Below are 72,089 nucleotides of genomic sequence, written 5' to 3' on the forward strand. Positions count from 1 at the left end.
GAGGAGAGAATTTTATGATACGTTGCCCCCACCCCTGTGTCACAACCTTAATATCCCACTTACAGCTTTTGACTAATGGAGACTTGTTTCCAGACCTACCATACCTGGTTGCTGTCCTTTGCACTGATGTGCAAGTCATGGATGTCAGGTCCTTCCTAGCAGACCAAACCACTGTATCTCCTCAGAGGTTATCATGCTCACTCCCACCTCATCTTCTCCAGTGCCCATGTCAATAATCAAGCTTTGCTTATATGTGATGCCATATGTCTGTGCCACTGGAGTGGGCTTTCAGTGTAATTAGTTATTAATTAGTTATTATCAACACCACAAGAAAGCTTTCTGCAGTCACCAAATTTGAGTATATTTTCTTTGCACAATCTTTGTTAGTTTAATGAAAGATAACATTTCTTTGCCCATGCCTTTCTCCAACAGCAAAGCACCTGAAGTAATTTTGTCAAAACTTTCTTAAGAAACATTTTAGAAGCAATAACATTTTATGCTACCTACCTGTGGGTATCTGTAGATTCCCAGTAGCCTCGCCATTATGAGAGATGATGCTGATGGTGAATCCCCAATGATGGCAAGTGGACATGATTCACCCCCACAGTGGTAATTTGGGACCAGCTTCTCTCCAGACAGCAGTCTCATTGTGACCTCCAGTGCTCTCACTTCTGCGTAGCATGAATCATACATGACATAGCCCAGTGTATGGTTTGGTAACAGGTGAGGATTTCTGTTTATTTCACTAACTGCAAACATCATGGCAACAGCAAAGCGGTAGTACAGAATGCTAAATCTGTTTGATAAAAGCAAATAACGTTGACTGAAAGTGCTGTCTCATTTAATTCTGTGTAAAGGTAAGAGAATATATTTAGTAACAAGAAAACCAACTGATATTAAGTCCTGCAATATCATGTGCAAAATGCTTTGGCGGGCTTAAGAAAGAATCATTACAAACTATTTCTCTTCCGTACAACACATTCATTCAGGCAAATTTTCTCTCTCTGAGCAGTTGTATTCAAAAGCATAAGACTTCATTGCACGCTATAATGCCTCCATTGCTAATGTAATGCTTAATGTTTATCTCTGAAAGATCTAAGTCTGTATATTAAAAATGACTCTGAGAAAAAATCAACAGTGTACAAAAAGTGGGAATGAAAAAGAATATAAACATTCATCATATCTCTCCAGATATAACATCGCCTTAATGTGTCAATTGAAATGTTATACTTCTAATTCAGTTGCTTAATCAGTCAGTCTCCTTCCACTTTTTAAGCTTTTAGAAGCTTTTCTTTCTGTGCCTTTCTCCTAATTTTTTTTTTACCCTGCAGTGTCTTCATCTCACTTTATGATATACAAAAAACAGCAAGTGAACCCAGAAAAGACAGCAAGGCTTGTAGATGAACCCATCTTTAATTCACAAAAAATTAGGACATAAGTGCTTTCATAGTATCACTACTTCATCAGATGTAAATCACATTAACAGAACCCCTCCTTAAATACCATTGAAATAAGTCACATGTATCACATCATTTGTAAATTAAAGAGACAAGCACTATAAGCAATGACACTTACAAAAACATGAAAAACAATTAAAAATATTATTTCATACCATAATTAATACATCAATATCTAAAATAATTCATTAAAACAATAACATTCACAGAAGCACACATAAAACATGTGCAAATAACACTTTAAAGCACTAATACATAACACACTACCTAAAACAATTCATTTCCTGTTAAGGGCTCTAGCCTTGAGTTTAGGTCTCAGTGGAACTCTGTCATTCAGGCCATGCCCGAAATCCCCCTTCATCGTAATTATCCACTTCGACTCCAACTGCTCTGTTTGATTCCTAATATCTCCCTTTCTATTACTTTCTATAACTTGTCCTGTTACTAAAAATTTAAAATAATGTGTTGTATCAGTCTCAGACACATGTTTAGAGAGACCACTCACTGTATCATTCTTACTTACGTGGTAGTAGTGTTCCCTAATTCTGTCCTTTAATGCTCTATCCGTCTTACCGATGTAGAATTTTTTACATGTGATACAATGTGCCAAATAGACAACAAGGAGAGTATTGCATGAGGCTTGAACACTGAACCTATAAATTCTACCCTAATCGGGGTGACTAAACACCCCACTACTATCTATATATTTACAAGTTTGGCAATGTCCACATGCTGAGGTACACCCCCCATGTACACTAAACTGTTTCTGTTTTGGGTAGCATAACCGTCTCTTAAGGGAACACATATTTTTATAAACAAATGATGGTCTTACATCAACTATGCCAGTGATATCACTATCTGTAGTCAAAACTCTCCAATGTTTCTCTATAACTTCCTTGTAAAGTCTGACATCTCTGGAGTAGGACAGACAGACTTTCAGTCCACTGTTCCTACCCAATTCTTTTCCAGTTTTCTTCTCATACTTCTCTCCAAAATAAGGCCTAGCTCTAGTATCTCTTAACCTAACTACCTGTTCAATGTTTTCATTGATCTCATGATGTTTGTATCCCCTTGATACTAATGCATTTTTCAGTAGTCCAGTCTGTATGTTAAAGTCAGATTCTCTCACACTTAATCTAGAAGCCCTGAAAGTCTGACTCCTGATCACACTTCTGAAGACGTGGTGGATGCATACTTTCTTTATACAACAGATGATTGCAGTGGCAAGGCTTCTTATGTAATTCTGTATAAATATGTCCATCAGTATCACAGATTACTCTAACATCTAAAAAATCCACAAAAGAAGTGAATATATTACATGAAAACCTCAAATAAGAAGTAGTCTCATTCAAATAATTAATGAAATCATATAACATGGATTCAGTACCATCCTAAATGAGGAAGAGGTCGTCCACAAACCTACGGTAGAATATGACCTCTGCTTTAAATGGTCCCTCACCTATAAACCTTTGTTCCCAGACATTCATTATGAAATTGGCATAGCTGTTGGCACATGAAGTGCACATAGCTATGCCATGTCTTTGCCAATAGTAATGCCCATTAAATAAAAAGACATTATTATTCAAAATACACTCCAATAATTGACATATTAATCTTATCTTGATACTGCCAAAATCTGTGTGTTGTGACAAAAATTGCTTAGTGCTGAATAAACCCTCCTCATTTGGGATGATAGTGAATAAAGAAGTAACATCAAGTGTCACTAAATGCAACACTGGCCTTTTTCCATACATCAGAAAGGAATACAAATAATTTAAGAAATGTTACGTGTCACGTACGATATTAGGGCATGTATTCGATACTATCCTTAACTGCTTCTCCACATAAATAAAAGCACAGGTCGTATTCTACCGTAGGTTTGTGGACGACTTCTTCCTCATTTGGGATGGTACTGAATTCATGTTACATGATTTTATTAATTATTTGAATGAGACTACTTCTTATTTGAGATTTTCGTGTAATATATCCACTTCTTATATAGAAAGATAAAGAAGATAGTGAGACACTGTTCAGAAGTGATGTCACAACAACCTGCTCACCAGTCCACAGGACATCAAAGGCAGATGGAAGGAGTACTTCCAGCAGCTTCTGAATGAAGAAAACCCCACAGAAGCTGTATTGCCCTGGGCACAGTCTATGATGAAAGAAGAGGAGGAGCCCACCATAGGAGAAGTAAGAGCAGCACGAAGGAAAATGAAGTGAGGAGAATGTAGTAGGATCAGCTGAGATCACAGCAGATAGGGTAAAGATGTTGGGTGAGATAGCAGATAAATGTCCTAGAGAGTTGTCCTAGCAGTATGGAGAGATAGACATATGCCAGATGACTGAAGAACAAGGGTACTAGTGCCAGTATACAAGAACAAAGAGGACATTCACAGCTGTGGACTGTATACAGGTATCAAATTCTTATTAAATTACATGAATCCCCCACTCTGAAATTACAGATAAACTTACTAAACTAGGTATAAATCCCTATGTCACAAGATGGGTTGCCAACTGGCTACTGACATAACCCACACTGTGAAAGTAGCAGACTCTAAATCCAACTTCAGACCAGTGACAAGTGGAGTACCATAGGGTTCAGTCCTGGGTCCTCTCCTGTTTGGTATCTTCTTCTCTGAAGTACAGGCTAACACAAAAGGTCTTTGGCTAATAAAGTTCACAGATGACTGCAAACTAGGAGTCGTAATCAAAACTCCTAACAATGTGGGCATCCTACAAAAGGGACTCACTGAGACAGATGCCTGCTGTCAAAGCCATGGCCTCAAGCTCAATGCCAAAAAGTGCATTGTCGTTCCTTTTGGTAAAAACTCTGTACCCATGAACTACCACATAGGCGGTAGTCTACTTAACACTGAAAGTGTGATAAGAGACTTTGGGACACAGGTGGACAGTAGTCTCTCCTTTGATAATCACATCGCCACAATAGTCAGGAAATCCTTCTACGTGACACACCTCACCACAAAAGGTTTTTCATCCAGGAAAAAAGAGGTCATTGTTCCCCTCTATTAATCACTCATTAGACCCATTATAGAGTACAAGGCCTCTTTTGGTATGTACCTCATAAGACATCTACAACAACTGGAAAGGCCGCAGAAATACCTCATAAAGAGGATTACCAGCCTCAAACAGATGCCCTACGCAGACTGTCTCAAAAAACTCCAGCTTTACTCTATCGCATATCGCCTACTCAGAGGGAATCTCTGCCAAAAATACAAAGCTACATCAAACCCAGAGCTGTTGGACATGCTCCACTTAAAGAAATCTCAATCCCGCCAAGCTACATGCTCTAGAGACCTAAACCTTGTCACCACAATAAACAGAACATGCTGGAGGGATAGATTCCTGTCCCAGAGACTTCCCATACTCTGGAATAAACTACCTATCTATATCAAACAAAGCTCCTCATTAGCACTCTTCAAGAAAAATCTTGATGATTGGATGGGAGATAGGAAATTCACCCCGTAGATCACTTCTGTGGCTCTGCTTGACAGGGGCACAGGAAAATAATTTTCCTGGGTGGCAAAAGCCAGGGTACCATTTGGCTAGGCTTATATAGGCCCTAGGGTCAATAGCCTAGTACCTACCTATGAAACTATGAACCTATGAAAGTTGTGGAGGGTGTGACTGGTAAACGAATATGCAGAGCAGAAGAAAGTAAGATGGGAGATGAGCAGTTCAGATTCAAATTAGAGTGCGGAACAACTGACCCAGCATTTGAAGTGAGACAGATACTTGAGAAGAAGCTACAGATTAAGAAAGAGTCCAAATGGGCATTTCTAAATTTGGAGAATGCATATGACAAGTCCTTGATCCTTGAATGTGAATTGCCGAGGTACCAGATCGCTGGAATTAAAGAAAGTAAGATACTGGTGAATTGCTGGCTGTTTGTGTGTTTTCTTAATGCATATGACAAGGTCTACTTTAACAAACAGTTCAGAGGAAACAGATCAACAAAGCTGTTTTATGCAGATTATACAGCATTAAAGGTAGACCGAGCAAGAACTTCAGCAAAGGACAGAGAAATAGAATGCAAAATTAAAGACGCCTGGGCTGAAACTGAGTAAGAGATAAGAGAGCTGCAGTGGCAGCAAATGGTGGAAATCAGAAGAAGCTGAACATTTATTTATTTATTTGCAGTTTTTTAACTAGGAAAGTCCACTGGGCTGTGCTGAGAACATTTTCAGTGGAGGCCCAAGGAAAAAAGCTCCCTGTACAAAAAGTAGTACATTCAGATAACAGGAATTATTCCAGGTGGAACTTAGGTAAATGTGGAGAGAAGTTTTTAAGTGGGCAGGATTTTGGACTGTTCTGATGGCTAATGGGAGAGCATCCCAGTTTTTAGCTAAAGAGTAGGAGAAGAGAAGTTGGCCTGGTGGCAGGTTAGGTTTGTGAACCTGAAGAAGTTGCTGATCTTTAGATCTAAGGGACCTATTTGGTAGGTAAAAGTGAAGGTAAAACTAAGGGGAGGACAGTCAGAAGGTTTATAGATAAGTTTGCGAGCAGTAGTAAGTTGCAGATAGTTAAGGTATTTTGGAAGTTTGAGGCATTTTAGGGACAGAAGAGCAGTACAGTGATGGGAGAAGTTTATGGAACGTTTTGCAAATTTTGCAATTTTATTATAACAAGTTTCAAGTTTTGGCTTTTAGAGTGGTTTGGAGGTTGGTGAGTAGAGTGGTGCCATACATTAGGAAAGAAAGTAGGTAAATAGAGGCAAGTATTTCTTTAAAAGAGGGACTAAAGAATCAGTTGTATTTGGTAGTAGATATTAAACATAGCTTTGTCCAACAGGGTAGACATTTGGGGGGGGGGTGAAAAGCATGAGCTTGGATTTATTAGGGTTGAGGGCTAGGTGGTTTTTAAGCATCCAGGACTCAGTGGTGAAGAAAGTGGCTTAGGATTTAAGTTGGAGTTCAGAGAGAAAGTCACCTGTGCAGATGATGGTAGAGTCATCTGCATATTGGATGAGGACCCCATTGGTCACAGATGCATGGAAATTGTTAATGAAGATATTGACTAGGAGGGGACCAAGAATGGAGCCTTGGGGAACCCCAGTAGAGGTGAAAAATAGGAAGAGATTGAGTTCTGCCATTAGACATTCTGTTGTCTGTCTTTTAGATAGCTTGAGAACCAGTTAAGAGTGGTGTTGGATAGTCCAAATTAGGAGAGTTGTGACAGTACTAAAGGGTGGGAAACTGTGTCAAATGCTGTGAATGATCTAAGAATATAGTAGGTACTATTTTTACATTGTCATGGGCTCTGTTAACAGTATCCAGGAAAGAAATGAGGGAAGTGGTAGTACTGTGGCCGGGTCTAAAACCATGTTGTGTGGAGGACAGTAGCTGGTTCTGAAGTAGATGGGCCATTAGCTGAAGGTGGATGCACTTTTTAAAGATCTTAGAGATTGGTGACAGGATAGCAATAGGTCAAAATTTGGAGATATAATTGTTTTTGCCTACTTTATGAAGAGGGAGAATAAAGGCTCTTGAGATGGAAGGGAAAATCATTGAACAGGTTAACAACTTCAAGTATCTAGAAGGGGTGTTGAGCAGAAGGGAAGTCTATATAAAGAGTTCAAAGCTAGAATCGGAGGGGCTACAGCCAACTAGTACACAGTGTCAGGGGTAGCATATGAGAGAATAATGCCAGAGAAGCTGAAAAGTAAGGTGTAAAAACCAGTGGTGTGACAAGTACTACTGTATGGTACAGAAACCTGGGCAGTAAAGCAATTGAGGAAGCAAGAGGTGATGGAGATAAATTGCCCAATATGGGTGGTAGGATGCACACTGTGGGGCAGATGGGGAAATAAGGACAGAAGAGCAGAAGCCAAAGTAGCTCCAGTTGCAGAAAAGATAAACAAAAATGGATTACTGTGGTCCTGGCACATGCTGAGAAAGACAATATGATGAAGATGATTTGGGACCGACAGGAAAAAGGTAAGAGGAAATGATGGCTTCCATGAAAGAGGTGGATTTGTTTTGTTTGAGAAAACCTGGGAAATTCAGGCATGAGTGTCAAAGATGGTAGAAAAGGGATATTGAATAGAGAAAGAGATGGTGACAGTTAAGAAGACACTCCAATGCTGCATAGAAAATGGAAAAAAGGGGTTGATGATGCTGACCAATGGGATCAACACTACAACACTATAGCTAGTCCATGTTGAATCACATAACAGCTAAAGGCACAGAGACCATGGACCTTGCATTACATTCTGATCAATCATTTGTACAAGCAGAGAGATCATGGACCTTGCATTACATTCTGGTCAATCATTTGTACAAGCAGAGAGATCATGGACCTTGCATTACATTCTGATCAATCATTTGTACAAGCAGAGAGATCATGGACCTTGCATTACATTCTGATCAATCATTTGTACAAGCAGAGAGACCATGGACTTTGCATGACATTTAAATCAAACATTTCTACCAAGAGTACTGAATGATACATATGCTCAAATGACTGCTCACCAGTGCAGACATCACACTAGCCACATACTTTCCCAACACACACACACACACACACACACACACACACACACACACACACACACACACACACACACACACACACACACACACACACACACGCGCGCGCGCACAAATGATATTTGCTGAAGCATTTCAGTTTGGAATTACTTTTAGCTCTATGTATCAACCTCTTGCTTGAAATATATGTGCGGCCCCCTTATCCTCACATAATTGCTCTTCCAATGTAACTTGAATTTCTTCTCTTTTATTCTAGGAGATATTATAGTAAAATTATGAAAAAAAAATATTAGGACTGTTTACATGTACTTCCAAGGCAGATTTACACAGCAACATCCCATGTATTCTTGCAGATATGCATCACTGGGCCAGAACATTATTATAATAGTTAATGGGGATTGTATGTTATTACCTTTCCAGGAGGTACAGTCCAGTGTGAATGGTACTCTTTTCAGAGCAGCTAGTTTCATTCCCACTATGAGAGGTTAATACATTTAACAAACACTGTCATTAATATAAACTATCAGCATCGCTGTCCTTATTACCTTGTTTCATCTATTCATGAAATACTATTCAATCTGATTATGAATAGGTGTTGTAGAAATGCGGAAGCAAAACTTCTATTCTATTTTGAATATTATAAACCAGTCTGTGCGGACAGTGATCCGCTGTGGTGACCCCTAACCGGGAAAAAGCCGAAAGAAGAAGAAGATAAACCAGTCTGTGCTGTTGTTAGATTCTGGTGATGCTGTATTCTTTGAAAGCCTTATAGAAGACAAACTGGCATTCTAACCATGTCAAAAACTTCTAAGGGATGAGGGTGTGATGACCTTTATCAGATGACTATCTTCTTTCCTTTAAGTCAGTCAGTACTGAGAAACAAATAATAAAAGATTAATATCAAACGTGCAGACACACTTGTGGCTTTGTGTAGATAGTGTGAAGGATTGGCAATATAGGGAAACAATAAAACTCTTAAGGTAAGTAACAAATACCAGCAAACTTTCTGACTGTGAGGTAAGGCTGGTATGAGGTCTGAAGTTTGTGCGATCAGGGTATAGTTGTAAATTATGCTGAAAGGGTACAATAAATTGTTTCTTATAAGCACCTACCTGACTGTAGGCTATAAAATCTGGCAATAATGGGTATATCCAGGATGTACAGGTTTTGAAGCATAGAATAGAATGCAAACAACAGGAAGCTATGGTGTCAAATGAGGTAATAGGGATTAGAAAGTACAAGTCGGTCAGTTAATAAGATACTTATTATCATCCAAAACTTGGAAGTCATACAATGGGAACTTCAAGGAAAGGTGTGTATTTCTGAACAGAGCAACACAGATATCACTCTTTCAGCATGATATAGAAATTTGTAGTGCACAGATGTTTGGAAGGGGTGGAGTTACAATAATAAGAGTCTACATCAGCTATACATTTCACCTGCAGTTAGGACAACTTCACTCTATCTCACAGCTATGAGTTTCACCTTTCAAGCACAGGGTTAGTGGAACCACACCAAACACTGTTTTGTGGGCAAACTGTTAAAGGGATGGAGCAGAAGGAAAGCGACATAAAAGTCAGTGATGACTTCAGGTAAGGGCAGTCCTCTCCAGACTTCTTCAGGGTTAAATAGCATTTCATTTCATTATAGAGACTATACATCCCTAGCTATACTGGAAACATCTCTCTACCAGGGTGTGACATTAATATTTTACATAACAAGATGGTTACCTGCATGATGGAATGCAAAATAGACCAAGCCAAAAAGGTCAGTAGGTCATACAGAGAAGAGAATAGAAGAGAAGAGAAGGGAAGAGATGAGAAGGGAAGGGAAGAGAAGGGAAGAGAAGAGAAGAGAAGGGAAGAGAAGAGAAGAGAAGGGAAGAGAAGGGAAGAGAAGAGAAGAGAAGAGAAGGGAAGAGAAGGGAAGAGAAGAGAAGAGAAGGGAAGAGAAGAGAAGAGAAGCGAAGAGAAGAGAAGAGAAGGGAAGAGAAGAGAAGAGAAGGGAAGAGAAGAGAAGGGAAGAGAAAAGAAGAGAATAGAAGAGAAGGGAAGAGAAGAGAAGGGAAGAAAAAAGAAGAGACTAGAAGAGAAGGGAAGAGAAGAGAAGGGAAGAGAAGAGAAGAGAAGAGAAGGGAAGAGAAGAGAAGGAAGAGAAGAGAAGAGAAGAGAAGAGAAGAGAAGAGAAGAGATTGGAAGAGAAGAGAAGAGAAGAGAAGAGAAGAGAAGAGAAGAGAAGAGAAGAGAAGAGAAGAGAAGAGAAGAGAAGAGAAGAGAAGAGAAGAGAAGAGAAGGGAAGAGAAGAGAAGAGAAGGGAAGAGAAGAGAAGAGAAGGGAAGAGAAGAGAAGGGAAGAGAAGAGAAGAGAAGGGAAGAGAAGAGAAGGGAAGAGAAAAGAAGAGAATAGAAGAGAAGGGAAGAGAAGAGAAGGGAAGAAAGAAGAGAATAGAAGAGAAGGGAAGAGAAGAGAAGAGAAGAGAAGAGAAGAGAAGGGAAGAGAAGAGAAGAGAGAGAAGAGAAGAGAGAAGAGAAGGGAAGAGAAGAGAAGAGAAGAGAAGGGAAGAGAAAAGAAGAGAAGAGAAGAGAAGAGAAGAGAAGAGAAGAGAAGAGAAGAGAAGGGAAGAGAAAAGAAGAGAATAGAAAAGAAGGGAAGAGAAGAGAAGGGAAGAGAAGAGAAGCGAAGAGAAGAGAAGAGAAGAGAAGGGAAGAGAAGAGAAGGGAAGAGAAGAGAAGAGAAGGGAAGAGAAGAGAAGAGAAGAGAAGAGAAGAGAAGAGAAGAGAAGAGAAGAGAAGAGAAGAGAAGAGAAGAGAAGAGAAGAGAAGAGGCAAGTTATGTAGCTTGTTGTCATTCTTAAAAGATCAGGGTCTATATTACTTTATCAAAAGTTGATTTCAGTAAACGCTCACATGAACGAAAATGCTGGTAATCGAAAGGGTGTTTGTGCGGTCATGGTACAGTGAGGAGTGGGATATTTGCCCTTTCCTCACTGCAGTACGATCTCGGAGTTGGAATATACAGTTAGCGGAGGGTATGGGGGGTGCAGCCCCCCACAATAAGAAGTTCAATTTCCAGCATTTTCACTCATGAGAGTGTTCGCTGAAATCAACTTTCGACAATGTAATATAGACCCAAAGATCATAGGAGGGCAGTGAGACATTTCAGTAGATATGAGGGGAATTAGAGGGTTTCCTGGCTGAGAAAATTGGATGGACCCTCATAGCAATTGGTTATTGCAGTGTGATATTGGTATACTGATTTTGGATAGATATAGCTACAGACACAACTGAATATGCAACCTTTGTGGATATCATTCAAGGGATTGATAGATGGCAATTATAATATATAAATCTTACATAAAAAGAAGGTGTAGGGGGTATTCCTGAAGCAGAAAAAGTGGATGAGATAAGGAGTTAGTGTATATTAACATTTACTAACTCTCTAGTTTCCTTTGAAGGAAAAAGATGCTGTTGGTTCTTGGAGACTTGCACATATTTTGGGTTGAGATGAGTGAAATGTGGAGGAAATAGGGAGTTAGTGTATATTAACATTCACTAACTATCTTGTTTCCTCTAACAGGGAAAAAATAATGTGGACTTTTGGAGACTTTTACATATTTTACGTACAGAGACCTGATTAGAAGAGACAAAGAGGCAAACAGATAGGCTCAAGAATTCAGAATTTAGCATACAGTTGAATGTAATGTCATATGTAGGATGAAATGGAAGCAATTACTGCCTTTGGTGGATACATCGACAAAGTTCTTAAGAAAACCAGACATCGGTTGTTTTAATTTGGGGGTGATTATTTGTAGCCTGATAGAAAAAAAAATGATAATAATAATAATGAAGGAGTTGCTGCAAGTGAAAACAAATGTCTGTCTCAGCTGCACTGGTATGCCCTAATATAATCTTTATGAGTGTTCAAGAAGCATGCAGAAAAAATGCATGTGGATGAAACAGGGCAGGAGATTTATTAATAAAACAATGTTCGAAGAGGCTTAAATAATGAGTGTCTTGGTCCAAAGGCCTCGAGAGCTGTACGGTAGAGATCTTTTGTATTACAGACTGGATGGGGGTCATCTGAGGGACACAAGTGTGAACTTATTCATTATTCATATACATTTGCTACTGCAGGATTTCCTGTGAGGATGGTACAAAAGTGCAGAACACTGTGAGTGGAAGTTAAAATGGTGTAGGTGAGTGTGGTCAGAAAGAGTTAATCTCCCAGTGCTGTGAAGGTTATTTCATTAAAACGTGGGAACAAGTCACTATCCTTGCACAAAATAGAAGCAGCCTGATGTATGAAGGACTAAGCCATTATAAAAGGGGAGATAGGGGTGTTGTTGAGGCCCCTAACAAAACAACAAGGAATGGTTAGAACTAATTACTGCCGATGACAGGTGAGGCAAAGATGCGCCATAACATAAGTGGAATAGAAAACTTGGTACTGCATGTGAGTGGTGAAACAAAATGATATCCTCACTTAAGTGGAATGCATTGATGTGAGTGGCAATCAACAAATGCCCCAGTTAATGTTAATAACCAGAAATGTTACTGATTAACAAATGTCAACGGTCATGGGGTGAGTGATGTTTCACCCAACGAGTGGTTCCAAAGAAGTTTCAGATGCTTCTGCTGAGTATTTTATTGTAATTCAGAAGGCTGCAAAGGATGTACTACCCCCCATCTTAAGTGGTTTAAAAACAATGTAACTCTGTAACTCACAAAGACCTCAGGCCAGGAGCAATGGTTTCAAGTAAATGACATGCCAACTATAGAATCAAAAGTATTCTAAGTTTAGGGGTAACAGAAGCAGTGGAGGGGGCCCTGATGATGAGGGGTGATTAGCAAAAAGAATCTTTTGGATTGTAAATCTATATATAGAATTCTCCTTGAATGGTAATAAGTATATCAGTTGATGTTTACCGGATGGAACTGGAATCCGTAGGTGTGTTATTGCTTTACTAGCTACCGTGAAAATGTAGACATAGATAGAATGTTATAGATGTCTCATAAATAAATTCTGCTCATAAGGCAGACATGGTATAGTAATGAGATGGGGAAAAGAGGCATAAGGACAACTTTGTACCACAAGAGCAGCTAGAATTTTACAGTTCTTCAATTTCACAAGGAAGAAGAAAACACATGGTGATAAGCTTTCCATTCACAAATGTTTGGTACTAATATAGAACACCTTAGTAACAAATAATGTAACAGAAATAAAAGACAGGGATTCAGAAATGCATTAACACACCACACAAACCTGTTTTCAGCAGAACTGCATAATGCATTAGGACTGAGCTATTCAAAGACTAATGTTTCTCATTAGAATTACAAAGGGACCTGTCTGTAGGGTGACATCAAAAGCTATGAGCAATTGCATTAGTCCAATGGCGAGGCTAATGAAAGTTTGCCACATGCTCTTCACCAGAAATTTTCACTGACCTTAAAATAGTGCAGGACAGAGATTCAAAGAATAATTCTATCACAATCTGGATCACATAACAAGAATAGTGTACACTGTCTTTTGATGGCATACACCCATTACTTTGTATGTGTGTGTGTGTGTGTGTGAGGGAATGTGAAAGTGTGTGATTATGTGGTGTGTGTGTGTGTGTGTGTGTGTGTGTGTGTGTGTGTGTGTGTGTGTGTGTGTGTGTGTGTAAGGGAATGTGAAATAGTGTGTGTGTGCATTTGCGTGTAGGTAACATATGAGTGTGTGTGTGTGTTTGTGTGTGTTGTGTGTTTGTGTGTGTGTGTGTGTGTGTGTGTGTGTGTGTGTGTGTGTGTGTGTGTGTGTGTGAAAGTGTGTGTGTGTGTGTGTGTGTGTGTGTGTGTGTGTGTGTGTGTGTGTGTGTGTGTGTAAGGGAATGTGAAAGTGTGTGATTATGTGGTGTATGTGTGTGTGTGTGTGTGTGTGTGTGTGTGTGTGTGTGTGTGTAAGGAATGTGAAATAGTGTGTGTGTGCATATATGTGTGTGTGTGTGTGTGTGTGTGTGTGTGTGTGTGTGTGTGTGTGTGTGTGTGTGTGTGTGTGTGTGTGTGTGTGTGTGTGTGTGTGTGTGTGTGTGTGTGTGTGTATAAGGGAATGTGAAAGTGTGTGTGTGTGTGTGTGTTGTATGCAAGTGTGTATGTGTTTGTGTGTGTGTGTGTGTGGGGGGGGGGGCACGCGCGTGTGTGCATGTGCGTGTGTGTGTGTTGGAGCATATTGCATCTATCTGGATATCTGTGGGTGTTTATGGATGTCTGTGAGTGTGCCTGAGTTTTGGAATATTTTTGTGGTTGTCAGTTGGTGTCTGTGTAATTACGTTGTCATGGAGTGATAGAGGGAACTCTACCACAGTTAGCCTCACCCTTGGACTAATGCATTTTCTCATGGATTTTTCCAGCAAGGCTGCTGTCACCATACAAGCTGATGCTTTATGACTGCTATCACCCTACAGTCTGATACATTACGACTGCTGTCACCCTACAGACTGGTGCCTTTGTAACTCTAATGGGAAACGTTGGTGTATGACTAGTTTAGTCATAATGCATTGTGCAGTTCTGCTGAAAACAGGATTGAGTGGTGTGTTATGTATTTCTCAATCCCTGGATTTTATTCATGTTAAACTAACTGTTACTTGGGTGACTTATATTAGTATCAAATTTTTGTCTCTGAAAAGCTTATCACCCTAAAGTTTGATTCAAAGAGATGCTAATTACCTGCTAGTAAGATACAGCTCACAATGGCTGTTCTGTTTCAGAATCCTTAAATATCACTGTTGCAACACTGAGGTTAACAGCACTGCCCAGATAGTACTGGAGGCAATAGGTCTATGAATCCAATTGGTAGTTCCTAACAATAAGTACTAAACTGTCTAAATGTATTTTTTTTGAGAGAAGTTATCCAAATACAGTAGGCTCCATGTTATCCAGTCTCACTGAGACCAGACCTTAGGCTGGCTAAACGAATGGGTGTTTAATCAGAAAATGCATAAAAGATAGCATTTCCATTACAAATCATCTAGAATAACAGGACTTGTGTTAGTATGCATTTTGCTAATGAATATGAAATCTAAAACTCAATGTCTGTCATTATTTAGGCCAGAGGAGCCAAATGTGTTGTTCTTCTCTGTTGTCTTTTGCTAGGGCTACAGCAGAAATTTTATGGCTGGATAAAGAGGAAGCCAGTTAAAACAGGCCGGATAAGAGGGAGTGTACTGTAGTATCAACAACACTTTCAAGTGTTTTGTTAAAATTCATTCTTGATTATTTAAGGAATATATATTTTAAATGTATTTGAAAAGTGTCCTCTTTAAATTATTTTAACTCAATTCCCAAAAAAAAAAATTCTCCACATTTCAAATTAAAAATAAAAAAAACTTGACTTTCAGGGTTTGTTTTGTTGAGTCAGCAAAGATCTTTTCACTCAGATCCAGGTTAGAGCCACAGCAGAGGTTTGTTTTGACACCATAATCCAGAAAATTATCTAAGTGCAGTATACAGGATGTTATATTTTAAAATGTTTGTCTATTTCTGTCACTTTGATGAGTGGATTGTTTATATTTATCATACATGAAATTGCTTGGACCTAACTCTTAACTGCAGATTTGTGGGGAAGAAACACTGAGCCATATTGAAAAAATGTAGCTCTAGCCCACTGTAGTCTGCCTGTTATGACATTCATCTAATACTGTTCAAAGGAAACAAAGGTAGCATTCACATGAAGGTGATTCTGCAAATCTAAATCAGAAAAGGGAAAATAGATAGGATACTAACATTAAAAAGCATCTTTGAATATAATCATCTTGTCTAGTTTAGGAATTATGTTGAATTTTTTTAAAACTTTACAGCAATTAACTTGGTACAAAGACACATTAATATGTATAAGATTGCATATGTGTGTGTGTGTGTGTGTGTGTGTGTGTGTGTGTGTGTGTGTGTGTGTGTGTGTGTGTGTGTGTGTGTGTGTGTGTGCGTGTGTGTGTGTGTGTGGTTTATGTGTATGTGTATGTGTGGATATGTTTGAGAGCATTTTAGGAAGTGGGCAAAAGAAGATAGGAAGAACAGGTTGGAAAGAAGGAAATGTTTGCTTTGCACTTTGTTTATCTTTACAGCAACTAGATAAACCCATTTTTAAGAAAGGGTCAGAGTAGCAGTATTAACATATTTTTCAGTTTTACCTGAAAATGTAATTCTTTGTGAAACATAAAGTTTATTTTATGAATTTCTTATTTAAGAGAGAAGCACTGATATGCTGTACCAGCAGAAAGATAACTATTATCAGGGAGTGGTTCTAGGTGCAGTAATGTATTAACACAAAATTCTTTTAAAGCAATGTGTCTTCCATGTGTCTCTTCTGTTACTACAACTTTTCATTCATATACGTGGTCACTGTCATCCCCTACGAACCTATAAAAGATGAAGCAACAGAGAAAGTATTCCCTTTTGTTACTTATTTTTTAAAGCATTCTGACAATCATAATTATTCTTGAAATATGCAAACATATTTTTAAAAATCCATACGTTGCACAGTCAGTTGGCTTAGGATTCTCTCTGAATGAAATTTCTTGATAAACTGGAGTTGCATAAAGTGCAAAGGTTCCACCCAAAAGGACATCACCACCTTGAGATACAGCAGGAAGACTGTGGCTCTTCAGCTGACAGCTTGAGTGTGGATTTAAGGACAGAACCATGTTCAAGAGCTCTGTTGGAATTACGGCCATTAAAGACAGCAACAGCAGGGATGATGGCTTTGCAAAGACCAGTTCACCTCCATTATAAAAGTTCCTAGAAAAAAAATGTACAATGTAAAGACACTGTTACAGTGCCTTGGAAATATACAAATGCAAGTGTAAACAGCAGGTAAGACTATATTAGCAAAGTAAATAATGAAAATGCTTCGTCAGGTTAAAGTCATTCTAAAACCAACAGTTTATTTATGTTACTGACATACTTTCCCTCATTAGTAAAGAAACATTTGTTTTTGGACATCATAAATTATATGTTTTATTTGTGATTTACTCCTATATATGCTATAGGCCTTGAGTGAAAATATTAAAAGCTAAGAATATCACAAATTTGCATTCACCACAATGAATGAATGCTCAGACCATTAATGAGTTTCAACATACTAACCAGTGTTTTCATCCCAATATTTGGAACAGGTGATTTAGCACAGCAGAGATTAATTCTCTTTTTGGAATTTGAAAAGGCTAAAATTGACCGGGACCTTAAAAATGAAAACTATCACATCACTCATCTTGTTAAAGTGCTTACCAACTAAACACCATACAGTTTAATAAAATAAAAAAAAATACTAAAACGGAAGCATTAAAAGAAAACAATTAGATCTATAAAACCTGCTGAAGCAAAATTATGTCTGAGCTGGAGTCAGACAACATTGCTAAATAATGAAGTGTGATGATCCATGATGAAGTGTTCCACTAAACAAAGTAAATCATCAGATATTAAGTGATTGCAAATAATAAAACTGCTGCAGGCTCATGGTTTGCAGGAGTTTGCAGCAGACATTCAAGCAGACCCTTTACCAATCCTAACTCTAGAACAATAATAGTACATAGTCACTATATTTTTTAATAATTTAAGATACTGATGCAAATTCACTAAAGCTTATATGGTCATTTTTTCCATGTGCATGCTGTGGCACAATATGAACATGAGAACAGTGAGTTTTAGATTTATTAAACTCTGTGTGGTGGTGCGAAATCATGCGCATTCACACACAATAATGGAAACTTACGTGAAATGCAAATTTCAGCATAAGTAACTGAAATTTATGCTAATGAAGTCAAACAGCATGGTGGAGCAATCCAACTCCCTTCAGCACAACTGTGTAGACTCCGTTTCCATGTTGGTAATGTATGTGGAGTCTACATGGAAGCAATGCTATATAAAAGTCCAGAAATATGGACAGAATGCCCATGAAAAGGTAACAACACACATATAATGGGTGATGTATATGCTGTGGATGTACAAAAGCCTCAGGGTGTGTGTGTGTCAGATTAGTATACATTTAAAATATTTTTATATTACATGTTTGCACAGTGCACTGCTTGGCACAACAAGTTTTAAATATAAATAACAGAAATGTCATTGCAAAGAAGAGTATAATGTATTGTCATAATAGGTAGAGTAATACCCTGCCTTGTGTCTTAAAAATGTTGCTGTCATGCTGTCACCCAGCTTACACAGCTACTAACCATGTAGATTCCAGGCTGTCAGCATAGTTATCATGCAAATGAGTGCAAAAAGCAGTGGATATGTTGAATCACCAAAAGCAGGAACTTTGTAGGGCTGTTCACTATGTGTAAGCTCCTAGATGATGTTTATGTTTCCCCATGAATGTCGATGACAGCAGTGGGGTGTCAGGTAACTTTGTTGTTTGGTTTTTAGTTGTACATGTTTGCGCAGTGCACCACATCAGGCAAATGGTTATGGTGATGCATAACTTGTTTGCATGACCAGTCCACCCACATATCAGACATGAGCTAGGTATCCAAAAATAGAAACCGGATGTATTCAATCAATATTGCTTAGCATTGCTGGTCATTGCACAAAACTGGTAAGTGGGGCTGTGATCTGCTCATTTTCTCCCATTATAAGACTTTGCATACCTACTCCTGTGATGACAGGTGTTAGGTATGGGACTGAAGTGCAAATGGTCCTGGGTTCAAGTACAGGGTATGGTAACTTTTCTCATATTGTTCTGACATTGCATCTTATAGAAATGAAGTGTAATTAGCATTTTCTGTATGTTCCAAGACAACAGGGAGGAAAATATAACATTTTTCCATGCCTTACCTTAGTTATGCACAGCTGTACTGTGCTGTGTGCAAGTGTGCACAGGGCACTACTTCCCACTGAACAGGACCTTTAAATTATGTTAATTATATCCTAAGCAGGTGAGTTTCATTTTAATTAGCCAATCCCACATGGTGGACCTACTCAAGAAATGTATAAAGTATGCATACAGCCTACTTTCTGATTTTCCCTCAATACTTCAAGACCACTGGAGTACAGACTTGGACATTTTACCTGCAATAATGGTAGGGGTTACTGTAGCTATTCAACATATGCATGTGCTAGGGGCTGAAGTCATTCCTGTGGTGCTGCTGACAATAGGCCTAGGCCGAGAAGGAGAAGAGTGCTCGGGTCCAAAGTAAGCTTTCGGGTGCTACATGAGTTTTAGATTATAAAGCACTACAGTGTGGACAGGGATGTATTACAAGAACTCTGTGAGCTCTGCTGCCCTCTACTCAGAGCCAGCGCCAACTGAGGGGAACCCATTCCAGTGAAAACTAAGGTATGTGTAGCCCTTAGGATATTAGCTACAGGTACTTTTCAAAGATCAACTAGGGACATGATGGGGTGTCACAGGCATCAGCATCCATGATACTCTACCAGTTCCTGGATGTTATGCTCCTACATGCCAGTGAGCACATATCATTTTCCTTTTCCCCTGAGGAGATGGCTGAAAATATGAAACAGTTCTACCAAGTAGCTCACTACCCTGAAGTACTTAGTGCCATAGATTGCACACATGTAAAAATGCACCACCTGGTGAGCAGGGTAGAATATTAGAATAAACATTAACTGCAAGGGATACCACTCCATCAACTGCCAGGTCATGTGCAATGATTAGGGGATTATTCTGGATATGTGTGCTGGCAACTCTGGCAGTTATCACATCTCCCATAACTGGCACACATCACAGCTGTACCAGATGTTTGCTAGGGAGATCATCCCACAAGGCCATTTACTGTGGGATGCTGGCTATGCCCTGGTACTGTGGATGATGACACCCATCAGAAATGTATACACACCCACAGAAGATCACCATAATAAGGCACAGGCACAAACTCGGAACTTCACAGAGCAGCTGTTTGGGCTTCTGAAGTCACATTTCTAGTGCCTAGTTATATCCGGTGGAGCCTTGTAGTATACTCCACGCACATGTACACAGATATTTACAGTATGTGCTATTCTCCACAATCTGATCCTGTGGAAACGGCTACAGCATGATCAGCAAGGGGAAGGGACACACATCCACCCACCAATGCCTAGATCATGACAGTCACAGTCACAGGAGGACTCAGAGGAGGAATCCCCAGCTGCTGTCCCTGCAGGTAGATGTGGGTGTGCTCAGTATGTCTTTGCTTTGGCTAAGAAACAATGCATAACACATTCACGGACTACCTAAAGACCTAGGGACTAATACCTTTCTCCTACTCACATACATACATTAGAAATGATGCTGGGCAACTTGGATGACCTGTACCTATCCATGTATTGGTTGTGTACTGCTTGCATCAGGCAGAGTCAGCCCAGAAATACAGCTGTGTCAACCACTGCATTTGCAAGGTAGCTACTTAACATACACTGTAGTCTTGTGGAGTATTATGACATGTCATTTTGTAACAATGAACTTGGCACAGTATTCCAGTAAATTGTTGTGTATTTGTACAGAAAATTAAGTACAATGTGACTACTGACACTATTTTACTAGTATGTGTCCATTTGTAATTAGTAGACCTCATGCATGAAACTTCATGCAGTTCTACTGCAGCAGATTACTGGTACATCATTCAAGACAGACATTAGAAAGTGAGGCTACAGATTGCAGTTCCTGACTTCAGACTTGTCTGTAGCCTAACAATAAATGTGGCTTGTTCCCCCACCCCAGTAACAGGGGTGTCTCCTTGAAACTGCCATAACAGTAACTCATCTATGCTGCCCCCAAGCCCACAGAAAATGGCTGTTTGTCACAATTATTATACCCCACATTTCCAGGAGAATACTGTAGATTTGATCATACATCGTCTGTGTTAGGTAACTCATATATAGCAGTGTACATTGTTATGCAGGTGGTTTTGTGATGAACAATCCCTGTTCTGGTAAGCTTCTTCTGTGGCCTAAAGGACTAAAGCAGCCATCCTGTCTGATGAAGCTGTAATGCTGTTGAGGGCTTCGATCATGATATAAGTAGAGGTTTTGGATGTGTACTAGCAATAGTGTGTCCCGTACTGTTATCAAGTTTGTCTTGTCTTAGTTCCACTTTTTTGTGATGTGGCTCATGTTTAAAACCTTTTTGCTATAGCTTAGTCAGTTTGCATGGAGTGCAGTAGTGCAGGAACAGTAAAAGAAGAAATAGGATTTATGTCTGGCCACCAACCACAGACACCTGATACATTCAATCAATGCTGTTAGTAATCGGGAAGTCCCGGCCTGGAATAAAGATAGGAGTGGGCTGTAGTAGCAGGTATATATTACATAATAGTAAAACTGAGATGTGAGCAATGCACCTCATGTTTGCACACTACTTAACAATGGTCAAACAGTGTAAAAAAGGCAAAGGGCACATTCGTGTACACTTAGTTAACCACAGTGCAAATCCGATGCTTCTCACTCTATAGCACTCTCTCTCTCTCTCTCTCTCTATATATATATATATATATATATATATATATATATATATCCATAGTGCCCTACATACCTATCAAGCTCTTAGAGTAGAAAATCAGGGCAAAGCAACAAATAATGTGGGAAAAAGGCCCAACAATAGGGATACTTTTTAAATATTGCACTTACAAATTTAAAAAGGTGATAGATTAACAGGTGTTGCATTTCCATGAATTTTCTGAAGGATATATAACTTGTGAAATTCAGATGTCTGCCATTATTTACTGACCTCATTTCTCAATGTTTACAATTAATTTTCCAGAAAACCACAATATTGCTTGAAACATTCTACAAATGTGAGTTAACAGTCTGGACAGCTGAGAGGTATCGTGCCCTATCATGCTTGGACATCATGTCTCCCCTAAAACTACATGTGGAAACATTGCAAACTGAGGGCACAGCATAAGTATATGTACATATATTGACAAGCCATCCCTTTGTTTCTCCACCAGCAATGACAGTAACAAGCACAACAATCCAGGGTCACCTTGAGTTTTCCACACATATATCACCCCCTGTGCAAGTTGTAATGTATGATGTTGTGTTCTTCCTCATGGACAGTGGCAATCGATGGTGCTCAGACGCTTGCTCATCCAAATGCAAACAGACTAATCGGATCAATGAGGTTATTGTTGATACATAACTAGGCTACTAAACAGTAGTCATCTGCTAGGCAGATAGCCTCAGATGACACTACAAGACAATGTGACTAAGCAGGCCTTTCGAGCTGTTGTCGAACACATGGCTTGTTTATTTCATCTACCATAAGATCACCTGCAGTCCTTTTAAATCAGAGTTGTGTTGTGGTGCATGTGTTAAGCCCCCTGATCTGTAGTCCATAAACTTAGATCAGTAGGGGATCTAATCTCACTGCAGGCAACTCTGTGCATAAACAAACATGGAAGTGTGTACTCCCATCCGACTTCATAAATTATATGGTATCCATTTGGTGCTTGCACAAACATCCAGTGAAGGCAGGCCACCAAACTCTTGTCCCTCACGTGACCTGCTGATGTAATTTACTGTAAGATCACCTGCAGGTCTGACATCCAGTCAAGGCAGGCCTCCAAACTCTTGTCTCCCACATGGCCTGCTGATGTCATTTACCATAAGATCACCTGCAGTCATGCTACAATCAGACTTTCTCTGTGGTGTGTGCATTAAGTGCTCTCATCTTTAGTCCATAGACTTAGATAGGAAGGGGTTCTATTCTCACTACAGCCAACTTGGTGTGTCTGCATATTTAAGGTGGAAGGGTGTATTCCACATTGATGTCTCAAATGACATGTTATTGCACTGTTTTGCTGCTTGCACAAACATCCAGTTGAAGCTGGCCTCCAACCTATTGTCCCCATGTGACTTGCTGGTGTCATCTACCATAAGATCACCTGCAGTCCACCTAAAAATCAGACTTGTGCTGTAGTATGTGTGTTAAGTGCTCTGATCTGTAGTATGTAAACCTAGAAAGGTAGGGGTTCTACTCTCACTGCAATCAACTGCGTGTGTGTGTGCGTGTGTGTGCGTGTGTGTGTGTGTGTGTGTGTGTGTGTGTGTGTGTGTGTGTGTGTGTGTGTGTGTGTGTGTGTGTGTGTGTGTGTGGAAAAATAGAAATGGAAGTATGTATCACACATTGAGTTCTCAAGTGGCCTAGTCTTGCACTGTTTTGGTGCTCGTGCAAACATCCAGTTGAGGCAGGCCTCCAACCTTCTCTCCCCCACAAGGCCTGCTGATGTTATCTACTATAAGATCACCTGCAGTCCTATTAAACCCAGAGTTATGCTGTGGTGTGTGTGTTAAGTATTTTAATTTGTAGTTCATTAACTTACATAGGGTGGGGTTCTATTCTCACTGCAGTCAACTGTGTTTATATGTGTATGAGCTGTTGGTGGATGTTACACAAAACATTTTACAGCAGACTAAGGGACACTATCCTTTTGTGTTCAACAAACACTGCTGATGTCATCAGCTATATCAGATTACTGGATATGTATATGTCACAATAGGCTATGGGCAAACACTGGCCTGGACAGACAGGTAGATGTCACCTCATCCTATATAAGACAGGCAACAGTTACATTACTGTTATTGGATGTACAAACATCATGACATCTATTTGCAATGATGATAGACAGGTTGACACATCAGATCACATAGAAGTCCATGTGTGCTATGGTTTTTGTGGATGATATTGTGGTCTGTACTGAGAGTAGGTTACAAGTGTAGAGACCCTGGAGAGGTGGAAATATGCTCTACAGAGAAGAGGAATGAAGGTCGGCAGGACTAAGACAGAATATATGTGTTTGAATGTTAGGGAGGACAGAGGAATGGTTAGAATGCAGGGAGTACAGCTGTCAAAGGCATATGATGTGAAATACTCTGGATCAACAGTTCAGAATAATGGTGAGTGCGGAAGACCGGTGTCCAAGAGATAGCATGCATGGTGGATTGTGTGGTGAAGAGGGTCAGGAGTGACCTTTGACAGATGGGTACCAATAACACTGACATGGAGGGGTTACAAGATGGTAGTGAGATCAGCTATGTCATAGGGGTTACAGATGGTGCCACTGACAAAAAGGTAGGAGTCTTTACAGGTGTTAGCAGAGTACCAGATGTTATGGTTTACATTGTGTGAGCTGAGGCTGGACAGGGATATTAACCATATATTACAGTGTCAGCTCAGGTTGTATGGTTTGTAGATGAAGTCAGAGTGTCGGGATTGTGTTGGTTTGGACATGTGTTAAGGAGGGATGCTGGGTATATTGGGAGAAGAATGCTAAGGATGGAGGTGCCAGGTAAGAGGAAATAAAGTAAGATCTAAGATAAGGTGCATGGATGTGGTGACAGAGGACATAAAGATGGTTGGTGTGACAGAGCAAGATGCAGATGACAGTTAGAAATGGAAGCAGAATATCTGCTATGGCGAGCCTAACCTAATGGCTCTGTCCAAAAGAATAGATAGAAGAAGATGGCATCTCTATTTGGAGAAACCCCATCTGTATACTTGAGGCATGACTGTACAGCAGGTGTATCTAATTGATGGTTACTCTGTCTAGGCTCAATCTGGGCTTTGACAGTGTGTCTTTGTATTGCCTGGTCTGAATTGTGTGCAGAGGCTGTAACACTTTGCCCTCATACATGCAGAAATGTTAATACACTTGCTTTCAAATATAATCATCTGCTGCTATGTAGCTGAGCAAATCAAGCTGTCAGAACCACTGTTGCATAACAAGCAGCAATTTACCCACTTACCTATCAATAACAGAAGTATTGATCTACCTTATGAAGGACATCATAATGTACACCTGATAGATTAGTGACCTGACGAAGGTAGTTAGATCATGTATACCCATCTTGTTTTCATTCTCTATGCAGATACCAGGTTCAAAACTCCCATTTTTAACTATCATTTCCCCTCTGTTTCTCCTGCTAGCATAGTTGACATGAGTTCCTGACTCAGCTCAGCTAATGCCTCATGTGCACTGAATAGCCTGTATCCCCTACATCACTGAATTACAATTTTCAGGAGATCCACGTGTAGTAGGGATCTGGAATTAGTGCTCTCTAGCTTCCAAATGGGTAACACTGGAACGATTGTTTGCTCACACACTTGCCTCCTACAAACCATCATGTGCAGAGTACTCCCCACAAACCAACCTAAACAGTAGACACATCCTAAGCACAATCAGGCTACAAGCAGACAATGCATATGAGACATATCATCACCACTGTCTCACCATAGAAGTGCTCATGGCAATGGGCATGTATCCCAATGGTTTTCATAATAGTCTTGTATCATTAGATGTACAGATGCCCCACTCAACAGCTTAAACAAGGATATGTTTAGTGTCAGCTGTGTGTGGCAGATGTAGTTGTCACAGCACACATGCAATCAAGTCCCACTCTTATTCCAGCATACTTCATCTTGGTATGCACAACTTGAGAAGTGACTATATGAAATATATGAACACAGACATGATTGAACTATCTAAAAATGCATCCCCCACCAGGTATGTCTATATCTTTGAGAAGCATTAAACCTTCGCCTAGGATGATACCACTTTATAAAGAACAACAGATTCACTTAACTTGTCTAAGTTTCAGGTTTCATAGTACGGAGATACAGTACCTGTCAGGGTGGGATGTCATGGTGGATAGAGCACAGTGCTTTGGCAGACATAAGCCACCTGACTACACCATAATCCCTTTGTTAGGCAAGGTCACAAAAGCAGAATAACCAATGTGAAAATGTACACCTCCAACAAAGTGACTGCCATGCTGCTAACCCCTAGGAGTTCACACCTGAAGCCTCACTCTCTGTAAGCACTCTTTGCAATGAAGATATTGATGTCTGTGCAGTTACAGAAACTTGGTTCAAGGCAGCTGTATGTACTTTGCCCTTGCAAAGCTGCAATGCCTTCCAAACATGCACATGGCAAATAGAAGTTGTGTGCACCCCAGGAGGTGTCGTATCTATTTACATTGAAGATTATTATGCGTCAAGATTGTTTAGAGAAGATAACTACATGAAGTTATTCTAATGTCCATCCTATTGTGGATAGGAAACCCCTTCCTGTTATAACCATTAATAGGTCACCATCCATAAATACAGAAGGCCATGACTACATGGGACAATTAAAGTAGAGCAAAACAACTCAGGCAAGTTTGAGTGAAAGTATACATCCATTGATCAGGATAATTATTTGACAACAAACTCACCTGTGCAATATTACCTATAGTTTGTGAACTGAAATGCCATGGAAGAAAGAGTGCAACACCCCACAGGGTTATCTCATATTCTAGACCTGTACCTCAACAATATGAGTGAACAATGTAATGGCACATGTGTAGTGCTGCACTGTTAATCCAACCATAATGAACTGTGTTTTAAAGTAGATATAGCTACTGAACTCCCAAAGGATGAATCAAGTTCACAATCATCATCCAAGGTAACTACACACTCTTAAGAGGTGGTCTAAAATACTTCCAAGTAACAGTTTCCACACAGGTCATTGACAGCGATAGTACCTTAACTCCCTGATGCTGTCTACCCTGTCAACACATCTACACAAATGTGTACACACAGCCATGCCTGATAGGCTCAAACAAAGATTCTTCAGAAAATACAAACCATACCAATGTATGTTTGTCATAACTACATTATACAGTAAGTAAAAGAAGCTGCTGTTTACAAATACAGCATTGAGAGACCAGGGTTGGAAGACCACTTTCCACAGCATAAACATGCAAATAAGACACCTTCCAAGACCCCACACAGAGCAACCATGTCAAGAATTTACATAACAACATATCTAGGGATAACCAGAGGGCTTTATTCATGCACATCTGCAAACTGATATAGCTCAGATGTCTTTGGATCAAACTGTGTAGGGTAGCGCACACACTGACCCAGTGTAACTTCCAAACCTGCTAGCAGACATGTTTGGCTGAAAACTGCTCCCCCTGCCACCACCACACCTAGTACAAGCCATATGTGCAACATCACCTCCAAGCTGTGGTATCTACAATGACAAAGTTATCACTGGCCTCTTCAAGAGTAGGAGAATGGTCTCCATGGAACCAGATGGCATTCTGGCCTGTGTTCTTCATGTTCTTCAACAGTGAGCTACTCCCCTAGGCACCATATTCAACCACAGTCTGAATACTGCTGTTGTTCACATTGAATGGAAATCAGTCACTATTTTCCAACCACACAAAAGGTGATTGGCAAAATACAAGTGCAATTAAGAATGATAAATTTATGCAACCTCTGCCTTAAGGCAATGGATACAGTTTGCATGCATCTCAGTCTCAAGGAAATAGGTGACCTCCAAATACTATATGTGTTCCAGGAAATAGACTGCAGCCACAAATGCAGAAGCGGTGTGGTGTATACAATAAAGAAATGAACAAACAAACCAATGTGTTCTTACACAAGAAATGGTCACTTTAATAGGCTAAAATCACCAGAGACTCTGGTGATTTTAATGTATTAAAGTGACCGTTTCTTGTGTAAGAACACGTTGGTTCATTTTTTTATTTTTTTACCATATGTGCTCTAGTTAGGTGTGCTCAAGGGTATCTTGTGGCTGGAAAAACTGGTGGGATTCAAGACTGTGACCAGAGACATACTCAAAGTCAAAGATGTGCACACATCCTATTGCAATTTGGCCAAGGCTTTCAACACAATCCAACAATTTGTTGTAAGTGGTAAACTAACCAAGATGAATATCAAATCCTATGTTATCAGTTCATTTGTAAATGGGATCAGAGACCAACTTCATTCAATCACAGTGCAGGACTCTACCTGAAGTAGCAGACATACCACCTGTGTGGTAACAGAAGTGCCAGTGTTGTGGCCCACCATATTTAACATAAATGTTTCAGAAGTCCTGCACAAAACAGAGTGTCTGTAGCACTAATGACTACTGACAAAGCCATGAGTGTTACATGAACTGCTCAGAAATGTGTCAGCACACCCCGTGGTAAAAATAAATGTTCCTGCTTATTATTAAAAAAACATGAGTACACTAGTCCCCACTTCTGTATTGATAGACGTTGGAACACATGTCAACTGCAACCTGGGTCTACTGTGGGAAGGGAGGTATTTTACATCTTACATTTGATTATCAACAGCATTACATCAATAGTGATATACGTTAGCAATCCCCTATACTCATACCTAATCGGTCGTATTAATGAATATAAACAACCCTTTGAAATGTATTTTATCAGACACCTGCACCAGCTTGACAGACCTCAGATATGTCTGAATAATCAAACATTAGAGGGTCTCCAACATGTGTTTTCTGTGGGCATACTGACATATCTGTCACCGTGTGCAGTATCATATAGATAGCTTTGAGGCAGATTATGTATGCCTCACAGGGCTATCTGTGGCCAAAATAAGATGAAAATGTTGCACATGTGTAATTAATGTGGGATTCGAGTTACCTGTTCCAGAGACCTCAATGTACGCTATGACATACATACGACATGCTGGAGACACAGATACATTTCTCAAAGGACATTTCTCCTCTGCATTAGGCTTCAAATCCATGTCAAGCAGAACACCTCCATTACCCTGTTGAAAGGCAAGCTGGATGACTTGCTGAGAAAACATTTATCTACCATTGATCACTGCTGCTTTACTCCTGGACATGGGTGGTGTTGCTTGTCCCTCTAATACAGATGACAAGAAGGTGGGGTAGTTTGTTTAGATGCTTTATTACATAGAAACACATCAGGATGGATAGCAGCATTGTAAAATATAAACAAACTGATTAACAGACAGAGCTTACAGACATACATGCTTACATCTCAACAGCTTATTACAAAACGGCAGTCAGACTTGCATGTGCTTAATATTTATACACTTGTGCAAGCCCTTTGATAGCTTCTTAAAGAAATACACACCCACATTGATCTGCATCCTCCCACTTAAAAAGATTGTCCTTTAAATGAAAATGACATTGCAGCTAGACATGCATTAATATAGACATTTAGAAACAAACACAATGTTCATGTCCAAGTTGCCATGTAGCTATAACATGGTCTGGAGATACAACCGGATCTAGTAGCATAAGAATCAGGACTGGGTTTAGCAACAGGGACAGTCTTCGGTGAACAACTCTTATCAGGAATTCATGACAGGAATGGGAATATTCTCTGAAACTTCTCCTGGAATTGGAATACTGGACAACTTAGTCTGAGATAAAGAGTCTTTCTCACAGGCTATGTGCTGTGTTATAGGCTCAGACACTAGTATCAAATGTTTCGAATTCCACCTAAAGTCTACTCCTTGTGATTCCACAATGTACGTGCTCAGCTCTGGGCAAATATTCTTCACAACTCCAATCCAGTTATAACCTTTGGACGTTTGCATCCCTACTACTTCTCTCTTTCATAATGAATTGAGCAGTTTGTTGGTCTTATAATAATAGGACTTCTGGGCTAAACATTTCTTCAACAGATTGGTTTAGACTGACCTATTGTTTTTGTTACATGGAAATAAAAATTGACTACTGATTGGTAATGTGGTTCTGGTTTGTCTTGACAGAAGTCTCTGAGCAGGTGAGCCAAGATGTTTATCATGAGAAATGTTTCCAAAATTCAAGCAATTCAGGAAAACATCACTATTGTCTTGTTTTGACTTCTCTAGTAACTGTTTTGCACTTTGAACTGCATGTTCTGCCAAACTATTTGACTATGGATACTCTGTGCTACTCATAACATGAGCAAAGTCCTACAATTTGGTAAATCTTTTCAACTGTTGTCTTGTAAATTGTGTGCTATTATCAGAAATAACTTTGTGCGGACATCCATGGAAGGCAAAATGACGCCTCATCTTAGTAATCACATTATTGGATGCTAGATTTGTAAGTAGGTCAGTTTTGAACCAGTTAGAATAAGAGTACTAATACCAAGTAATGTTGGCCATTCCACTTGAAAATGACTGCAGCTACTGTTGACCAAGGTAGTTCAGGAATTTGGTTTAGCTGAAGTGGTTCTTTCTGTTAATGATACTCTCTCAATATCTTGTGACATAGAATGCCAAAATACTAGTCCCCTTGCCCTTCTTTTGGTAGAGTCTGCTCCTGGGTGACCATGATGCAAGATAGCAATGTATTCTGGTTGCAAAGATTTTGGAACAATCACTGTAGGACCTTTCATGATGATATAATCTGACAGAATCTCATCTCTGTATGGAAAATCAGGTTGTGCTTCTTGAGGTAAACTAGATTGCTTTGATAGCCATCCTTGTCTGATAAAGTGGTTAAGTTTCTGTAAAACTGGATCTGTGGCTGTATGATCTCTAAGCTCATCAAGATGTGTAGAAGAGAAATTTTTCACCTCCATGACTTCAAAATCAAATTGCTCATTCTCATACTGTTCAGTGGTTGATCTGGGTGATCTGAATAATGTATCAGCAAGATAAACATGTTTGCCTTTCTTGTAGATAAAATTGAAATGATACTTTTGCAATCTTATTAGTTTTGCTAGCAGTATTTTTTGCCATTATTGTTAGCATGTTTAGTATTATTAGTTTATGTAACTGAAAACTGTGTAACTGGAGCTTTTCTCCTTGGGTCTCTGGTGAAAATGGGCTTCTGGTCCAGCCAGACATTACCCGGTAAACAAATGTAATAAATAAAATAAATAAAAAATCTCAGCATAATGCATTGCATGGTGGCTGGAGCTGTATGCATAGGCTTTCTCAAAATAGTGACTAGAGGTTGGTGGTCTGTTTCAATCTGGATAGGTCTACCATAAACATAATCATGGAACTTGCAACATGCAAACACAATTACCAAAAGTTCTTCCTCTATCTGAGCATACTGCATTTCAGGTTGGGTAAGGGTTCTGGATGCACAGGCAACAGGTAACCCCTCTTGTAAAATGACTGCACAAAGACCAAATTTCAAAGCATCACATGAAAGAGTAACTGGTTTGTGGATGTCATAGTATCTGAGAGTTCTTGGACAGGGAATTCTCTGTTTTAGGACATCAAATGCTCTCTGGTGTTGTTCTAACCATGACACGGGTACCTCTTTGCATGTTTGCTCTCTGAGTGGTGCTGATGAGTGGTACTGATATTTGACTCAGGTATGGAATGAACTTGCCTAGGTAGTTAACCATGCCAAGAAAACATTGCAGGGCTTGAACATTGTCTGGAGCTGGCATCTCTAGAATGTCTGTCTGCTTGGAAGGGTCTGGTCGTAAGCCTGAAATGGTAAATAAATGACCAACATAAGTGACTTCTCGTAGCCTGAATTTGCATTTCTGAGGACTGAGCTTAAGATTCACTTGACATGCCCTTTCCAGAACTTATTTGAGGTTTTTGTCATTCTCAGCTTCACCATTACCTCTTACTAGTATGTCATCTACTATAAGAGCACAAGGATAACCAGAAAAAAACTGCTAAACATGGCCCCTTCACAGGAACACCCAGGACCATGACCCCATGGCCTGCTATCTCTAGGTGTGGACAGCACACTCCCTGCTAGAGCAGTGGATGTACTGCCACTCTGGGAACATGAGCTGGAATAGCCACTTTGGATGTCAGCAGATGTAGTTGCTGACCTACACCCATGAGGCCAATGCTTCCTGCCCAGCAGACATTCCATCATAGATAATGTGCATTTAATGACAGATACACTGTGCTCCCTCACAGATACATCCTGTTCCAATGTGTAATTCAGCCAATTCAGGGAATCAACGACATGGTGGAGGCAGTCATGGATGTCAGACTGTGCTCCATCTATAACTGTGAGCATTTTCCTGAGTTTCTTTCTGAACATGCCTGTGCCTCCCTGCCAGCCCTAAAAATACAGTGAGTGACAGTTGATGAGACACCTGCAACAGGTTGGGGAGGGACTGCAGGCCTCCTCTGAGTACCCCTATCAATCTGCTTGTGTGGCATCATACCAACAATTTGGCTATAGCCAATGTCAACAGTCACTGAAACCACAGTAGTAGCCCCACTTCACTGGTTAATGTCCTTGTCCTCCAACTGTCCAATGTCTATGGCCTCAGTGGAATAGGTATGCATAGGCATACTGGCTGTATCTGGTGATAATGGGGGGGGGGTGTCACTGGATGTTAACCTCAGTGTCACAATCTGCCTCTGCAACCTCCAGCTGTACCTCATTATGGCCACCATCATCATCAGAGTCTGAAGAGACTCTGACATCACATGGCATAGGGGACACATAACCAGTCCCATGTTCACCTGTGATAAAAGGAAGGAAACAGAAATACATTAATACCTGCACTACTATGCTGCAATATAAGTTAAGCAATTTAGACTGCTGTCACTATTACAGACATTTAGACCTCTCAACCTCTTAGGGCAAGGAATGTGGACAAAGCCATACATAATGAGTGGACAAAGGCCCAAGAATAGGTATCATTGTGACATATTGCCCTTACAAACATAGAAAGGTGACAAAATGGCAGGCATTGCTTCACCATGACATTAATGAGTGGTATGCATTTTTAATATGAGATCTGTCATTATTTTATGTCTGCGCTCTATAATGACCTGTCAATAGTCTGCGACTCAATCACTATGATCTTAAATATGGCCCAGAGGTGTGAGTCACAGCAATCCTTACAGCAGGCCTGAGATGACACTTTAGCAGATATGTTGGAATATTTCTACATTACTGACATACATTAATTCTGCTTACCTACTGCAGGAGGCCTAGATCTGTGGATTCCTGATGGCACTGGAAAAAGTAAAATGACAGGTAATGGCAACAGCACCACATTTAACAATATAAAAGAGGGTAATGCTTTTAATAATCTATACCGACAGTAACTGCAATGTTAACAAGAATGTGGCTGACAACCTCTAAATGACCTGAAAACTGCAGCTATCTTAAATACTCTCACCAAAAAAGCAACCTGCCACACATTAACACTATATACACTATTACACAATGAATGCAACAGTATTCTACTGATGAGCTGACAAAGCCTACTTGGAAGCTCCTCCTGAGATGCAGGAGTGGCACCCACATCTAGAACATACTGGCTGATGGACTGCTGGGAGCTTTCCTGAGCGGCAATATTTGCCAGGAAATTTTTGGTGGTGGGAGTGGTTCTTCTGCTGCAGACCCTTCACCAGTGACCTGACAATTATGTGCCACTTCAGCAGCATGCCTCCTTGCAGCATGAATCATGCCTGTAGTTCTGTGTCACACCTGCTCATAGCTGTGATTTTATTGCCCAGTTGCATTCACATTTTGGGCTAATTCATGCCACAGGGCCGCACGTTGCGACATATTGGCCCACACCTGGATATAAGGACTGCATGATGTTGCCCTAAAGCTTCAATGATGAGGTCATTCTCTGCCTCAGAGAAAGGGGGTATAAACCACGCTGGCATATTGTTTACTGAAAGACAAAATAATGATAACACATGTAAGGATCACATAAGTAGAAATAAACTGTGTACAGATAAGGCAGTACAGGAAAACTGTCAGTATTCACCACTTGATTACAATTTAAAGATTTAACAGTGGTCAACAAGTAACATGGGGGGAAGATTACAAAACAAGAAAAGTAGCATAAAGAACGTATCCTTGCTTGTGCCATTACAGATACTCACTTATGTTCACACACCCAACACAACAGTCCATTCTAGTTTGAGCCATAGGGATTGGATAGGTAATAGAAAATTCACCTGGGAATCACTGCTGTGGCTCTGGTCGGCAGGGGCAGAGAAAAATAATTTCCTTGGGTGGCGAAAGCCAGGGAACTCATTTGGCTAGGCTTGTATAGGCCATAGTGCTGATAGCCTAGTACTTACCTTTGAACCTAGGAACATACATAATTTCTACTGCGCAAACATGTCTCATAAATTTATAGATATGTACTTCGTTTGACCTTTTGTTCCACCTGTGAATAATTTTATGCAGAAAAACAGTAAGAACATTTAGAAACCGTTTGTAAGAATGTAATTATGTTATTCAGCATAACAGTATGGTACATTTTCTTTATAAACACCATGAGCTGTGGATATATATATATCTATATGGTTTACTATTGTTTGTGCGAACGACATTCTATCGGCTGCAATGTGCCGAAAAACAGAATGTCGAATGCACAAGCACTGTTGCATCAGATAGTCAACTCCACTTATGCGAATGCACAATGGCACTCGCATAAGTGGAGATCGACTATCTGCATGGAGATCACAGTACAGTGGGGAGTGGAAATTCATCCACATCCCCACTGTAGTGCGATCTTGGAGTTAGAATATTTAAGTATGGGTGGTGCAAGGGGGCTTGCCCTCCTGCAAAAATGTGATAGCTGTATAGGAGTTTGATTTACATCAGCTCCTATATGGCTATCACATGGCGGTTTCGACAAAAATGTCGAGTCAAATGCGTTGAGCATTTGGTTCAACATTGTGTAAGGTTTTTTTTCGGTATTACCATTCATTTATTTGAACGAAAAATGTTTTTCCGTTCGAATAAACAATAGTAAACCTATATATATATATATATATATATATATATATATATATATATATATGTATAAGATTACAATAAAAATTTCAATGGCTGGATTGTGAACGTAGTGTGGGTGAAAGGCAGTTTTCAAGGTTGCACAATGCCAAACTGGATTAATTTGACTTCATAATAATGAACACAAAGCTTGATTCATTATTATGAGTTTGGCATTGTGAACTTAGATCACGGTACAGTGAAGATCAGGGAACTTACCTCTTTCTTCAATGTAGTGTGATGTCAGAGTTGGTATATATAATTTGCAGGGGTTGTGGGGGTGCAGACCCCCACAAGAGGGGATACAGGGGATGGGGGTGCAGGGAGGTGTGACCCCCCCAATGCTAAAATTTGAAAGGACATATGGACTTTTGAAACCTGAACATGTCAACTCTTGTGTTTTCAACATTTGACAAATAGGCCAGATGATGTTTTTTGAAGATATTGATATGTGTCTGTGTGTTTGTGTGATATGTGTATATATATATATATATATATATATATATATATATATATATATATATATATATATATATATATATATATATATATATATATATATATATATATATATATATATCCTGACCTCCGACTAATGCCTGTTTGGAGTTTGCATGTTCTCTCTATGTCTCCGTGGGGTTTCTCCCATGTTCGAAAAACATGCTGAGTGTTTCTATCTCAAACTCACCAATGAATGGAGCTGTGGGCAGCAGCACAGATTCTATATGGTGCCCAATGGGGGGAAGATTTGTAAAAAGACCAACCGCTTTGGGCATCTATTGTGGTGCGCAGTACCCTCAAGATAGGAGAACACGGATCACAAACTGCGCGCAGTGGCAGGGCTAGCCACTCGACGGTGTAAAATATTACTCTAGGTGATTCGGTCATGTTGACTGTTGCCAAGAAATGGGCATGGGTAGTTACCGGTGATAAGTGGGTTGAGGACCCGGCCTACTCTCTGACCCACTCCAGGGACCCATGCTACTGGTGGGAGGGGTATATATGCCCCTATTGGCCAGTGTGCCGGCAGCCCTGGGTCAATAGGCTAGCCAGTGTCTAGTTGCCCAGCCTGGGTTACCTGGGATAGCTCTGTTGAGTGAAAGCTGGACTTAAAACCAACCAACCTGCCAGAATTGCTACACTTAATGCAGGTTCACTGACAGGACGCAGCTTAGAAGTGGATGACATGTTGATACTGAGGAGGCTGGACATCCTATGTATCCAAGAGATGAGATGGAAGGGCAGTGCAACAAAGCCACTTGGCTTGGGATCCGGACTCTACTACTCAGGTGGTGGACAGGCTAGTGCAGGAATTGTGGTGAGACAGAGGCTTCAGAAGTCAGTGAGGGATATCATCAGAATTAATGACAGACTCATGGCAATCAGACTCCAGTGTAATGATAGGACAGTATTCATTATCTCAGCCTATGCCCCACAGCAGGGTTGTGATAATGAGGAAAAGAGTGCATTCAGACAGCAGTTGCAGGACCTACTAGATAAAGCAGGACACATTGGTGTTAATAATGGGTGACTTAAATGCACATATTGGGACAGACAGAACAGGATATGAGGACTGCCTGGGTCCACATGGGTGGGGCAACAGGAATAAAGAAGGAGAAGCCATTCTAGACTTCTGTCTGGCAAATGGCTTGATAGTAGCCAACACATGGTTCAGAAAGAGAGACAGTCACAAGATCACATACAAGAGTAGCCAACATGCAACTCAGGTAGACTTCCTCCTAGTAAGAAAAAGGCACTGGGGTAGAATCTATGATTGTAAAGTCACCCCCAGTGAAACAGTTGGTTCACAGCATAAACCAGTAGTTGCCACAATCAGCTGCAAGCAGTGGGCCCTAAGGTCAACAGAGACCAGGCTGAAGACCTGGAAGTTGGCTGGAGAGAAAGTACAGCAGTTCAAGGAATTACTCTGGGCTCTAGCACCCCAAGAAGAGGAGGAAATAGGTGGAATTGAAGAAGAGTGGCAGTGCCTAAAAACAGCATGTGTTAAGACTACAGGAAAGATTTGGCCGAGCCAGGAATGGAAATAAGGTACATAAGGAAAGCTGGTGGTGGAATGCAGACGTCCAGGAAGTCATCAAAAGAAAGAAGGAGTGCATGAAGAAGTAGGAGATAGAAAGACTGACCAAGCTAGGTAGGACTACTGGGTGGCTAACAAATAAACTAAGAAAGAAGTTGCAATAGCAAAGAATAGGGCATCAGAGGCACTCTATCAGCTTCTGGAAAGTGACTCAGTAAGGGGCACAAAGAAACTATACCAGGTTGCAAGGCAAAGACAGAAAGATAAAGAAGATAGTCAGACACCCTTCATAAGGGATTCCAGCAACAACCTGCTTACCAGCCCAGAGGACATCAAAGGCAGATGGAAGGAGTATTTCTAGCAGCTTCTGAATGAAGAAAGCCCCACAGAAGCGATACTGCCCCAGAAACAGCCTACAATGAGAGTAGAAGAGGAGCCCAGCTTAGAAGAAGTAAGAGCAGCACTAAGGAAAATGAAGTCAGGGAAAGCAGCAGGCTCAGATGAGGTCACAGCAGATATGATAAAGATGCTGGGTGAGCTAGGGGAGAAATGGCTCCTGAGGGTACTAATTGCAGTGTGGAGAGAAAGGTGTATTCCAGATTACTGGAGAATAAGCATACTCATGCCAGTGTACAAGAACAAAGGGGACATCTACAACTGTGGACAGTACAGAGACATCAAACTCCTACCACTTTGCATGAAAGTTCTGGAGAGGGTGATTGATAAACGGATACACAGAATAGTAGAATGTAAGATGGGAGATGAACAGTTCGGATTCAGATCAGGATGCAGCACAATTGACCCGATGTTTTCATTGAGACAGATACTTGAGAAGAAACTAGAGAAGAGGAGAGAGTCAAACTGGGCTTTCCTAGACTTGGAGAAAGCATATGACAAGGTCCCAAGAAAGCTGATCTGGGCAGTACTGTGGTGGTTTGAAGTCCCAGAAACATTGGTAGAATTAGTACAGGCTATGTACAAGGACCCAGTGACTCAAGTACGAACAGTGTTTGGCCTCACTGAGGGGTTCCCAGTGGGAATGGGTGTACACCAGGGTTCAGCTCTGAGCCCACTGCTGTTCATACTGGTAATGGACTACACAGGCAAACAGGTTGGAGGGGTCAGAGCAACAAAGCTGCTGTATGCAGATGATGTGGCAGTGCAGGCAGACTCTGATCTAGAACTTCGGCAAAGGATAGGAGAATGAAATGCAATCTGAAGGCACATGGGATGAAACTAAGCACAGATAAGACAGTGGTAATGGCAGCAGATTGGGGAAATCAGAAGAAGCTGAGAATAGAGATAGATGGGATGATAGTGGAACAGGTAAACAGCTTCATGTATCTGGGAAGGGTGGTTGAGGAGAAGGGTAGTCTGAATGAAGATGTCAAAGCTAGAATCAGAGGAGCTGCAGCCAACTGGCATAGAGTATCAGGTGTAGTGTATGACAGAAGAATGCCAAAGAAGCTGAAAAGTAAGGTGTACTAGACAGTGGTGCGACCAGTACTACTGTATGGTACAGAAACCTGGGCAGTAAAGGCAGAGCAGTTGAAGAAGCTAGAGGTGATGGAAATGAAGTGCCTGAGAAAGGTGGTAGGATGCACACTGTGGGACAGGCGAAGAAATGAGGACATAAGAGCAGAAGCCAAAGTAGCTCCAATTGCAGAAAAGATCAAAGAGAACAGATTACGATGGTATGGGCACATGTGTAGAAAAGCAGAAGACAATCTGGTGAGGGAGATTTGGGACAGACAGGAAGAAGGTAAGCAGAACCGAGGGCGTCCAGCAAAGAGGTGGATGGATTGTGTGAAAGAAGATCTGCGACAGTCAGGCATGAGTGTTGAAGAAGGCAGGAGAGTGGCACTGAATCGAGAGAGTTGGCAACAGTTAATACGATACCCCGACCCCATGTAAATGGGAAAAAAGGGGATGATGATGATGATGATGAATGATATATATATATATATATATATATATATATATATATATATACATACACACACTTTTATGATCCTCCATCATGAAATATGAGTTCCATTGTTATCTTAGACCTATATAAACAATATACACCAAATTTCAATATCAGTTTTAAAAGTTTTTCAACAGAAGACCTGCCAAGAATAGAAAACATTCAGTGTTTAATGCTATAGATGCACACAACTCTTTTTCTAGTGTTCTGAAAAGAAGAAAATTGTGTTTGTGATGGGTTGTTAATATTTTTTAATTATTTTTGGTTTCCTGACTGTTTTTAATGTCTCATAGTCACATGATTTTATTTCACGTGGTTTTGCATCACATAATTTTCATTGCTAGTATAAATACCATTGAGGCAGTGATATAATCATTCTGATGAGGTCTCCATGTGGAATGGTATGTTGGACAAAAGAACTTACATATTAATTAAGGACTATTGTGCCACTATCTGATAGATCTTCTTCATTTTTTCAACATTTTATTGGTTCTTTGAACATTGTTTTGCATTCTATGTTTTTGTACCATGCTACCTTATGCCACTGACTGGCATAATTTGCCTAACCTAACATGATCTATTTCCAAAATGTCCTTGTCATGCATCTCGTATAAATAAATGAATATGTAAATAAATCAGTATATCATGAGCTATCTAAAAGGAAAAACATTTCAAAGCCAAAAACACTGAAAACATATAATAACAAATAACAAAATATCTGAAAATTCTACCCATCTAAGAATACCCAGCATCATACACTTGAACTTTAAAACCAAGCTCAAGTATCATCTTGGTAGTGGCATTGTTAGGAGAAACGGTGTTAGTAATATGTAGGATTAGGGGAAGGGGTAGGGTTAGGAGTATGATTAGTACACATGAATAATGTCGGCAGAGTGGGCTTTAGGCTAGCTCTAGATTCATAGGTGTTTACTATGCTAATGACCACAAGGACCTTTTTAAGCCTAGCCATGTATCCCAAATCTCTGACAAGTTCTGGTACCTTGATAAGTGTAAGCAGGGGCTTGAGAGATGAAACATTTACAAACAGGGGCCTGGGAAATGAAACATTTGCAGGTTGCCTGTATTAACTAGACACATAGTTGCCAAACCAGGGATGAATTTCCTATTCCCCATCCAATTGTCCAAGTTACACCTGGATTTGGGGATATAGGAATTCTGCTTCACATGGATGGGGAGTCTGTTCCAGAGATGGTCTAGTCTCTGGAATACAAACTTGTCTTTCCAGCAGGTGTTATTTATATCACAGGCAAGGTTTAAGTTTTTAGAATGGGTAATTCAGGTGCTGTTTTTTTGCAGATATGCAGGAGACCCATCAGAGTGGGGTCTGACAATGCCATGTATGCCAGGCATTGAACTCCCCTCAATAGCCTGAGGAGACAGAATACATGGATATGGCTTTCAGGTGGTCTGCATAGGACGTGTTACTTATGCCCTATAATCTTTTAGTGAGGAACCTCTGTGTATGTTCCATTTGTTGGATACACCTGGTTAGTTACATACCAATGGGGCATTGTATTCTATGATAGGTCTGATGAGTGCCAAATATAGTGGAACAATGACTTCCTTGGACCTAGATGCCATTCCTTTTTTTATAAATTGCACAACGCAAAATTATTTCCTCACCACTGTAGACACGTGATGGACAAAGGCTAGATTATTACCTATTTGTTTCCCTAAGTCCCTGACTACTGGGTCATCTCTAAGGGGTGTGTCATCAATATGATAGTTACTAGGGGTGCATAACTTCCAAAAGACTACTAATGTGCATTTCTTGGCATTTAGTTTAATTGCATGGCTCTGAAACCAGTGGCTTGTCTGTGTCAGCCCTTCTTAGAGAACATTTGTGTCAGTGTGGGATACAATGACAGCTCCTAATTTGTAATCATCTGCAAATTTAGTCAGCCAGAGGTCTTTGACATTGGCCTTGACTTTAGAGAAGTAAATGCCAAAAAGGAGCAGTTCCAGGACCCCTCCCTGAGGGACTCCACTTGTGACTGACCTCTTTGGGGAGGTGGACTTTCCAATTCTAGGTTCTTGGGTACTTTACGTGAGCCAGTTGGCTATCCACTGGGTGACATAAGGTTATGTACCTAATGCCTTGAGTTTGTCAACAATGCTTAAGTGAGGTATTGTGTCAAATGTTTTGGCAAGATCAAGGTAGGCAGTGTGAACCATTTTGCCTTCATACATTACTTTGGTGACCTTCTCAAAGAAGTTCACCAGGTTGAGTCAGCATGACCTGACCTTGACAAAACCAAACTTGGTTGGGTTGGGTTCAGTGTCTGGAGAATTTCTGTCATTACTGATCATTTCCACGATAATTCTTTACATGGCTTTGCACATGAGATTGATACTTATGGGTCTGTAGTTTCCAGTTTCTGTCTCCTTAGTCTCACTGAAAAAATGTTATATTTGATCCAGAAATGCAATTGCTATGAATGCTGTGTGTACAGATAGCACATTTGCATGAAAAATCAACTTGATCTGGAATTTGTAAAATGTTCATAATTTCCATTTTTCCCAAGGTTTGGCAGCCTCAGAGTTGATTATATTAGGTGTGAGAAGATCTTAGTCCCCCTTGTAAAGCATGAATTGTAATTGAAAAATAGAATCCAAAAAACTTGAAAAACACAAAATCACTACAAAACCAAAAACGCTGCTCCAGACCAAAAGCAAAAAGGCACGGACACCAAGGATTAGCTTAAGTGAGGTATTGTGTCAAATGTTTTGGCATGATCACGGTAGGCAGTGTGAACGATTTTGCCTTCATACATTACTTTGGTAATATAAATAGGTGTATAAAAAGTAATATTTTCACATTCAAATGGATATTATTAGAATTATGAATTGTAATTGGTATCAGTAGACCTAAACAATTAATTTTATATAATCCTGCCCTTTTTTCTAACATTAATTCAGTCAAACTTTAAAAAAGAATTTGATAGATTTTTTTTTAGTGGTCAGACTGCAATAGGTATCATTAGGAGAAAAAAGTGAAGGCTTTCAGTTACACTACCGCAGAAGATCACTGATGAACTGAGCCCAAATTTCTAAGTGCCTCAGAGCGCTGTCTAGTTAAGTGACTTGTTCAGAGCCACACTCTAACAGACAGAGCCTGGGAGAATCAAATGCTGTAATGCAGGAAACAGCTCAATAACAGTTGCAAGACTCCTACACCAACTACTATAGCCTAGAAGTCAAGTAAGGATCAATGAACATTAAAAGAATGCTATGTCTAAAATTATTAGGAGTTAATGGCTTCATTCCATTCCATTATGTTGGTAAAGGGAAGAGGATGATGTTTCTTTGACATGTAATGTTTGACTTAATGTGTGTGTTGATATTTCTGCATGTCAAGCTTTATCTACATATTATGTATAGTTATAGATATAAATACAGATACAGATATAGATAGATAAATTTGTAAACTAGGGTGAGTTTGGCAAAATGATTAAGTTCTTTACCTGACAGACCCAAGATACAAAATTTGATTCTGACCTTTGGTTATTGTCTAGACTTGTAATAGTCTACAAACTGATAGCCTGCTATAATGGCCTAATCCATAGGAAGATATGGGTTACTGACTTATTGGATGAGCCTAGCTCCCTCGCTCTACCCAAAACTGCTTCCTAATCTTGGTAATTGAAAAATGTAATACTAAAATGTTGTTAATACACAATGCTTTTCCTTGCTTGCACATTCTGTTAAAACTGGGCAAATCCTGCTAATGCATTCAGTCAGCTTTTTCTTGCTGAATTAAGGTAACTGGGTTTTGTCCATCCTTTCCCTCTTGAAGTCCTATTAAACATAAGTTGCATTGTTGCATTCATTTTTCTATATCTACAACCTTCAGGGCTAGTTTGTAGTTTTAGCGAAACATCTCATCCAGTCTTGCAGAATGGGGTGCTAATATGGCTCCATGTTCATACACAATTTGCTGCTGGCATTCCAGTTTGTTGCTGCTAGCTTGAGTCACTAGCCTCCATCAATGCATTGTTCAGAACTGTTGTTATCCAATAAAACATCAGGAGGTGCTTGTATACTTTCAAGATCTGTGTCCAGTATTCAATTTTCCTTATTTCCTGGCATACCTGGTAGCAGCTTGAGTTAGTGACCAATTGAACTAAGTCACAAAATGGCAACAACTTCCTTACCCAACTGTCTCTGGTAACATTTTCTACTTCATTCACTAACATGATAAAAAATGAAATGTGTGCCTAGGAAGGTTGCAGGTTAAAGAAAATGTCCATTTCAGTGAAACAGATCCTCCTGAAAAGTAAAGCACCTTTACTGTGTGTGCTCCCGAGCACAGCCCTGGTAGTAAAATATCTTTGTAATCAACCAGCGGTTGATTGCCAAGACAACTTATCAACATAGGGGTGCTCTTGAACTGGAGAAAACATCGATTTGAGATGCAAAATAAAATGAACTAGGCTATCAGAACAATAATACAGTCCATGAAGACAATATCATTGTGTTGCAAATTATATTTCACAAGGCTGAGACATGTAGGCATTGTGCCCAGACTGTGTGTAGTGGCAGGGGGTTACATTGAAACAGACATATCAGAACTTTCTATTGCTTGGAGTCTTTAAAATTGCTACTGTTTGTTAAAGGTGGTAGAAGTTATACTGTGCAGATGTTATGTTGGCTTTTCTACAAGAGGATTTAACTATTTTTGGAGGTCTGTGTCTTTACATGAAGCAAAATGGGAAAGCACATTGTGAAAGCTAAAACTAAAATTGATTATGCATATATGGCTTAGCATATGTTGCACTTTACTGCACAGTACAATAGAATTCACCAAGATTAATGCCAATGTAAAAGTGCCATAGATGATCCTGCCATCTTCTGCTGACATAAGGACATGAAAGTGACTAGGTTGCTTGTCTGCCATTTTGCTGATTTTTGTTTGGGGAAGTTTGGCTGGCATTGCATCTAGTCTGTTTCCCCACCTAAAATGCTTTGTAGGTTGAATTGCAAGTACATGACAGATTTTGCTTTTCTGGCATAGAACTTCTTTTTTTCTGTATATGAAACTGTAAAATGTGTTTAATACCTTCACCCTGTCCTTACAGACCTCACTGACTCCAGACTTTGACTGATATAAAGATTGGTCATCCACGGTGAAAGATAGGTCAGGTTCTCTTTGTTGCCAGGTGGAGCAAATCAGATCTAATACATAATGCTAACAATTTGGCATCTAATGTAAATCAAGCCATTGCACAGAACATCCATGAAGCAAATATAATGGAGTAGAAACCATATAAAAAAAACAGATCTAGAAGTGCTGAAATTATAACCTTTCAAAGAAAAAACATTTTAAAAACTAACTGGGATTAGTAATGCTCACTTTGAAAACTGCCTAGTAAATGGGCTCAGGGTCAACATTTCATTTTGTTGATGGAAGAAAAAATCTTCACCCACTTATTTAAATCTAAAGGGAATTCAGAAAACTGTGCATATTGCAAATCAGGATAAAGTATTCCTTAGTACTTGGAGCTGGTAATGCAAATTTTCTTGTAACCCCATTTTTCATATGCACATGGATATATGTTCCTTATCATATGCCACTGATAGCTGTTATTTATGAATGTTATTAAGTTCGGTAATCTTGAATCATAGAAGAAGCTATGTCTGGACCTGAGCAATATAAAAAATAATTCATATTGAAAATATTTACCATGACATTGTGGCCAGTGGCAGACAAAGACTAGACTAATCGGATTTTATAGCTTAATGGTTAGAATGACCACAATGTTGCTTTTTCTTTTAAACTGTAGCAAAAAGCTGCTACAGTTTACATCTTGCCTACAGAGAGCATTTCAATGATCATGTTCCAGTTTTTAAAAAAAAAAGTCTTTTTAAAGTGTAGCAATCTGCTTGTTACAAATGTAGCAAACAGCTGCTATTGTTTATACCCTGCCTGCCTAGAGCATTAAAGCACTTGGGTTTTAGTCAAAAGAAAAACAAAAAATATTTTTTTTACTTTTAAACTGTTGCAAACTGCTTGCTATAATTTAGCAAGCAGTTTGCTGCAGTTTAGACCATAAACACAGCACTACAGCATTCAGGTTTGACTACAAATGCAATGCCAGCTTTCAAAAGTTAATACTGTATTAAAGAGAAATTGGGATTGGCTAATCGCATCCTCAACAGTTTGCACCCAGGGCAGTTGCTTCTCTTGACCCCAGCTAGCTACATTTCTGCTTTAGTGTACCACTGAAAACTCCACTACTACCATGCCTTCAATACCGATTTTTGGGACAAAAGGCCTTAAACTGATTCAAAACTTTTTAAATATGTAAAGCAGGGAAACAATTATTAGAATGCAGTTGTACTAGATTCCAGTGTGACCTATACTATAACATTTTGCCATATCATTCTTAGCAGAACAGTGCAATTTTCATTAGAATATATGTATACAGCTCTACTCAAAATACAATTTTTGTGATATTTATAGCTCTATGTCATTTGATTGAAATCTCATCTGACTTAAAACTCATTGAAGTATGAGATAGTGTCATTTTTTTCCATAAGAATTATTAAGGGAAGGAGTCTAGCAGAGTATGTGAGGATTGCAATGGTCATAGTGTCATGTTGAACCCCGCGATTTGTAGATGTTTGTGTTTGCTCTCTAAATTCACTGTGAGTGGTGCTATTTTTTCATTCCTCTGTGGTTATGTGACTGCAAAGTTGATATACATATCTAAAGGGTGTGTACAGTAGAGCTTGCCTCTTTGTAAAGCATGTTATGGTATATTTATTGTGGAGAAAATTTTCTATCAAATGGGTTTTGTATCAAAGGAGTTTTCATTCATTCATTCATTCAAATGGATTGAACCATTTGGAACTGAATCAACATGCTAGCAATCGTTGAATGGATGCTACATTGATCATTGATTCCTCTAACTTTGATATACTTGCATTGACAAATAAATGTCAACACCCAACTGAGCATGCTCTGAGGCTAATTCTTGGAACATGCAACTAAGAAAGCAGGGTTTTTAGGGGAACAAGCCCCCACACACTCCCTACACCCCTTGAAACGTATTTGTTCCAACTTGAAGATCACACAATTCTCAAGAAAAGAGCATATTCACCAACCCCAGGGATTGTCCATTCTTGCACAAGTGTTGACAAAACTGTGATTATGCTATAGAGGCTGATTTTAGTTAAAAATTGACTTGTACTAGAAAAAGCTCTATCTATCTATCTATCTATCTATCTATCTATCTATCTATCTATCTATCTATCTATCTATCTATCCATCTATGTATCTATATGCTCTGCTATCTAAATGTTCAGACTTATAACTGCTCATTAGTAGTGCATTTCTGATATACTGAAATTAACAAGTTTAGAGTACCTTCTGTGCGTAGTGAGTTTTAAAGACATGCAGGTAAGTGCATGTGTGTGTGCATGTGTCTTCTGTGAAAGTTGGGTACCAGACTGGCAACTCGACACTGTAAAAACAGCACCGCCAATCAATCTACGGACAGTGATCTGCTGTGGTGACCCATAACATAACCAGGAAAAGCTGAACAACATTGCTTTAACCCTATCTACCTTAAGGAACAGCTGTTTACCACACAGCTGCTATGTTTGGCATTAGAATACAGAAATGTAATCACAAATGCTCATATTATGCGTATATAATGTTTTCCAGTAGCATTGTATGTGAACATACTGCAGTCAAGCTAACTGCGATGTCATCCCATTTTGGATTATTACATTTTATCATTTAGCCTATGATCATTTGATGCAGAATCCCGTAACTATTCCAACTTCCATAGCATGAAAAAGGTATTTTGCTAACAGTGTAAAAGAACTTTTCAAGAAGCTTCATTTTTGGATCAACATGGCAAACAACTCTCACTACTCCATATTTCTAAAACATTAATCTGCTCATATTCACAGTCAGGTTGTCACAGTAACACAAAGGTAATGTGACCCACCACCACATATATATGAATAGGGTTACTACCTGTCCCACTTTGCGAGGGACAGTCCCTTTTTGACCAGTTGTGTCCTGCAAAAAGCTTCTAAAAATGGCAATTGTTCTGAGATATCAGGACAAAATTATTTCCTTTATTTTATGTAATAGTTGCATAAAACAGTTATTCTGTATCTGAAACAGTGAAATGTTATAAGAAACAGAATAAGCAACTAAAATGCTACAAGAATAAGCTTTTATTTAGGCAAAGACGTGAAGTTCTGTCCTTTGTACTGGGCATGGCTATGTTTTGGCCTGACAAATTTTATGTTTGTACCAAAACTGTCCCACTTTGAGCATTTGAAAAGCTGGCAACCCTATATGTGAAAGGATCATTTTTAATATTTTCTGTCTAAACAACGTGCTTACTTAAAAAGCCCTGCAGTACCTAATAATTAAGAAACACCATAGCCTTGTATTGCTGCAGTACAGAATGGTGTACTGAATGTCACTGATGAGACTTTAGTCTCAAGTGTAACTAAACTGCAACATGAGCAATATCTAATTAAAATGCTAAATAGGCTGAGATAGAAAGGCTTATACCTGAATAGAGTTAGATACCAAATCCGGTCATGATTTCTTCTACTGACCACTTTGGGTATAAAATGAAAAATGACAATGGCTCAACACTTGCCTGCAGAGCATGAGCTGTGCTCTTCATGGCAATAGAACACTTAGTACTATCAAAAATGTACAAATACCACTTTACTGATCACATCTCACAGACATGGCATGCTGTGAAAGCACATTTGATCGAAATGTACCAAAGGTCCTGGAACTCTTTGTCTATGCATCTGGCATTTTCTGACACTGCTGCATTTTTAACTTTAAAATAGCTGTTAACATATATAGAAAGACAAGATATCTTGACATAGTTGCAGTTTACTGTATACAGCAATCACTGGCAGTATCAAATAACGCATATCACATGATACAAGTCGCACTGTGCTAAGCTACCTTAATATGATGCAGTACAATTATTACAACTTTTATTCTTTTCTTAAATTCTATTATCCTGACTTTTGTATTCAATATTATATAGGAAAGGTTACTTCTCAGTGTACTTTTGCTTCCATTTTTTTAATTCCCTGCTCTGGATGTGGTGTTTTTATAATTCATTGCATCACAGAATGCTAATGACATTTTGGAAAATATATTTGTTTACTGGAAGGCTTGGGTTGTTGGCAAAATTAATATATTATTCTAAGAAGTGGCTTTAGACAACACTTGCAGCTTGTTAATCACACTTTGCCTTAAACTTGAGTACAGTGAGAACAAGAATGAACACTGTTCACATTGAAGTACATAGAGCCTATTCAACAAAAAGTTAAGGATATGCATAAGACTTAACTAAATACATTAAAAGGGAAGACTGTCTACTTCAGACGATAGCAAATGCATCATCAACAATGCCAAATGTGTTGCATTTCTCTGTCCAGGATTCTAAGCAAGAGTTTTAGCAAGTTAAACAAGGTAAAACTTAATTTTACATTGCATACTTTTAATTCTCCACTAAGTAGATATAGATAAGTAGATACAGAGAATTGAAGTTGTCATGTTTAATCTCATCCAGTCAAGAAGTTTTTCAGAGAACTGCTGCCAATTTTTTAGAATGGCTACATAGCTTACCAAACATTATTGATGACCTTTTAGTGTGGAGTGCAACTAAACTGGAATATTGATACTGCCTTATAACACTACTAAATAGGCTGAGCTAGAAAGACTTAAAACTGAACAGATGTAAATGCCAGATCTGTTTAGACCTCAGATTATTAGAAAGATGCATTCCAGATTATGATAAACTGAAAATAATATGAGGAAAACATACAACAAAGCATCTTTAATGCAGTTCCTAAGCATGGTACAGTATATTTTGGTTTATTCTAAACTTATCAAAGATGATAATGCCATTGAGGAAGCTTCCAGAGAGTGTTTTGCAACAATAGAGCAAGAAAATATCTTTGACCTGTTGAAACATCTAGTCTACACAGCACCTACACACACGAATGTATAATTTAGAGCAACCTACTATTATGCAGGCATAGGCAAGATCAGTTACAAGTGAATCAAGAACTTTGACAGATTATCAACAATGGTATGCTCAAACTGAGAATTTTATGTTGTGTAGTGTTTCACTGTCAGAAATTTTATAGTAAAATGGTCTTTGTGGAATCAAATCACAAGCCACTACAAATAATAATTAAAATCACTATACAAATCACATGCAAAATGTTAAAAAATGTTCTTATTACAAAATTAGGATCTGTAAGCTAAATGGAAACCTACTAAAAGTATACATGTAGCAGACATATTATGGACATAATTCCTATAGAATCATAAGTAATATTTGCTTGAAATAGACCTTGCAGTACTATGAATTATTTCTCAGCTGCTAATATCTACTGAAATTTTGCAAAACCCAAAACTTGTGCATGGAATGCTTAGAAATTATGTCTTCTTCATAATTTTGTCCTGTAAGTATGGCCATATTATAACAAATCACGTGATCCTTTAGAAAAGGCTGACCTTGCATACAGAGATGAACTGTCACTGCTGCAAAGCTCAATGCTTAGAAAAATCAAGAGACTCTGTTAGTGCTTCAAGTTTCAATGCTTAAATTATCAGTACAGAAAGAATAATGATTTTCCTACAATTTGGTTTTAGTACAATCTATGCATCTTTTATAAATGTGTAAAAGAAGGAGCTTGCAACATTGTATATTGACCTGGCATGACAAGGTAAATAGAACAAACATCCAGAAATTGTAAAATGTACAAATTAGCAATCTGTACAGAAATCAAAACAAGAAAGTGGAAAGTACCCCATACCATATTCCACATTTTCTGTGGAAGAAAGTTGCCACAAACTTGTTTCAGGATAAAGGCTTGAGTTTTTCAGTAATGCACTGATTGCTATTCTACTCTTTCTGGTGCTGTGCAGTGAAGAGTTAAAACAAGTCAGTCTGCTGTGATTATTTTTTTGCAAGACATAGAACACTAAAACAGATGGTCAGTGATAATGGAACACAGTTTGTCACTAGTACGTTTCACATGTTTGGGAGTTACAACATACCCATCAAGTCTCAGCCACCCACTTGACAGACTATGACTAGATTAATAAAGAAAAGTAAACATTCTGGTACCAAAGATAACTATTTTTCCATCTTGCAATAATGCAGTAATCATTTACATTCAATAGAATTATCCTCATTTCAGCTTCTACTGGGCAGATATTTGTAATCAAAACTTTAATAATCATTTTCGTTAGTAACAAATAGCTAACACTCTGCTTTTTACTTGTTACAAAGTAAACAAGAATTTACTATGAGAGGAAAAGCAAATAATTTCTCTTTACTAAAAGATGAGGAATGTTTAGTAACTGACTACAAATGCTTTGCTCTGTTCTGTGCCTTATGTGTCTCTACCTCTTGTGAGATACTAAATCACAGAAATCTGTACCTCGCTTTCATAAGCCATCATAACTATTATTATTATTATTATTAGTATTATTATTATTATTATTATTATTAGAAGCAGGACTTTTAGCATTTAAATTATACATTCTGAACTCAGAAGCATTGCCTGACAAAATCTGTACTCAAGCATTCATGCTGGACAACAAGAGAACAGTTATTAAAATAGTTTTATTTAAAAAGGTTGTATTATAATCTTTTTTTCAAACACCTTTATTCAATTATCCCTTGTGACATAGGCAAATTTACATTCATATCAAAGTAATCAAACCATATTAACATAACGAATGTTATACTTCGCGTATATTGCTATATATCATATAACCTAGCAAATTACATAAATTATTCAATCCCTGCTTTTTTAAAACAAGAAACATATTCATTAAATCATCACTTACTACATAGGTAATCATACATTTATAAAAATGAAAACAAACCACACCAACACAATCCTAGTCACAAGCATTTTACATCACAAAACATACTGATTGCATTCCCAGTTACAAACATTTTATATAAGAATTGCAAACAGCACCACTAATTGTTCCATAAATTTACTTCCAGGTATGTATAGTGTTTGCTTTTCTGTTTTTTTTTTTTTTTTTGTGGCTTTTTATGTTGTAACCAATAAAAGTATTTAGGAAGAAAAAATATACACACAGTCAGATTCTGTGTTTTCTCAAGATTGTCAGATTTATAAACTTTAGTGTTAATACTGTTGCTTTCTGTAAAAAAAACTGTTACTTTGAATTTTTACAGCAAAAAAATCTCATCATTCTAAGCTCTTCACAAATGTCACAGTACTTGAGTATCTTCAAGTGACATATGTTGAAATAAAAATTAGTGCTTTTTAATTCTGTACTCTCTGTCTAGGCAAACGACATTTGGGCTTTAATCTGAACACAAAATAAAATAAAAATAATAGGGTCTTGAAAGGCTTTCAGGTAACATTCAGGGATTTGACTGTAGATAAAAAAAATACTGCATTCAGCCCTAGTGTATAATTTAGATGTTATAGCCATTTGTGTATATTTATGCTTTTATATATACCTTTATGCTTGTATGCTTTTACACTCAACCATTAATTTTGTTATGGCTAGCAACTTGAAATATATTAGCATTATCACTAATGCAGCTTCCAAACCATTAGCAAGTTTAGTGTGATTACTGCATTCACTGCATGAATTTAACTGCGGTGGTGGTGCTGCGGTAGCATTGTCACCTCACAGTAAGATGTTGTCCTGTTCGATTCTCAGCTAGAGCGTCTTCTGTGTGGAGACATGCATGAATGGGCGTACCTTCGTTGAAGGTTGTGCGTCAGGGCCGGAAACTTGGCACGTAAAAATCTACTGCCAATCATTAGCGGACTGGAGTTCCGCTGTGGCAACCCTTAACTGTGAAAAGCTGAAAGACACAACAACATTTATATTTTGCTGTATACATTGTTTTCTTTTTGCAAATTTTTGTGAAATGCCATGAATTCCACAAATTCTAAGACTCTACTAAAAGCTTTGCAGAATAACTCCCATTTCTGAAGCCACAGTGATTGCAGCTGGTATGATTTATCACTGATCATTTGTTGCTGTCTGACCTCTTTACTGCCATGCAGCTGAGAGCCCTTTCAGACTTATTTTTATTATTTTCAGAAAACGTAAACTACATTATTCACTGCTTACTTCACACAGCATTTATATTATATACTTTGAGCACTTCAGTCATACTTTTCAGCTGCACATCAGACAGTTCACTCATTTTAAACATATATGTGATTTTCTCCAATCAATTATAGGTTCATAGGTATATACTAGGCTAATGACTACAATGGCATTTACAACTCTAACCACACTCTGCAAATGTATCCAGTATGTTTTCTGGCTCCTGAGGTTATTTTTACAGGTATATTTTAATGATTATATGTAAGACAGAGCATGGCTGGTCAAGTGTTTACAGTCTGCCTCTGTCCATTAGAGACATATGTGACAGTCCAGGTATGAAATCTGATTTTGCATCCATGGTTCCAGTTTACACTTGAACATGTTTAGGGAAGAGCTCGTTTCACCTGGTTGGGGAGCCTGGACACGAGGAGGACTATTCTCTATGACATATATCTCTCCCTCCAGCAAATCCTATTAATGTTGCAGACAAGGTTTAAGTTTTTGGATTGGTTAGTTCTGATGCTACTTGTTTAGCAGATATACAAAAGATTCATTCGAGTAAAGGTCCATCAGAGTAAAAGAATCTTTGCATGCCAGGCATAGATCGTCCCTCAACAATCTGTAGCAGACAGAATAAAGGGATAAGGCTTTGAGAAGACCCTCATAGGATATACTTTTGATGTCCTGTACTCTTTTTGTGAAGAACCTCTGTGGACATTCCAGTTGTTGCATGTGCCTGGTCAAGTAAGTACTGAAGGGGCATTGTACTCAATAATGGGTCTGATGGGTGCTGAATACAATGAAACAATGACTTCCTTGGATCTGGATGACATATCTTTGTTTATAAGTTTTGCAACATAAAATTATTTCCTTACTACCTTAGACACATGTTGGTTGAAAGCCAGTTTACTGTCTACATACATCCTCAAATCCCTAATTACTAAGTCTACTTTTAGGGATGTTTTTATCAATGAGGTAGTTTCCTGAGGTAGCTGACTTTCCAAAGAATACTGTTATGTTTTTCTTGGCACTTAGTTTTAAACCATGGCTTTAACACCAGTTATTTTTCTGCGTTAGCCCTTTCTGGAGGATATTACTGTCTTTGGAGGATTCTATGACTGCTCCTAGTTTACAAGCATCATAAAACTTGATCAGCCAGAGCCTTTTAATGCTGGTGTTGACTTCTGAGAAGTAGATGTCAAAAAGTAGTATTCACAGCACAGAACACAGATAGACTCTGTTAGTGACTGGTGTCTTTCTGGGGGTGGACTCTCCTACCCTAAGTTCTTGGGTCCTACCAGACAGCCAGCTGGCTATCCAGAGTGTAACAAAGAAGTTGACATCTAATACTGTGAGTTTGTTAACAATGCCCAAGTGGAGTATTGTGTCAAAAGCCTTGGACAGATTAAGGTATGCAGTATGCACAATTCTGCCCTCTCCTACTGCCTCAGTAACCTTCTCAAAAAAGTCCACCAGGTTGAGTAGGCATGATCTTCTCTTAACAAAACCAAACTAAGATGGATCCAGTGTCTGAAGGTTTCCTATAGTATTATTTATCATTTACATGATAATCATACCTCTCAACCTTGCAGAATTCCTCAGTATTTACCTCTTTTAGGCTCAAAATAATGGACTGCCATGAATTCCTGAGTGCCCCTTTAAATCCTAATTTTGCATTTATTTTTATTTTCATTTTCATACTCATGCTGATGTCATCCCACACCACCAGTGTATCCCACGACATTATCAAAGTGTAAGGGCTTACATGATGACATCAGCACAAAGAGACCTTGTGAGCATGAGCATTCTGCTGGGGAAGAAGAGAACTACTTGCCCCAGCTCAACACAGCTCCACCAGTCATAAAACCATGTTAACAATGCACAAGCACTTTTCATTCTGCTGCTCACCATTCATAAAATATGACTGTTTATCGAGCAACATGGACATCAGGTTACCGAATAAGTTAAAATTTAGTGATCCAGGATGGTTAGTGTAGCAGTGGCATGCGCAATAGTCCCCGGTTCTCTCTGGTCCATTTGTTTTTCTGTATATGTATGACTACAATCACCAGTTATCAGACAGAACTTCATACATGGACATGCTGCTGCAAAACATGCCATTAAGTTCTGACTATAAGTAAAATATGAAAGTGTCCCGCTAACCTCCATTATGTTTGCCTTTGTTCGGACTTCACCAACAAAGTGAGCATATACTTGTAGCAAAATCAAAGCTGGACCATTAGCATTCAAAAAAAAAAAGACGAGAAAAAAGTCTCACCAAGTATGAGTTTTTTTTTAGCTTTAAAACTTTTGAAAAAATAAAATGATTAAAACTTACGAAAATGTTAAACTGGATAACTTAATTTTTGCTAATCAGAAGTCTGTCCATTTCTTAATGGGATGCTAATAACCAGAATTTCTGAAAATCACCTCTTTACCCCCATAATAGACGATCTTTGGCTACTACTCAATATAAGCCACAGTCAGACATGAAAAGGGCATAGAACACCCCCACACACAACAACAAAACTTGGAACTGTTTTTCACCACAAAGATACTTGCAATTGCAAATTGCTAGCATTGGAGAAACAGTTTAAAAAGACAGCAAATATTTCAAAAAGGCCTACAACAACACATAGCCTACATTAAAAAAAAATCTGGTCTACCTGTAGGGAATGTACAAAGAACAAAACAAAAACAAAACAACATACATAATTGTCTATACTTTTTCTTTGTGCATTTAAGAAACATTGGATTTGCAAACAAACAACAAAAAAAAAGACAATAATAGAAACGATCTTCTTCATTGCTGATTGCATAAATATATATAGCTTGAAAAATATATACTAATCCTACCTAAGAAAAGGAAATCTGTAAACACCCTCGATTGGTGCTTTTCCCACCCCAGCCCTGCCTACACCATTTTTATAGGTTACGAACCACCGTCCCAGGATACCCCACAAGTAAGTAGGCTGCCTTTTAATAATTTTTGGATCACCTGTGAGGTGTAAACTATATCGTTTCCTGTTCAAATCAGAAACAAATCTGATTGTGAAACACTATTCATTCTGATTAAGGAAACCTGTGAGAAATGGCCAGTCTTAGTATATAAGTTCTGAAAAATCTCAGTAACCACTACTAGATTTAACAACATCATTACTGCAAAGTAGCTGAGACTTTGAAAACATTGTAAATAATTATTTTCTCAAAATAAATTAGCAAAAATATTTATCAGAAATTCTAAGAAAAGTTTTTTATATGGCTAACATCAGATGAGAATCATTAGCTAAAAGATAAACAGCATTCTAAAGATGAATCTTAATACTTTATGTTGTTGATGTACAAATACGATGCTCTCGGGCAACTACTACTCAATGTTTTAGGTAGCCAAAAAGTACTAGTAGAAGAAAACATTTTCCTGTGAAAATGCAAAATAACAGCAATCTTAAAAGAGTCTAGCATCCTGTTACTCACATGAAATCCCCCCTCTCCACCCCAGAGATGCTATTCCAACCTTACCATTTGACCCAATGCCTCCCTGCTACAATCCTGGCACTGTTGGGTTACTGTACATGATTCTGCAATTTGGTGCAGACTTAAGGATACCACAGTTTGCCTTATATTCACCTTTTTTATCCATTACTATAATGCAATCGTGCATTTAACCTACAAAACACTATGGCTGATACACCACCTATGAAGAAATATGAATTAGTAAATTGACAACTACTGGCTATTATATTCTCGAATATTACCTTCAAGTTTCTGAGTTGACTGCTCAAAATTAACTTCATCTGTGGTAAGTCTCCTCTGAAAATACAATAAGGCTACATACTGAGGCCTTTGCTGTTTTCCACCTTTAATTACTAACATCACCTTGGATGGTAAAATAAAAAAAAAATTCAACCTGCTCTCTTTGGATGACAGGTACAGAAGTTATCAAACTGTAACTAAAGACTGCCTAGAGTTCATCTGTTTTAACCATTGTTGACTAGTGGTCATGTTGTACAAAACCAATGCTATATTCCAGATGAACCTCAATCAGGCTTAAGTACTGTAACAAAAGTTGCTCACTTTCTAGCTGGACTGCTCCTTTCTTTAAACTGTTATCTGGACATATCGATAGAGTTTAAAATGGCTTTCACTAACAAGCACCAATCTGTTTCATACAAGATTCTTTGACATATACTATGCTTTGAAATTAGAGGAACCACTGGGTAGTATATGGCTGTCCTACAACAGGTAGTGTAGAGGATATGGGCTACTGTCACTTAACCTGCCTGTGTCGTATCACTCCGTGAGTAGTAGAATAAACTTATACAGGCAATTCCTCAGGACTTTCTACTGCTGGGAGTATAGATCCTTACTGTCAAGACGGCTGTGATAAAAAGTGGGCGCTTTGATGAATGAGCTGTTGTGTTTTAGCTATATAAGGAGTGTATTCTCAAAGCTAATGTTAATTGGGGATCATTTCCTCAATTATCATGTGAATGTTGATATCCCACAATTCCACTGGAGTGGACAGAGTTATATTAGTATTGTATGTAGATTTTATGTTAATTAGTATCCAGAGTTTTGGCCAGTTGTACCTACTTTTCATGTGCCTTCTCCAGATTTTTGATGTCTCCAGGTTGAGAGGTATGATGATAATTCTTTTCATGCTTTGCATATGGGACTAGTCACAGTTATGGGTCTGTAGTTTCCAAAATCTGTAGATAGCTCATCAGTGAGCAGGAGAATGACTGTTGCCATTTTCCATTCATGCAATATGAAGCCTGAGTGGAGGCTATGGCTGAATATGACTGCAGTGGTCCTGATAGGTCATGTTCTGTGCTATTTAGGAGGCATTCTGGGGTATTGTTAGGGTCTATTTATGCAGTGTTCTTAGTCTTGGTGTGTGAACTTAGAACCTTTAATTTCTAGTGATAGTTTGGAGGGGTTATGCTTGATTATATTTACTGAAGCACGGCCAAGGGAGGGTAAAATTGGAGATGAACTTGTCTGCCAGTACATTTGCTATATCTACCAGCTCCATGTAGGTGGCTCCATTTACAACTACTTCTGTATATTGTTGTCTATTGCCTTTGAGGTTGTGGACATAGCTAAAGAAAGCCTTATGGTTGCCCTACACTAGGAGGACATTCTGACCTCAAAATTGGCTTTTTGGACTTGATTCACCCTCTAAGTGGTTTGTTTTGATGCAGTTTTTATCCTGCTGGGCATTGCATTTCCTAACCATTGCCATTATTTTATTCATTTTGCTATACAACCTATTTATATAAGGATTCCATCAGGGTGGCTTGTTTTTTGAATTTATTATGAGCTTATTCTTGGTGGGCACAGCTGCCTCAATATTTATATTAACTTGATTGCACAGCATTTCTGTGAAAAATTCCCCATAGGCTGCTGTGTTCTTAGGATTGGGGTGTTTGCAATTTCACCAGGTTATCCCTTAATAATAGGAAGTTCACCTTAGAAAAGTTCTTAACCACTACACTGTTTAAGTTGGACTTACTTGCCCTTCAACAGTATACTCTGGACTGAGAATTTCAGATTCCACACACAGCTTTAATTTTTATTACAGAATGGCTTAAATTAACAAAAGTATTGCTTTGTGTACTGTTTATGACCACTTGCATAGTCATCTACTATGTCTTAAATTCCTTGATGTTGAGTAAAGAAATAAATACCTGGCATGCAGTCAGATTTTCAATCACTCACAAAATGCTTCAAATTTACCTATAACCCTAGAAATCTTTCATCTGTTCCCTTCTGAAAGGTTAAACAGTCAAATACTTTGAATATTTAACCTTCTGTGCATGAATGAACATTGAACACTGAACACCTATAGATACATTGCAGCATGTTCAGTCCATAGGTCCTGGTTTCCATGCAAGTATGAAGATGGTGGTTGCTCTAGAGAAGTCGACTCGAGCCACAGAAATGAATAATAAAGCTTAGTAAACATGTAGCTGGTGCATTGGTATAAAAATGAAATATAATATTTCTGAGAATGAGATTTTTAAATGCAAGCAATGAAAAACGAATTGCATCATGCTGCCTTAAAAATTGTAAGCACAGAACATTCTGCTGCCATTTATTACTTTATAAGAAGATGTGCATAAATCTAAATGACACGCACAAGACAGAGAGCAGGCAAGCAGTCTATTTCAAATAAGAATAAAAATGCAGTCTCTTTATCAAACTGAGTAAAACTTGTTAGAATGATATTTATTCTGACAAAATGTCACGGCGTAGCTATAAGTTGCTTGCTGCACTAGGCAATGTCAATTGGGCCCTCCCCCAATTATAAAGTCAAGGACAAAAGAAAACTTAAATTTAAAGTTGACATCCTTTCTACAGTTCATCAATTGTCATTTTGCTTTAAAAACTCTCTAAATTACATAAAAAGTGACTATATATTCCATCTATCTATCTATCTATCTATCTATCTATCTATCTATCTATCTATCTATATATATACAAACCAGTCAGCAGGCTCCAAATATCTCAGAAGTAAAACAAATACATGCATATCAAAAAATAACAGCACATCATTATTAAATGCACTATAGCTGAGTTATATTCATGCAGAAAATGTTTAAAATACCATTGAAAATGTTGTACAGATTATCAAAATTACATGTTGCTGAGTATCAGTTATATTATATACAAATATAATGACTTGTATTCAACAAAACAGAAACTGAAATATCAGCTATGAAAGGAACAATATTCCTTGTCACTCTGATAAACTATAATCTGTTGGCTAAATATGTATATACAAACTGTAGTCAATATTTGAATAATACAGCTATCAGATATTATGGCTTCACTGTTACATTTCAACTGTCTAAGTAATGGGACAGCATTCATAATCCTGTAAGAATGTGTGCCATTTTGTCCAACCTATTGTCAGTGTAGTATTAATAAGACAGGGCATGATTTGAATTTCTGCTGACTTAATTGCTACAACAGACTAATTACAATTTTAAAACTGCTGTAGACTTTTCTAATAGTCATATCATTGAAAATTACTTTATTTAAAAACTAGATTCATTTTGTGTGCATCATTCAGGTAACTGGATATTCCCATGCAATGTGGTAAGTATTATGTATTACTCAGCAAATATAATAAAACAATGCAGAATCCCGAACTCAAAACAATGAAACTCAGCAAATTTTTCTGAACTTCCTCACAGCACCATTATGCCACAGTTTCAACATTTAAGGAAAAAAGTTAATTCACCAAAAGGAAATTTGCTGAAACACAATTCACTTAAATTATCTTAAAGCAATCATTGTTCTGGTGTGTTGTGTTTTGTCTCCTGATTGTAAAAGACATTCATAAGTAATTATGCCTCAGTGAATTGATATGTTCAGCCTCATTCCGTGTAGTTTCTGCTATATGAAAAATGCATATAATTCATTAATTTATATTTTGAGAGGGAGAGAGAGAGAGAGAGAGAGAGAGAGCGAGAGCCTGGTCTTTGCTGGTCATACAAAAATGATTCTTTAGCAGTTACATGCCCATTAACCAACAAAATGGCATTGTTTAAATGAGAGAGGACATTTAAGGACATAATCTAAAGTAGGACTGTGCTGTACATTTTGAATTCGTGCTACAGGTGGTGGTTATACATTTTTGGTATAATAATTGTCTCACCTTGTAGCAATATGCAGCTTGTTATGTATTCATCATTGTCCATTAATTGGTGATATTTCCTATGGTAAGCCAACTTATGCTAAACAATTGACTTTTTAAAAACCTGTTCTTGTGTTATTGACTCTACAAAATATAGACCATTAAAAAACAGCTTTCCCTTTCAGAAATATGTACCTTTCATATTTAATGGTTAAAGTTTCCTATACCAATAAACATAGATAATTTTTCTAGTGAGAAATATCACATACCCCTTTCTAATCACTTTTACCTCTGACACAGTTATTCATCACAGTATTCTTGTATCTTTTGGAGTCCTGCTAATAAAGACGCACTGAATTTATCTTCCTTTAGCATATAAATGTTATGTTTTTCTACCTAATTGTGGAAGGTATATTTGTTGCTGATAACTATAATTTAGATCTGACACTCTTTGCTATGTAACTAAAGACATATTATTTTTTCACAGTAGACTTAATTGCAGTACTTTCATTGAAAATTGATGATGATGGTTATATGGAATACTTGACAGAAATACAGCCCAACAATTCTTACTCTATACGGTAAATACCAGACTAATTTACAATTGTATATAATCTTTCTTCAGCTTATTTTTCAAACAAGAGAACTGCTTACTATATGTAATGAATTCCACTCTAATTTAAACTTGATTACAATTTTTCTTTAATTCACTTTTCCAGATTGACAAAACTGTCCTGACAGAAATGGAAAGAAAGCTAATAAACAATAATGGAGAAGGATAAGCTGTTTGTTTTTTGTTTTGTTGTGTGACTGCAGATAAAAATGTCTTACATGAAATGTTACTATTATCCTACACATCACTTATGCTGAACTCCCCAGTTGATTTTTCTGTTGGTAGTCCCTGCCATTCAGATTTCTGTTTGTACACCAGCACTAATTCTATATATGTATGAGCTTTTTTATAGCTGCATAAAGTGGACAATGTTCAAACTCATTGAGAGCAATCCCTTAAGCTTGAACTCTTTGACTGTGTACGTTATTGGAAATCATGATCAATGTGGTTTCTGTTTGAACACAGCAGTGATGTTATATATGTGGACATTGTTCTACGGTTGTACAGCCATGGATATAGAGGTGATAGCGGACATTTTTTTAAATGTTGTTAGTCTGAAGCTTCAGCTGATTTGTTTTGTCTGGCGAAAGCTTCCCTTAATTTAGACTGCATGAAATACAGGTGAAGCAAATTTTATATCGAATCTTCTAAAGCTCATACATATTTCACTATACTGTATATGACTTTTATCACATGAGAAAGATCATAAATTTACTGCTCCCAAGTGCCCTTATAATGCTAAAAACAGTGTATTTCTTTTTTCAACAAATGAAATATTTAGTTATTGCTATGACATTTTTAATACTGAAATAAGTAAATAGAATAAATATGGGTACATCTCTTTCAGTTCATTAGTCATAACCATCCACACAATTAGAATAAGGGATGTTTTTTACATTGCACCATTCTGAAATCCAATTTCCCAAATAAAAATACACTTGCTACCTACAATATTTAAATAATCTGTTTGCTGCCATTGCAAAGCAGCTGCAGCTGGTTGCAAAAGATATCTAACACAAAGAAATTTTCTAAAATAAAAGCCAGACTTGCCACTTTTCTTCACTTGACTTCCAAGCCATATTTTTTTTTCTAAATCACACGCTGGTTAAGCCAATTTTTTTCATCTGTGGATATTCAGGTCAAAAAATTGCATTTGTAATCATTGCATAGTCATAATAGAGTGATAATGACAAGAACACAAAAGAGATATAGATTATGTAATGGAGTTATAAATCACTTTCAAAATAACTCCATTACATAACCATAACTGACCACTATGTGAGGTAAGCAATGTGGGGTTTAACCATTCCTTCTGCATTTAACCACCTTGCCTCTAGTCTTGTGTATAAACCACACTGAGGATGGTTAAAACTCAAAATTATGAACTGACTGGCATTATCTGTTGTTTAGTAAGCAATGGTTTAGTGAAATTAACAGTAATAGACCCTAAAAATCTGCTGAACAGCAAACATTGTTAAACCTCAAAGTGTCAGCTACCTAAACATTTAAAGCATTCAGGTTATTACCATTACTAGATCAGCAGCAAGCTGTCAGCTGTATCTAAAAATCTTGAATCAAAAGAAATTATACAATAATGCCTCATTGCTATTCAGAAAGGTGCACAGATTGGATAGCCCAACCACTGTGCCCATTGTAAATGAAGATACCAATAGAAAAAAGTCCAGCCATTCAAATATTCTTGAGCCACTAGACTTTCCATTGATATAGGCTTGATTACCTACCCTTAACATAGTTTATGGGATACAAAAAAATGAAGAAAAACAGCAATTGTGCACACATTTGCAGAACATTTCAGATTTTCCTCATATGTCGGATATCCCTCCTATTTGTTTAAAGTGCACAAGTATTTCTCGTCACATAACTTCATGCCAGACTATAACCTATCCAAAAAAAAAGACTGCGAAAGAGCTATGGAGTCGATGTTTTCCCCATGCTTCCCTTTGTACTAAACCAATGTACTGTGCAAGTATGCAGACATAGCATATGCATGCACAGTACATCAGCCTTCAATACAGAAGGAGGAAGAACACCAAAGTTCCATTATACAATCACCTAAATCGGAACTCCCAACTCCGTTACTCTCACAAACAGCCATCTAAACCCCTCCTTAACCTTACCTCACTTCCTCCCCATGCCTCATCCCTCTAATCTTAACCTTTCCTTACCCATTATGACAACCAACCCTTCCTCTTCCTTGTGCAATCCCATATCTCTATCCAAGCCATACACACCCTTTATCTACCTTTCCCTAACAGACTAACTACTTAAAGTGTCTCTGAACAAATTGGTTTGTTCCCAAACCTCATTTTTTATAGTAGAGGTGGAGACTGGGAGGAAGAAGAAAGTACAGTTGCATAAGTCTTACTTACTTGCAACAGTAGATGTTTGAATTCCATACTGCATTGAAGGTATTTTTGGGTTATCTGCCAAGGTGACCCAGTATTGGTCAGCTTACAAAAGCTCATACTCCCCTCCCTTCTCTTGCTCTCTTTCTCTTCTTGTGACAGCTGATTGGCTGAAAGCCTTTAGCTGTGATGGGACATTAATGTGCAGATTTTTTCACTCCTGCAAACAAAGAGAGGAAGGTAACCAAAGTCAGAATCATCTAGGAATAGTAAATTCACACTCAATCACAATACCATATAAAAATCAACTATATCAGCAACAGGATCAGAGAGATTGAAACCCATCTCAACTATGTGCAGTCTGAGGGATGGAGGGTAGATGTGGCAACTAAGGCATTGAGGTAAGTAGGACTTAAACAACTGTACTGTCTTCATTATTCTCGCGGCCTTGGTGACATTTTGAGTAGATTCCCAAAGCTTACCCTACCTGGGAGGTGGGGAGATAAGGATCCATGAGCCCCTGGAGAATGATCCTAGCAAAGCCTGCTCTGGACCTTGAAAAGCTATCTAGTTTGCAGTCACTTGTGAAGGAAGGAACAGAGAAATAGGATGCTGCCTCTAGAATGCTTCTAGAGTCCACCCTGGTTGAGTGAGCCTTAACCTTGCCTGGAAGTTTTGCCACGGTGGGAGTAACAGAAAACAATAGCAATAGACAACCATCATGTAACACTTTTCTTAGAGACAGGTTGACCTTTACTACATCTGTAAAGAAGACAAAAAGCTGTTTGGCATTACTAAATGGCTTTGTTCTGTCAAGATAGTACCTGAGCTGCCTGTGTGTGTCCAAGAATGATGGCTTTAGTCAAGGTAAGTTCAGAAACAAATGTAAGCAAGAATGATGTATTACTGCATAACGCAACCCTTCCCTTCTGAAAAATCAGATAGTGTTGGTCTACCAGGGTAGCTTGCAGGTCAGGGACTTGCCCTGCAGATGTCAGAGAAATGGATAAAACTGTCTTCAAAGTAATAAACTATAAACCAGCCAATTAGGCAGGTTCAAAAGTAGGTAAGGTCAATTTTTCAAGAACAAAGTTGAGATCCCAGGGAGGTGGGGTTTGCTTTTGAAGGGATCTCATGTGAAACACTGCTTTTATACACTCTTTGAGCACAAAAAGAAAAGAATGAAGGAAGATTCGTGTGCAGAGAAGGTGAGATCACTGGAAGATGTACTTTAATAGAAGTATACAACAACCTATCTCTAAGTAGCTCACACAATTATTTCAAAACCTGGGGGGGTCAAAACTTTTCAGGGCCTCTGTTATTGGTTAGGCACCACCAAGAAAACCTCTTCCAGTTGTAAACATAAGATTTTCAAGTCAAAGAATTTCTTGCATCCCTACATGCCCACTGCACACCTCCATGGAATAAACATAACATTTTCTATTTGCAGATTTTCTTGCATCCCTAAATGTCCACTGCACACCTCCATGGAACAAGTGCCTAAAATATATCAAATTAGAATCATCTAGGCTGTCAGCTGAAATTGCTCAAAGTTGGAGTGTACCATTCACCCTTCATGCTGTGTGACCAGATTCAGTCTGCGAGGAAACTTGTGGTAATTCCTCTTCGCCAATTCTATCAAAAGGGAGAACCAAGTTTGCCTGGGCCAAAAGGGGATTACCACTATGATCTCTGGTAATTCTTTCTGAATCACTGGAAAGGGTGGAAATACATACAGGAACATTCCCCACAATGGGAATGATAAAGCATCTGTCCTTCTGTGATTTCAGTCTTTTTTTCACTGCTTATTGGCACTCGGCATTTAGACTGGCGACATTTCAAGTAGGGACCCTTTCAATACAACAGAAAAAACAACATTTCTCATGAGTGTGTCTGCATATTCAAGCACTCATCTTAAGGCATGTTTTGAAAAGTGAATCAAATTAGAAACAATTTCATTCATAAAAAACCTTTGCACAACAGGTAAGGATGCAGTAAAATCATCCAAACTTTGCATACAGTGTAAAATAAATTCCCCCCTATAGCCTTGATAATATAACAGCCTAAAGGCTAGATTACTGGAAAGAAACATTCCTTTGCTCTGAAGAGCTTACCATTTTTACTCTTTATCAGGGGTGATGGATTAGATGAAGCCAATGACTTTTTATTTGTGCATGCAGCTGGGGAGACAGCAGCTACATCTGCAGTCAAATCAAATGAGGAAAGAAACATTTCATATCTAAGGCAATCTTATATTTTCTCTAAGCCTTTTTAGAATATATATTGGTGTCCTACAGACAACTTTACAAACATCTTCCAAGGCTGGTAAGCGAGAGGATAGCCACAGAATTGAGCATCTTCTCTTCCATAATGTCATATACCCTGCTTTGCTCTGAGGTAATTCCTAACTATTCTCAAGCAAAAACAATAAATCTAGCAATCATCTGAGGAAAAATAAAAACTTGTTTGGACTTGAGCTCAAGTTCACCTTCCAAAGAATTAGAGTGACTGGACTAATTGTTGACTAGGAAATCACCATTGTCCTTATCAAATTCCTCATCATTCACTTAAACAACAGAAAGTTCTCTAGCCAAACAAGCACCAGAGCCATGCATGGGAATACAACCACCAGAATTAGCTGTCTACAGAACACTCTTAGCAAAGGAAACCGCATTGACCTTATAAACAGCAAGTATCAGCTCTAGGATAAGGCTTCTGTTTCTTTTTCTTTTGAACTTTACTGCTAGATAAAATATCTAGGGACAGAGTATTATGTCTGATAAGGTTTCTCTTACTCCAGACTACTCCTGCATCTAAAGGGTTTGGTTATCCTTTACCTACACCAGTTACTGGAACAACCCCTGAGGATGTGTCTAATCCCCATTCCATAGATGTTTGGAGACCTGCATGAAATGACTGTGTAGGCATGTATGACTGTCAAAATATTTGTTCTTCATGGGACTGGATTGATGACAGTAGGATACACACTCATGTCTTTCTGACTATGCACACACTTATACATAGAGACAAACTGATAATGTGGCTTTTGTGGTAAGTTAACTGACATGTCTGCATTTTGCTCCCATCCACAGAACACAATAGTTAATAACTGTACCATCCCTGAAGTATGGTTTTACCTTGCTGTACTGGTCTTTATAGATGATGCAATCATCATTATATGATGTGGATAACATATATTGCTATGAGAGCAGTGTGCACAGTGTGTATTTTATAATTTCTGTTGTGTTTCCAATATGCAGGCATACTTTAAAAGATAGCTTCTCAAACTAGATGCAAAAAGCTGCCAGGAATGTATGCAGCAGAACTGAGACATGCAGCCATTTCTCAATATGTTGTATACATTACACACTTACTGTCACACACACAGACACACACATGTTTTGTGATCAGCATGGATGCAACTGTGTATGAACATGAGTTCATATTTGAAATGAATTGATGTCCACATTAATGCATGTATAAGACAACCTGAATGCAAATTGTCAGTATAACCCTTTAGATGATGTAGCAATGCAGTTGTGCTATTTTTTTCTGTAGAATAGCTGACATTTGAAAACTAGTACTGACATGTCCATTTTCAAGTGGATGGATGCAGGACACAAGGACACACATGAGTCTGAGTGTGTATATATATATATATATATATATATATATATGTGTGTGTGTGTGTGTGTGTGTGTGTGTGTGTGTGTGTGTGTGTGCGTGTGTGTGTGTATCAGTCAGTAGCAAGTGTCTTTCCTTTGGTTGTGTTTTTACATGGATTATAATGGAATGAAGACTAACTGAGCAGTAAATGTACTAATTCATGCCAATTAGCTCTTTCTCATAGTGCACTGCCTTGCAGCTGGATTACATGATCGACGGCAAAGTGTTTGCATATTCAAGATTCACATTAATGACTACTACTTGAACTTGAGAAGTACTTATGCATATAGGCTATGGTAGAAATACCCGACAGATACTATGGTGTTCATAATGTAGTTTATATTGCAAATGTGTCATTGACATTTTTTTCTTTCCCAGTATTCTAGCGGGCATCTTCTCCATCTGGCTGAGGCATGCACCAATGGTGTCTTCTATGACCTCACACACCATCCCTGGCAGTTCCTGGTGGGTGACAAAATCCACACCTCCACCAATACTTCCAGAGGGTACCACTGCACCAGATGCTGGGGGTAATACTATCTGATGTTGCGTGCCCAGGTAATGCAGGGGATGCAGAGGCAGTACTGCCAGGTTGCATTCCAGATGTGATGGGCATTGGTGCAGCAGCCACTGGAGGGGTGGCAGGCTAAGCCACACTGTTTGGCCTATTTCCCTCTGCTGGGAATCATTTTGTCATTTGTCAGATATTGTCGACATCAGAATGTTTGACCATACACATAAAAATAAAAAAGAGAGATAAGGGGTGGGGGTGAAAGACAAAAAAAAAAAAAAAGAAATTGATAATTAGAACCATTGCATGTCACATGCTATGAATTAGTACAATATGAAAATAATTTTACGTTTACATTAATTATACTTTAAAATCTACAATCCAGGACTGATAATTGTTCCAAGTAATCCTTGCAATATACATATATTGCGCATACACTTTGTCAAATAATACAAATTAAGTTAACGACATGGCATTTATGCCATTTTTTAATTAATATTTTAATTGTTTAATTATTTTGCAATGTATTTGTTACCTGTGGGCTATGAACTCGCATTTGAATACTCTATGATAATTGATTCCTAACATGCTTCTCAACCTCTTAGAGCAAAAAGTCTGGACAAAGCCCAAAATGATGGAGGAACATATAGGGACAGATTTTAAATATTGCTCTTACAAACTTGGGAAAGTTGAGAGAATAAGTTTTGCATTAGAATGAATTTTCTGAAAGACAGAGTCTTCACTAAATATTTTTTTTATTATTTCAAATAAGATGTCTTAAACATTACATGAAATAAAGATAAATAACATATTTACAATTCTAAAACATTACTAACTTCAAACCATTATATAACTATTTACATTGGTGTCTATGCAAATAACATTGAAATTCTATATTATATAGAGTTAGAAACATAAGATGATATATCTTCTTCGATATTTTCAAGTATTTCCAGTACTTTCATCCAAGAGTAATAGTAAGAAGTAGATCTTTTAGTTCTGTTCTTCACTGTTAATATTTCCATGTGAGCAACTGTTGTTGTTAAAGTCTCAAATTCCCTCATTTTTCCAGTGTATAGTTATGATTTTACGTGAAATTGCCAATAGTGACCATAGGATTTTAGTGTCTTTTTGGTACACAGTTTGGAATAGGAGAGTTGAATAAAATTAAAGACTTTGTTAATTGAAAATTATCATTATAAACAGTCTGAAAAAATAATTAATGGCTTCCCAGTAGATATTGAGACATATACATGCATAAAGAACATGCTGCCAATCTGCTTTTATCTTGATATGGCATCTCCAACATTGATCTTCAATAGAATACATTTTGGCTAACCTATGTGGTGTATAGAAACTTCTGTGTAGATATCTCCAAGTGAATAATTGCCAGTATTTTGATAATGTAGAAAATTTGGAAGATTTTAGAATATTACTTTTTCTTCTTCAACTGGATGATGGTTGTTTATTAAAGTATAATAATCCCAGTATGATTTTTCATGATAGTTTTTGTTTTTAACAATTTTATAGATATTAGACAAATAACCTGTACCCTGATAAGGCTGTTTTGTGATAAGAATAAGGTATTCAATGAGTTTTGGAGCTTCATGTCTAACTGAAGGTTGCATTTGTTCTATTTTATTTATAAGAAAATGCCTTAGATTTTGTAAAACAGCCAATTGTCTTTATTTATATTATAATTATAAATTATCTGTTCCTTTGTTAGAATTTTCCTTTCTCTATAAGTTGATGCCAAAAGAGTAATGTTTCTTCTTTAAGTATATTTATTTTAGATATTTGGAATGTATCTAGAATATTTGGTGTAAAAGCTATAGGAAAATAAGAAAAATCCAAGAATTAATATTTGGTATTTTGTTTATATATGTTCTGAACACTGAAAGTGTAGAACTTACATAGTTTGATGGCAATTTATTAATATTATTCCTTTTCCCTAAAAATAATCTTTTAACATCCATATAAGGGGTGATGGTATTACTGTTAAGTTGTCTTGTATGTGATTATAATTGATTTCTATGTAAATCTGCTCATGGGCTTGTTTCCATATAGGTGTGTATGAATTATTTAACCATAGTGTTATGTTTTTAATAACAGATGAGGTAATATATAAATCAATATCCGTAAATTAATTCCACCATCTTCCCAATCTGGCAAATGTTTATTTAAGGCTATCTGGGGTTTATTTGGAAACCATAGAAAATTTAAAATTAGTTTATTGTATCTTTGAATAATATATTTGGGAGGTGGCAATGAAAAATTTTGTATTAAGTATAATATTTTGGGAAATATGATTATTTTAATAAGATATAATCTGTCTGCTGTTGAAAAGATATATTTATTCCAGTAACCAATTGTTTGTTCTATTTTGTCTAGTATTTTATTATAGTTAAATATTAGAGAATCTGTTAATTCATTGAGTAGATTTATTCCCAGATATAATAATTTACTTTCTGTTACTATATATTTGGAAAATCTTTTGTTTATATTATTTTTTTTTTACAATTACAGGGCATAATTTTAGTTTTGTTTTCATTAAATTTTAAGCCTGAAATATTTTGAAATTTATTCATGGAGTTAAATAGAGCATTCAAAGACTCATTTGCATCTGAGAGAGTTAATAGTATGTCATCAGCAAAGAGTTGGATTTTAAGGTTTAACATTTTATTAATACAAATGCCCTTTATGTTATTGTTTGATCTGATTTGATTTGCAAAGGGTTCTATGAGTAATGCAAATAACAATGGTGATAAAGGGCAACCTTGTTTAGTTCCCTTTTTATTGTTATAGGGCCTGATCTATATGATCCCAGTTTAACATATGCAGTAGATTTTTCATATAGTATTTGGATAAGATTATTAAAATTAGAAGGAAAGTTATATTCTTTTAAAACTAGTGAAAGAAAGTTCCAATTAACCGAATCAAAAGCTTTATTAATATCTAATGAGATTACATTTAAATTTAGGACTTTATGTTTGCTATAATCTATTAATGTTAGTATTCTTTTAATATTATCTGAAGTATTTCTTCCTTTAATAAAACCTGTTTGATCTTTGTGAATTAAGAAAGGAAGAAAGTGTTTGATCCTATCTGATATAGCCATAAACATCTTGTAGTCTATATTGAGTAATGATATTGGCCTATATGAGGAACACTGTTTCTCATCTTTATCTGGTTTGATAATTGGGGATATCAATGAATATTTCCAAGAGGGTGGTATATTCAAATCTTTATTGGCTATATCATATACTTTTAATAATAAAGATATGGCTTGATTGGGTATTAATTTATACATTTCTGGTAGCATATTGTCTGGGCCAGGTGCTTTATTTGTCTTGAGCTTTTAATTTGTGATTTTAATTCTGTCATATTGATTGGTTTGTTTATAATGTCTATTTGTTCTTGTGTTAATTTAATATGAATATTGTTTTCTAAGTATTTTTTATATCCTTAGTAGGTGTATCTTGAGTATTTATGGAATTATCAATGTTAAATTGGAGTCTGAATGCTTCTAAAATATCATTTAGTTCCGTAACTCTTTTGTTAGTATTGGGAATAAATATTTCTTTTATTTGCTTAGATTTAATTATTTTTTGTTCTATTAGTTAAGTATCTCAGGTGTGCTGAATTAGTAGAGTATGAGTTTATTTTTATCTTTTCTAAGTTAATCATAATCTTATGGTGTAGCAATTCTGTATACTTCTTATTGATTTGTGTAAGTTCTTGAACTTGAGTAGCATTACCCTTTTGTATTTCCAGTTTCAATTTATCTGCTTTGTTTTGTAAGTCTAGCATATCTTTATTCCATAACTTCCTTTTATTTATGTACCAGGATAATATCTTCCCATATGTAACTGCTTTTAATGAATCCCAGACATATATTTCTGAAATATCTTCTGTGTAATTTATTTCTAGAAAGTTTTTGATTGTTTCTTCATAAAATTCTTTGAAATCTCTCAATTTTGTGATATAGGAAGGTATCCTAGTAATGGGATTTGAATAAAATGGTGTAAGCTCTATCTCAAAGACTATGGCATTATGATCAGATAAAGGACAATTTATGATTTTGACTTTGTCAATTTTTGTTACTAGGTCATTGGCAACATATATTCTATCAATTCTAGAGTTAGTTTTATATCTATGAGAATAAAATGTGAAGATTAGTGAGTCTGGTTCTGCAAATTCATTTATATCTTTTAAATACAATGTATCTATAAATTTTGATAGTGCTTTAGAGATGGGTTGTTTTCTTGGATTTAGAATCTGTATCTTTTCATTCATTATACAGTTGAAGTCTCCTGCCAATATCAGGCTACCCTTAGTTAAATGAATTATCTCTTCAAAATGCTGTTTAACTGTTTTTAATCCTAGTCCTGGGATCCAATATAGATTTACTAACGTATAGATTCTCTTATTTAACTCTATTGAAACTAGACAAAACATACCTGATGTATCTTGATGAGTAGTAATTATTTTAGGTGTTATAGTTGAGTTCTAAGTAGTATAGCTACTCCTCTTTTTTGCGTTTTGTATTGAGAGTTTATTAGTACTGTGTAATTATTAATATTTAAGTTGTTTATATCTCTATCTAATAAGTGTGTCTCTTGTAAAAGACTATTTGTGGTTTATGTAAGTTTATGTACTTGAATAGGCTTCTCCTTTTATTACTATTATTTAGACCATTAACATTTATGGATAAACATTTCATTTCCTAGTTTTGAGTTTGTTTTATGTGTAAGTTTATGTAAATATTGTTTATTCTTAGTTCCATCTTGGATACAGAATTCAAAAGTTTTTCTTGTATGATTTTTGCATGTTTCTGAGTGACACCAAAGTGATAGAATAGAAAAAAACAAAGAACTTCCAAACTTGTAATTCTTAACCTTAAAACCATTCCCTATTGCTATGAGGTAATATTTAGTGAATCTAACCAAACAAACTTTCTACCCTCACAAATAATATTTGGATCAGTTTCTCTTATCCTCTTAGTTTTAAATAAAGATAATTGAATAATATATTAAGATAATCTAATCAGCTAAAATATATACATATATTCTTTACTCATCTTATTGTAATTCAATAATACTTACTTCTAAGCAGGTTTCAAAAGGTACAAATATTTAGATTAAGGTAGTATCATTTCAAAATAATTTAGGGTATTAATAAACATCATGTTAAAATCTATAACTGTATATTTCATACATCTGTTGAAAACTATTTACTGACATTACTGTATAATACAGTACCATTGTTGTGCAATTGTTTTAGACTACTCAAGTCCGAAACCAGTGTTTAAATTAATATTTGCAAAGTCATATTGGAATAAAACATGAATAGTTCTGAAACCACATCATATTTCATGTTTAACAAACTGAAATGCGATACAATGTATAAGTATATTAATATTTCTTTAGTAGACATTAAATATGTTCCTCTGATTGCATTTTTCAGCTTTTCAATGACAATTCCCATGGCTGGAGACAACAAGATCACAATTTAGACAGCTCCCTTATCCAAGAGACCACTCATAATGTTGTTACCTGATTGAGTGTCTTGTTGCCAACACTTCCATCAACCCTCAGAGGGACCCTGCACAATGAAAACTGACACAGTACAGAGGTAAAGCAAACATCTATGTATATCACACATCAACTCCCACAGCTTAGACTGACACCCAACCA

Source organism: Protopterus annectens, chromosome 10.part0 (genome assembly GCF_019279795.1).
Source record: "Protopterus annectens isolate FY-2018-M chromosome 10.part0, PAN1.0, whole genome shotgun sequence".
In the NCBI taxonomy this organism is placed as follows: Eukaryota; Metazoa; Chordata; order Ceratodontiformes; family Protopteridae; genus Protopterus; species Protopterus annectens.